This window comes from Oncorhynchus mykiss, unplaced genomic scaffold, assembly GCF_057628025.1.
Source record: "Oncorhynchus mykiss isolate SJ-2025 unplaced genomic scaffold, ASM5762802v1 scaffold101, whole genome shotgun sequence".
NCBI lineage: Eukaryota > Metazoa > Chordata > Actinopteri > Salmoniformes > Salmonidae > Oncorhynchus > Oncorhynchus mykiss.
In genome coordinates this window covers 132,890-204,978 of record NW_028322100.1, presented here as the reverse complement: position 1 = coordinate 204,978, position 72,089 = coordinate 132,890, and the positions used below count along the sequence as shown (strand labels likewise).

General features: G+C 44.3%; 2 protein-coding genes across 5 annotated transcripts; both read right to left on the bottom strand.

Annotated features, from left to right (window-relative positions):
* Positions 1 to 13,134: 13,134 nt before the first annotated feature.
* LOC110508021 (uncharacterized) lies at positions 13,135 to 26,445 on the bottom strand. The gene is made up of 6 exons (XM_090228762.1): positions 26,104 to 26,445; positions 24,690 to 24,821; positions 22,407 to 22,471; positions 21,908 to 22,017; positions 20,059 to 21,668; positions 13,135 to 15,433 (listed from the first exon to the last, which is right to left on the bottom strand). The coding sequence occupies exons 1-6, from the start codon at positions 26,279 to 26,281 to the stop codon at positions 15,309 to 15,311; spliced, it is 2,220 nt and encodes a 739-aa protein (XP_090084888.1). The 5' UTR covers positions 26,282 to 26,445; the 3' UTR covers positions 13,135 to 15,308.
* Positions 26,446 to 40,144: 13,699 nt separating this feature from the next.
* LOC110518194 (kelch domain-containing protein 1) lies at positions 40,145 to 47,588 on the bottom strand. 4 transcript variants are annotated; one of them, XM_090228758.1, is made up of 14 exons: positions 47,415 to 47,588; positions 46,946 to 47,069; positions 46,693 to 46,763; positions 44,772 to 44,889; positions 44,494 to 44,606; positions 43,692 to 43,776; positions 43,521 to 43,604; positions 42,817 to 42,897; positions 42,560 to 42,618; positions 42,340 to 42,449; positions 42,136 to 42,208; positions 41,420 to 41,519; positions 41,269 to 41,321; positions 40,145 to 40,590 (listed from the first exon to the last, which is right to left on the bottom strand). In XM_090228758.1, the coding sequence occupies exons 2-14, from the start codon at positions 47,051 to 47,053 to the stop codon at positions 40,470 to 40,472; spliced, it is 1,176 nt and encodes a 391-aa protein (XP_090084884.1). In that variant the 5' UTR covers positions 47,054 to 47,069; positions 47,415 to 47,588; the 3' UTR covers positions 40,145 to 40,469. The 4 variants fall into 4 exon arrangements, with proteins under 4 accessions (XP_090084884.1, XP_090084885.1, XP_090084886.1 ...); XM_090228759.1 differs by lacking the exon at positions 46,946 to 47,069 and having other exon boundaries at positions 47,415 to 47,570; XM_090228760.1 differs by lacking the exon at positions 41,269 to 41,321 and having other exon boundaries at positions 47,415 to 47,520.
* Between the last annotated feature and the right edge of the window lie 24,501 nt (positions 47,589 to 72,089).

Below are 72,089 nucleotides of genomic sequence, written 5' to 3'. Positions count from 1 at the left end.
AGGACCAGGGTTTAAACAGCCTGCACACCGTGTGGGTTACCAGGACCAGGGCTTAAACAGCCTGCACACCGTGTGGGTTACCAGGACCAGGGCTTAAACAGCCTGCACACCGTGTGGGTTACCAGGACCAGGGCTTAAACAGCCTGCACACCGTGTGGGTTACCAGGACCAGGGCTTAAACAGCCTGCACACCGTTACCAGGACCAGGGTTTAAACAGCCTGCACACCGTGTGGGTTACCAGGACCAGGGCTTAAACAGCCTGCACACCGTGTGGGTTACCAGGACCAGGGCTTAAACAGCCTGCACACCGTGTGGGTTACCAGGACCAGGGCTTAAACAGCCTGCACACCGTGTGGGTTACCAGGACCAGGGCTTGAACAGCCTGCACACCGTGTGGGTTACCTGGACCAGGGCTTAAACAACACTGTTGACCTTAGCGGAGAGTAGCACAGAAATAGAATCTATAGATGATGTATGAATACGTTCTATGTCTATGGAGAATAGACACACTAGATGTCACTGTTGTAGCTCGGTGGAGGTGACTCTGACTCCAGGCCACTGGGAACGGTGAGAGGAAGTCAGTGTAACAGAAACGCCACAAGACACTAAATAAACTGTGCTGTGCTTGACATACTGACCGTACAGCAGCGGCACATCTCCATAAACGGACCGTGTCCACTGTTGTCTTCCTGTTTTCCAAATACATGGTTCTCTGAGATAACATTTCCCACCTGGTTATCAGTGTATTTACGCATGACGCCCATGGAATACATGTCTCTGACATAACATTTCCCAGCCCATGGAATACATGTCTCTGAGATAACATTTCCCACCTGGTTATCAGTGTATCTACGCATGACGCCCATGGAATACCTGTCTTTCACTTGACATGAATAAATCGATGAAGGTAATGTATTTCGTAGAGGACATGAATATGGGGTGAAGGTAATGTATTTCATAGAGGTCATAAATAGCTCTAATGCCAGCCTTCTTTTCCACAGATAGAATGACGGATAGTAAGCCAACCAAGCCCTGAGCTTCAGATCTACGCTGTCAGTCATCAACATCGAGTCATGTGTTTTCTAAGACAAAAAAATGAAAATGGATGACATTGTCTTCTTGTTAATTGGATGGCTCCTCTATGCTGTTATATTCTTATGGTCATAATCAGAGACTAAGTAAACTATTTATTTTCAAACGTTTTTAATGAACTTTGTTTTCTTTACATCCGTAATTCAAACCAGCTCGTATATTTTACATTTCTAGCCACTCTGTTTTTAAAGAGACAAGTCTTTCATATTGGACATGAATATGGGGTGAATGTAATGTATTTAGTAGAGGACATGAATATGGGGTGAAGGTAATGTATTTAGTAGAGGACATGAATATGGGGTGAAGGTAATGCATTTCATAGAGGACATGAATATGGGGTGAAGGTAATGTATTTCGTAGAGGACATGAATATGGGGTGAAGGTAATGTATTTCGTAGAGGACATGAATATGGGGTGAAGGTAATGTATTTCGTAGAGGACATGAATATGGGGTGATGGTAATGTATTTCATAGAGGACATGAATATGGGGTGAAGGTAATGTATTTCATATTGGACATGAATATGGGGTGAAGGTAATGTATTTTGTAGAGGACATGAATATGGGTGAAGGTAATGCATTTCATAGAGGACATGAATATGGGGTGAAGGTAATGCATTTCGTAGAGGACATGAATATGGGGTGAAGGTAATGCATTTCATAGAGGACATGAATATGGGGTGAAGGTAATGTATTTCATAGAGCACATGAATATGGGGTGAAGGTAATGCATTTCGTAGAGGACATGAATATGGGGTGAAGGTAATGTATTTCGTAGAGGACATGAATATGGGGTGAAGGTAATGCATTTCGTAGAGGACATGAATATGGGGTGAAGGTAATGCATTTCGTAGAGGACATGAATATGGGGTGAAGGTAATGTATTTCATAGAGGACATGAATATGGGGTGAAGGTAATGTATTTCATAGAGGTCATAAATAGCTCTTATACCTGCCTTTTTTTCCACAGATAGTGTTTCTGATGTGTGTGTGCATGCTCACGCACATGTGAACATGCACATACGCAGAAACACAAACACACACACCAGAAACACACACACACACACACTATCTCTGCAGCGTAGATCTGAAGCTCAGGGCTTGATTGGCTTACTATCCGTCCTTCTATCAAGTGGTAATTGAAAACAGCCTGGCACTCATTACAAAAGTGTGTGTGTGTGTGTGTGTGTGTGTGTGTTGGATTTCTCTGTATTACACAATGCATAATAACCAAGCTAAAGTACTAAGAGAAAACTACAAGTGGCTGTAGTATTTGGCATGACTTGAAGAGAACAGTGTTTGGAGACAAATACATTTATCCGAAGGGAAAATAAATAATTTGTTGACAGATAGACGCGGCAAGTTGTCCTGGGAAATAATCGTCAGACGTTAAGTTCTGCTGTTTGGAAAGTCCAGGATGTCCTTTTTGTCTCATGATTTTCTTAGAATGTAAACACACACACACACAAAGTTACACATGCAGACAGGCTGGAACACACACACACACACACACACACACACAAAGATACACATGCAGACAGGCTGGAACACACACAAAGATACACATGCACACAGGCTGGAACACACACACACTACACAAATATACACATGTAGACAGGCTGGAACACACACACACACACACACAAAGTTACACATGCAGACAGGCTGGAACACACACACACACACACACAAAGTTACACATGCTGACAGGCTGGAACACACTACACACTAAACACATATTCAATGACAGACACTATGAACTCCTCCACTCCACGACCACATCCCCAGACTCCAGCATATAGAGTTATCACTGTGGTAGATTGAGGCTTGTCTCACACACACAAAGAGACACACACACACAAAGATGCACACACACACACACACAAAGATACACACACACACTAAGAGACACACACACACAAAGATGCACACACACACACACACAAAGAGACACACACACACAAAGATGCACACACACACACACACACACACAAAAATGCACACACACACTAAGATACACACACACACACACACAAAGATGCACACACACACACACAAGATACACACACACAAAAGATAAATACACACACACAACGACACACACACACACAAAGATACACACACTTACCACCTTGAACCTGTGAAGCCCGTGTCCATACAGGTTTTCCCTGTTAAGGATACTGTAGCCTGGGTTTAATCTACATGTGGAATGCGCTCCACCACTCCTGTCCTTGCCTGCGTCCTGAATGGCACCTTATTCCCTATGCCCCCCCCCCCCCCTCCCTGGTCAAAAGGTAGTGCACTAAATAGGGAATAGGGCACCATTTGGGAAGGCTACTGCTTGTGTCTCGTCAGCAGGTCTGATCTATTGATTGGAGGTTTTCAGCCTGAGAACCAACACACACTCATGGATGGACACACACACACACACACACAGCCTGATGGCTGAACATCAATCATCCCCTGTCGAGCTGCCTGCTTTGTGTGGCGTGAATGTGAGCGTGTGTGTGTGTGTGTGTGTGTGTGTGTGTGTGTGTGTGTGTGTGTGTGTGTGTGTGTGTGTGTGTGTGTGTGTGTGTGTGTGTGTGAGTGTGTGCATGTGGTTCTATGTTAACATTGTCCTACCCCCCCCCCCCCCCCCCCCCACACACACACACACACAAAACAATGCTTTATTATTAAATACACTGTAGAATGTGTTGTTGTTAAAAGAAGACAGCTATCCCCCATCATGCAATGCAGGATGTGTAGGCATGCTATGCAATCAACATCCGTTACAAATATCCATCAAACAACTCCCCAACTTTTTCAAACTTGACTTACAGTGCATTTATCTCCTGTTCATAAACATGTCAACATGTTACAAAATTCACACTGCATCAACTACAACTACTAAAGAGACTAAATAGAAAAATACATAGTAAAATGTTTATCTAGTTGTCACAAAATGATCAGAGATCAGAGACTTTTATAGGAAGCGGAAGTATCGCAGTAGACAGAATACAGTTCTATATCAGTAAAACACATCCCTTCATTGTGTTTTTTTCTCCCAGGATACTGAGAGTTAGTGGTGAAAAGATGTAACTTGTAGACCAGGACATGTACAACCTCCATTATGGAGAAGAACAGTGCTTTAGTTACACATGGATGGGATCCTCCATTCCGGTTCTCATGGTTTCCAACCACATTCAATCCACAACACAGGGCCTGCGGTAACCAAGAGAAAAAGGGCTCAATTCAAAGATATCGTCTGTCTGGATGTATCACGCTGCCTGAGGTGCTGCTAGTTCCATGTATATAAAAATAAAGACAACTTTCAAAACAGAATCTTCAAACATACTCATCTGTGTCTTGCTCTGTTCTGGGAAAAAAACGCAAAATAAACCTTGATGGAAATGTTAAATTTTTCCACCAACAGCTGCTAAACGAAAGAAAAACAACAACAGATCTCTTCATGTGCATCTTTAGTTTCTCAGTTTATTTGATAAACCCTATTTGCATTTGGAAACAGCTTGGGTGATTTGACTGGGGACTGACAATTTCCCTGTAAGGAGATAACTGTAGTTCAAACATTTTCCCTCTGTCTCTTCTTTACTTTGCATTTGGCATTCATGAGCGCGCACGTGTGTGTGTGTGTGTGTTTATTGTGTACATCCATGTGTTCTATGAACATGTGGTGTGTGTGTGTTTGTGTACGTCCATGTGTTCTAGTGTCCTTTGTGTCAGCCTGTGTATGGAGATCTATGAACATGTGGTGTGTTTGTGTGTGTGTCTACATCCATGTGTTCTAGTGTCCTATGTGTCAGCCTGTGCATGAAGATCTATGAACATGTGGTGTGTTTGTGTGTGTGTGTGTGTGTGTACATCCATGTGTTCTAGTGTCCTATGTGTCAGCCTGTGCATGAAGATCTATGAACATGTGGTGTGTTTGTGTGTGTGTGTGTGTGTGTACATCCATGTGTTCTAGTGTCCTATGTGTCAGCCTGTGCATGAAGATCTATGAACATGTGGTGTGTTTGTGTGACAGAGAGAAAGAGAACTCCTCCTTGTTGCATGGACTTAATGTGAGACAGATGAGATGAAAGTACCACAGCAGCCCGTCATTGGCTACCACTATCACCATAGAGACAGGCGTGACCTCATAAAGGTCATGGGGAGTTTGGGACATCCATACCCCAGTCAGCTGACAGGTTTGTTTGTGTGTCCCTTGTGACTCAGTTGATAGAGCATGGCACTTCAACACTAGGGTTGCAGGTTCAATTCCCAACGGGGACCAGTATGCAAAATGTATGCTCCTGTAAGAGCATCTGCTACAGTGCAAATATTCTCTGCGTTCCCTTGAAAACGTCCATGTTGTGCATTTTAACCCTTCAGAATAAAAGCCTAAACTCTATGGAAAGATGAGGCTGTCATGAACACGATGGTGCTCTCCGACCTCCACAAGCCCCACCGGGACTCGTCTGAGGCCAGTACCACCGAGGTGCAGCATCTGAACCTATCGGGCTACAGTCAAACACTCTTGTTATATGATGTACTGTTTTAGTTAGATTTAAAAAAAAAAAAAATGTTTATCTTTTGTCTGATGTGTAAATATGTTTTTTTTTAATGTTTCTATTTGATTCTTCTCACTTTTGTTTATTTATTTCACTTTTGTTTGTTTATTTCACTTTTGTTTATTTATTTCACTTGCTTTGGCAATGTAAACATATGTTTCCAATGTCAATAACTGCATGCCATTGAATTGAAATTGACTTGAGAGAGAGTCTCGGTGCTCAGTGAGAGAGATAGTCTCATGGACAAACTCGATGGCAGACCTGAACAGCTGGAGATGCACTCAGAGTCGGTCTCTTAATGCAGTCCTGCAACACATAATGAACTGAGGCCCTGCACAGCAGGATACATTTTACTCAGGAGCACACAAAGTAGCCTCGGCTATCTAGCTAGCATTTACTGCTACCTCCTAGGCACGCAACAGAGCAACAACAAACCCACATTCATCTCGACAACCGCTGCCTTGAAGTCTGTTGAGTGTCTGTTATGACAATGTGCTGATATAAAAGTTATTTGCGGATCTTTCTTTCGTGGTTTTTATAACAACAATTGGCCAATAAAGTAGCAGATGAAACGCTAACAGGCTACGCTAGCTCCACGCCTCACCTCATTCTCCTCGGGGGGAGATTTGGCACCTCACTGCAAAGCCCGGCAACACAATTACCTCAGCCTAAACCTGTCAGCAGACTATTACAGCAGCTCGAGTGTGTGTTCGTGTGTGTGTGTGTGTCAACACACCATTACAGCCCAAGCCACCTATTATGGGAATGGGGGAGGGAGTCCAAAGCTATTGTAGCGAAAAGGTGTTGTCAGATATAGGCTGGCGGAATGTGGCTACAGGGTATTTGTTGGCGGAGGTCGGCCTATAGAGCAATCATGGCCTCTAAAAACATGGTTAAATCTGTAGGTTCTTCTCAGCACCCTTATTACTGAACACTGATGGTATGGTGCTGCTGATTGGAAGGTTCTGGAAGAACACTGATGGTATGGTGCTGCTGATTGGAAGGATATGAAATAACACTGATGGTATGGTGCTGCTGATTGGAAGGATATGAAATAACACTGATGGTATGGTGCTGCTGATTGGAAGGTTCTGGAAGAACACTGATGGTATGGTGCTGCTGATTGGAAGGATATGAAAGAACACTGATGGTATGGTGCTGCTGATTGGAAGGATATGAAATAACACTGATGGTATGGTGCTGCTGATTGGAAGGTTCTGGAAGAACACTGATGGTACGGTGCTGCTGATTGGAAGGTTCTGGAAGAACACTGATGGTATGGTGCTGCTGATTGGAAGGATATGAAATAACACTGATGGTATGGTGCTGCTGATTGGAAGCTTCTGGAAGAACACTGATGGTATGGTGCTGCTGATAGAAAGATCTGGAAAAATATCAACTGAAAAACATAAACAGGGGTTTCAATGACAAGCCTAAGAACAATGGGTTAACTGTCTGTTCAGATGTACCTTGTCAGCTCGGTGGATTTGAACTTGCAACCTTTCAGCTACTAGTCCAACGCTCTAACCACTAGGCTACCCTGCCGCCCCTACACTCTAACCACTAGGCCACCCTGCCGTCCCTACACTCTAACCACTAGGCTAGCCTGCCGTCCCTACACTCTAACCACTAGGCCACCCTGCCGTCCCTACACTCTAACCACTAGGCCGCCCAGCCGTCCCTACACTCTAACCACTAGGCTGCCCTGCCGTCCCTACACTCTAACCACTAGGCTGCCCTGCCGTCCCTACACTCTAACCACTAGGCTGCCCTGCCGTCCCTACACTCTAACCACTAGGCTGCCCTGCCGTCCCTACACTCTAACCACTAGGCCGCCCTGCCGTCCCTACACTCTAACCACTAGGCTACCCTGCCACCGCTAGGCCACCCTGCTGTCCCTACACTCTAACCACTAGGCTACCCTGCCGTCCCTACACTCTAACCACTAGGCCACCCTGCCGTCCCTACACTCTAACCACTAGGCTGCCCTGCCGTCCCTACACTCTAACCACTAGGCCGCCCTGCCGTCCCTACACTCTAACCACTAGGCTACCCTGCCACCGCTAGGCCACCCTGCCGTCCCTACACTCTAACCACTAGGCTACCCTGCCGCCCCTACACTCTAACCACTAGGCTACCCTGCCGCCCCTACACTCTAACCACTAGGCTACCCTGCCGTCCCTACACTCTAACCACTAGGCTACCCTGCCGCCCCTACACTCTAACCACTAGGCTACCCTGCCGCCCCTACACTCTAACCACTAGGCCACCCTGCCGTCCCTACACTCTAACCACTAGGCTACCCTGCCGCCCCTACACTCTAACCACTAGGCTACCCTGCCGCCCCTACACTCTAACCACTAGGCTACCCTGCCGCCCCTACACTCTAACCACTAGGCTACCCTGCCGTCCCTACACTCTAACCACTAGGCCACCCTGCCGTCCCTACACTCTAACCACTAGGCTACCCTGCCGTCCCTACACTCTAACCACTAGGCCACCCTGCCGTCCCTACACTCTAACCACTAGGCCACCCTGACGTCCCTACACTCTAACCACTAGGCCACCCTGCTGCCCCAGGTTACAGTAGATTAGAACTGAAAGATGGTGCCCTATCATGCAAACATTCTGACAGAAATAACATTCTGAAGATGGATGGTGATTGACCTTTTCACCTTTATTGCAGGACTGGGATGTGTACGACTTCAGCCTAAAACATATAGTAACCTCGTCCTTACTGTTACATCCACATCATACTCCTTGTTTTCCACTAGAGTGACTCCACATTATATTCTGCATCGTTTAAAACGCCCTGATTAAACCTCCTGGCCACACAGCCTTACAGGTAGACATACAACATATTCCATCCAGCCTGTATGGTACAGCCTGAAATCTAAACGTGGAGGTCCCCTCCCCTGTTCAATGGAACATTCCAAGCAGCCCCTTTCCTCCCACATAGCCCTGATGAGGGAGGCCCCCAGGAAGGGAGGGAGCGATGCTATATGAATCACCCCCAGTCAGCTGCTCTCTCCCTGGGCTCGGGTTGGTCATACCTGGGGGCCTCTGAATGGGGCCCTCAGGTAAAGCACTGTTGAAACAAATCTAAAAGCTGGCTAATGACACGCACTGTGAAACTCTGCACAGGTCATTTACCCTGCTGACAGGCTGGGGCCTCTTCTCTCTGGCGCGCTCGCTCTCCTCATACACTGGGAGATAATCTACATTAGGAAAACACACCTCTCTCTCTCTCAAGGTTTACTTACTCTCTCCCACCACAGCATGGGAAAGCTATCAGAGATCAGTAGAGACAAAGCAATATCCTTTTACAATAATACATTTTAAAAAACAGGTAAATGTTAAGAGTTGCTTTATGTGTTTTTAGCAAACTCAGGATATTCTACACCACGACCATGTTTATACTGTATGTATGAAAGATGATCCATGTTTATACTGTATGTATGAAAGATGATCCATGCCACTGTTTTCCAGCTCCTGAAGAGATTCAACCAGAGAGAGAGGGTAGAACGTACAGTTGTGAGTGAAGTGGATTAGTCTGTGGAGAAAGTCAAATCCCCAAATGTATTTTTTCTTTATTTAACTAGGCAAGTCAGTTAAGAACAACTTTTTTTTTTTTACAATGATGGCCTACACTGACCAAACCGTAACCAGGAAGACGCTGTGCGCCGCCCTACGGGACTCCCAATCACGGTTGGATGTGATACAGCCTGGATGAAGACAGCTTGGCTGTCGAAACGTTTGTAATTCAATATTTGCATCTGAGCTCCTAGAATGTGCGGCTCTCTTTTATTTTCAAGTTTTCTACTCCGCTAGCCAGCACCTCGTCTTAATAGGTGTTCTACTCCGCTAGCCAGCACCTCGTCTAAATAGGTGTTCTACTCCGCTAGCCAGCACCTAGTCTTAATAGGTGTTCTACTCCGCTAGCCAGCACCTCGTCTAAATAGGTGTTCTACTCCGCTAGCCAGCACCTCGTCTTAATAGGTGTTCTACTCCGCTAGCCAGCACCTCGTCTTAATAGGTGTTCTACTCCGCTAGCCAGCACCTCGTCTTAATAGGTGTTCTACTCCGTTAGCCAGCACCTCGTCTTAATAGGTGTTCTACTCCGCTAGCCAGCACCTCGTCTTAATAGGTGTTCTACTCCGCTAGCCAGCACCTCGTCTTAATAGGTGTTCTACTCCGCTAGCCAGCACCTCGTCTTAATAGGTGTTCTACTCCGCTAGCCAGCACCTCGTCTTAATAGGTGTTCTACTCCGCTAGCCAGCACCTCGTCTTAATAGGTGTTCTACTCCGCTAGCCAGCACCTAGTCTTAATAGGTGTTCTACTCCGCTAGCCAGCATCTCGTCTTAATAGGTGTTCTACTCCGCTAGCCAGCACCTCGTCTTAATAGGTGTTCTACTCCGCTAGCCAGCACCTCGTCTTAATAGGTGTTCTACTCCGCTAGCCAGCACCTCGTCTTAATAGGTGTTCTACTCCGCTAGCCAGCACCTCGTCTAAATAGGTGTTCTACTCCGCTAGCCAGCACCTCGTCTAAATAGGTGTGTGTTTCTTTTTCTTCTAGACCGCCTGGATTCAAAACAGGGACTGTAGGAGACACCTTTTGCACTGAGACCTCTGCGCCACTCGGGAGCCCTTGAACACTCAAAATACCTTTCAGGAAAATAGATGTCCATCGTGTCTCTGACATGAGCTTCTTCCCCTGAACCTGAAACCGTGTGGGAGGAAAGGTCACGGTTGAACACTGCAATACAGAGTAGAGAACGTGACTTTTCTCAGCAACCAACTGCTTTTGAGGAATAATCTGACAGAGACAGAGAGGATGTTAAGAGTTCACAATGGAGAAGAAAATGGAGATGAAATTCATTGTTAGTTTCATCTGGTTTTGTTTGTATCTTCCATGTGAAGAAGGGGGGGGTCTTCCTCCCTCCTTCTGTACCACTGTGAATAAATAGATGACTACATTTAGCTTTTGTTTCTGTTCTGAATAAAGGAAGTAGCCTACAATCCCTAGTTTACCAATCCTGTACTGCAATCACTACTTCAATAGATACAAACTAAGTGATCCAAAAAATACAACATGTACAATTGAAGTCAGACGTTTACATACACCTTGGTCAAATACATTTCAACTCAGTTTTTCACAATTCCTGACATTTAATAATGGTAAAAATGCTCTGTCTAAGGTCAGTTACGATCACCACTTTATTTTAAGAATGTGAAATGTCAGAATAATAGTAGAGAGAATGATTTATTTCAGCTTTTTATTTCTTTCATCATATTCCCAGTGGGTCAGAAGTTTACATACACTCAATTAATATTTGGTAGCATTGCCTTTAAATTTCAGGAGTCAGGTTTGTAGGCCTCCTTGGTCGCACATGCTTTTTCAGTTCTGCCCACACATTGTCTGAGGATTGGAGGTCAGAGCTTTGTGATGGCCACTCCAATACCTTGACTTCGTTGTCCTTAAGCCATTTTGCCACAACTTTGGAAGTATGCTCGGGGGGTCATTGTCCATTTGGAAGACTCATTTGCGACCAAACTTTAACGTCCTGACTTCAATATATCCACATAATTTTCCTACCTCATGAAGCCATCTATTTTGTGAAGTGCACCAGTCCCTCCTGCAGCCAAGCACCCCCACAACATGATACTGCCACCCCTGTGCTTCACGGTTGGGATGGTGTTCTTCGGTTTGCAAGCCTCCCCCTTTTTCCTCTAAACATAACGATGGTCATTATGGCCAAACAGTTCTATTTTTGTTTCATCAGACCAGAGGACATTTCTCCAAATGGTACGATCTTTGTCCCCATGGGCAGTTGCAAACCGTAGTCTGGCTTTTTTTATGGCGGTTTTGGAGCAGTGGCTTCTTCCTTGCTGAGCGGCCTTTCAGGTTATGTCGATATAGGACTCATTTTACTGTGGATATCGATACTTTTGTACCTGTTTCCTCCAGCATCTTCACAAGGTCCTTTGCTGTTGTTCTGGGATTGATTTGCACTTTTCGCACCAAAGTACATTCATCTCTAGGAGACAGAACGCGTCTCCTTCCTGAGCGGTATGACGGCTGCGTGGTCCCATGGTGTTTATACTTGCTTACTATTGTTTGTACAGATTAATGTTTTACCTTCAGGATTTTGGACATTACTCCCAAGGATGAACCAGACTTGTGGAGGTCCACAATTTATTTTCTGATGTCTTGGCTGATTTCTTTTGATTTTCCCATGATGTCAAGCAAAGAGGCACTGAGTTTGAAGGTAGGCCTTGAAATACATCCACAGGTACACCTCCAACTGACTCAAATGATGTCAATTAGCCTATCAGAAGCTTCTAAAGCCATGACATCATTTTCTGGAATTTTCCAAGCTGTTAAAAGGCACAGTCAACTTAGTATATGTAAACTTCTGACCCACTGGAATTGTGATACAGTGAATTATAAGTGAAATAATCTGTCTGTAAACAATTGTTGGAAAAAGTACTTGCGTCATGCACAAAGTAGATGTCCTAACCGACTTGCCAAAACTATAATGTTTAAATGTACTGTTGAAGTCAGAACTTTACATACACAGAAGTTTACATCCAACATAGGTTGGAGTCACTAAAACTAGTTGTTCAACCACTCCACAAATGTATTGTTAACAAACTAAACACCTACAGTAGATGTACACTAAACAGGTACATTAAAAATAATGTAAACCGTTACCATGGCAACATGATGGGCAGCAATACAATCATTCTGAGCCCACAAAGCAGACCTTGTGGTGTGGACACACAGTGTTCACTATTACAGAAATCCACCAATCCATCAGCAGGTGGTATATTGTTGGCCTCAACACCTGTTGGCCTCGCAGGTTTCATCAGATAGTTGAAATAAATGGTAGTCATCATCATAACTATAATCATAGTCATAAAGCCACCTTTATGCTCGCGCCAAACTGTCCTGCCATTTAGATTTACTGTCAATGTGCTGCTGAAGAGAGAGAGGAGGGTGAACACATACACACACACACCAATACAGTTCCCTGTGGGCACACCCACCCGCACAGGTGTGTTCTACCTGAGCTCTACTCTGGAAGGCACAAAATGGCTCCCATCAGAAATGGCTGGGGGGGGGGCTCTCATCAGAAATGGCTGGGGGGGGGGGGGGGGGGGGCTCTCATCAGAAATGACTGAGGGGAGGCTCCCATCAGAAGTACACTGGTGAATTCTCAAGGGAGTACAAAGACACACACTATACCACACACAATACGGCAGGTGTGGAAGACAAATTAGATTCAATATGAATATAATCCCTCAACTTTCTAATATCGTCCAGAGAGATTAGCTGTTCACAACGTCTGACTTGTCGTTGAATGAGAAACTTACAAAATGTGCTCATTGCCATGTCTGTCATCATTCATTAAATAAGCCACACCAGTGGGGGCTGGTGGGAAGAGCCACACGTGAGTTGGAATGAATCTGAGAGGAAAAGTAGCATGGTTTTGATGATAGTTTAATGGTGGTTTTGACTCAGAATGAATAACACCATCTAGTAATATTGTATAAGTGGCATGATACTGTGGTCTTTCTGTTCATATCACTGTGACCTGTGTAAATATGGACCACTGTAAGAAAAAAAAAAAAACAAGGTAACTATGACAACGCAAATAAAAATAAAAATGCATAAATTAAAAAAATTAAAAAACAAGATGGTGAAAAAGTCTAATCTAGTCAGTAGTGACATATTCAAGTAAAAATGAAAGGAAAAATCAACTTTCTTTTCTAACACATTGGGTTTTAATAAAGTCGTAAAAGTTCTTCAACATAACATCACGCCGTCTTGATTCACAGCCGAGCTGCAGTCTCTCTAAACACACTGCTTTTGATCATCTTTGATTACAGAATCTGAATGAACATTTTGATGAAACAGTATATGCCAGGTGGTTTTGGTCAACACAGTCGTTTTTTAGGTATAACTGGTCATCTCTGGTACATAAAGACAGTAAAAACTAATCTGATGGGAGATACACAGCTCCACCTCTCTCCAGGTCATAACCTGTCTCTACAGTCACTGAGACTTGACTGATACAATGGACCCATTGAGATAACAGAAGTAGATACAGAACCACTTCCTCCTAGTCTTATACACCACCATGTGACATGCCAGGATTCCAACCTTTATTGAAAGCTTTTTAGATAGGTTTCCTTCCAATTGGCGACAGGTGTTTATGAGAATATTCAAAAACATCAGAAGAAACATGGGCATTTCCCCACCAGAGACGAGTTTCCATCACACTGGATAAAAGTCTGTGTGTGATGGCAGAGCGCACATAAAAAATAACTTTTGTCGTTAAATTCTCACACGCGCTGAATAAAGAATACAAATAAAGTTAAATGGGCTTCCATTGCATTTGGGCTCCCGAGTGGCGCAGCGGTCTGAGACACTGCATCTCAGTGCAAGAGGCGTCACTGGTTCACCTGGTTCGAATCCGGGCTGTATCACATCCGGCCGTGATTGGGAGTCCCATAGGGTGGAGCACAATTGGCACAGAGTCATCTGGGTTTGACCGGCATTGTAAATAAGAATTTGTTCTGGAACTTGCCTAGTTAACATTTTCAACTCTACTGATGACTTTGTCACTACAAATTGCGTTGTATAGCAAATGTGCCCCACTCTGGTTTTGACACGCAGCTCACAGATGTGGGTAGGCCTATAGCCTACATGATGAGATTATTACGGGCAAAATATAAATCTTTTTTTCTTATTTGTCAAACGGCAGGGAAGCATCGATCATCATGTCACCAGAATAAAGCCCTTGATATTGAATGGTAAGGGGCATCATCAGGTCACCAGAATAAAGCCCTTGATATTGAATGGTAAGGAGCATCATCACTTTAGACTTTTACCACCCATCTCATATCCCATCTTGTCTAGCATATATTGTTTTGTCGACATTTGGACAAGTTCACTGACAAATTTGCCGTTTCCATCAGGTCTGTGGTGACTCTCAGAGCCCTCACATAAAGAGTTTGGATGGAAACCTGCTTAGTGTTGGAGTTATTCTCATTTCTGGGTAAAGGTGCAGAACACAAGGCACTAATATACCACATGCAGTGTAACGATAATGTACTATAATGTTGCAGCAACAAGGTGAGTTGTGGACCTATAGTTTATCTGAGAGATACTATCGGAAGACAGTAGAACAAGATCTCCACATTGCTCATCAAGACGACTCATTATCTACTTGGAATGTCAACAGACGTGTAAACAACAACAACAACAACAAAAGTGACACAAATCTCCCTTTGAGGTGCTGTAAAGGCATTGACAAGCCAACCGGTTGCTGTGACTCCTGATACAGTGTTGCTGTTGTATATTCTACTCAACTTCTCAGTGACCTCCAGAAAGAACAACAGTGAGAATATTAGCAACTAAAAAAAGTGTAGCAGCTCTCAAGTGAGTGAGTGAGTGAGTGAGTGAGTGAGTGAGTGAGTGAGTGAGCGAGTGTGTCTCAAGCAGTATAGCTCCGTAACGCTAAACCGTTCTAGTAGCGCCGACAGTGTTCTGTGAAGACACCGTGATACATGTTTATGGTACCTGCCTAGCATAGGATAGCTATTCTACAGGTATTGTGGTTTACTGTGTATTAATCTAGTGTCCCAGTGTTGAGTCACAGGGGAAGTCCCCCTGCTTTTAGGGAGGTTTCTCTGGTCCTTCTTCTGGCTATGGCCTCCTGCTTCTTCCTCTCAATCTCCTCCTCCGTGCATCTCCCCGTCATCTGACTGTTGACAAACACTGAGAAACAAATCAGATGACATGGAAATTAGGACCCTGAATGCAATTGAAAAGCTGATGAAGACAGAATGTGTCTACAGTGGCTGACGGACAAAAAGCACAGACAATTAGTGTATCAATTTTATGCACAAAAAGGTAACACATTTACTCAGCCATTTACCTCCTAACCTCTCAGAGCCCTGACCCAACAGCCATCTATTTACCTCCTAACCTCTCAGAGCCCTGACCCAACAGCCATCTATTTACCTTCTAACCTCTCAGAGCCCTGACCCAACAGCCATCTATTTACCTCCTAACCTCTCAGAGCCCTGACCCAACAGCCATCTATTTACCTCCTAACCTCTCAGAGCCCTGACCTAACAGCCATCTATTTACCTCCTAACATCTCAGAGCCCTGAACCAACAGCCATCTATTTACCTCCTAACCTCTCAGAGCCCTGACTCAACAGAGCCCTGACCCAACAGCCAGGACAACGGAGTGGATCCTATGCAGCGACCCAAAAAAACGACTTCGAAAGAGAGGGAAACGAGGCGGTCTTCTGGTCAGACTCCGGAGACGGGCACAGCGCGCACCACTCCCTAGCATTCTTCTTGCCAATGTCCAGTCTCTTGACAACAAGGTTGATGAAATCCGAGCAAGGGTAGCATTCCAGAGGGACATCAGAGACTGTAACGTCCTTTGCTTCACTGAAACATGGCTCACTGGAGAGACGCTATCCGAAGCGGTGCAGCCAACGGGTTTCTCCACACATCGCGCAGACAGAAACAAACATCTTTCTGGTAAGAAGAGGGGCGGGGGCGTATGCCTCATGGCCAACGTGACATGGTGTGATGAAAGAAACATACAGGAACTCAAATCCTTCTGTTCACCTGATTTAGAATTCCTCACAATCAAATGTAGACCGCATTATCTACCAAGAGAATTCTCTTCGATTATAATCACAGCCGTATATATCCCCCCCCAAGCAGACACATCGATGGCTCTGAACGAACTTTATTTAACTCTCTGCAAACTGGAAACAATTTATCCGGAGGCTGCATTCATTGTAGCTGGGGATTTTAACAAGGCTAATCTGAAAACAAGACTCCCCAAATTTTATCAGCATATCGATTGCGCAACCAGGGGAGGAAAGACCTTGGACCATTGTTACTCTAACTTCCGCGACGCATATAAGGCCCTGCCCCGCCCCCCTTTCGGAAAAGCTGACCACGACTCCATTTTGTTGATCCCTGCCTACAGACAGAAACTAAAACAAGAGGCTCCCACGCTGAGGTCTGTCCAACGCTGGTCCGACCAAGCTGACTCCACACTCCAAGACTGCTTCCATCACGTGGACTGGGAGATGTTTCGTATTGCGTCAGATAACAACATTGACGAATACGCTGATTCGGTGTGCGAGTTCATTAGAACGTGCGTTGAAGATGTCGTTCCCATAGCAACGATTAAAACATTCCCTAACCAGAAACCGTGGATTGATGGCAGCATTCGTGTGAAACTGAAAGCGCGAACCACTGCTTTTAATCAGGGCAAGGTGTCCGAATACAAACAGTGCAGCTATTCCCTCCGCAAGGCTATCAAACAAGCTAAGCGCCAGTACAGAGACAAAGTAGAATCTCAATTCAACGGCTCAGACACAAGAGGCATGTGGCAGGGTCTACAGTCAATCACGGACTACAGGAAGAAATCCAGCCCAGTCACGGACCAGGATGTCTTGCTCCCAGGCAGACTAAATAACTTTTTTGCCCGCTTTGAGGACAATACAGTGCCACTGACACGGCCTGCAACGAAAACATGCGGTCTCTCCTTCACTGCAGCCGAGGTGAGTAAGACATTTAAACGTGTTAACCCTCGCAAGGCTGCAGGCCCAGATGGCATCCCCAGCCGCGCCCTCAGAGCATGCGCAGACCAGCTGGCCGGTGTGTTTACGGACATATTCAATCAATCCCTATACCAGTCTGCTGTTCCCACATGCTTCAAGAGGGCCACCATTGTTCCTGTTCCCAAGAAAGCTAAGGTAACTGAGCTAAATGACTACCGCCCCGTAGCACTCACATCCGTCATCATGAAGTGCTTTGAGAGACTAGTCAAGGACCATATCACCTCCACCCTACCTGACACCCTAGACCCACTCCAATTTGCTTACCGCCCAAACAGGTCCACAGACGATGCAATCTCAACCACACTGCACACTGCCCTAACCCATCTGGACAAGAGGAATACCTATGTGAGAATGCTGTTCATCGACTACAGCTCGGCATTCAACACCATAGTACCCTCCAAGCTCGTCATCAAGCTCGAGACCCTGGGTCTCGACCCCGCCCTGTGCAACTGGGTACTGGACTTCCTGACGGGCCGCCCCCAGGTGGTGAGGGTAGGCAACAACATCTCCTCCCCGCTGATCCTCAACACTGGGGCCCCACAAGGGTGCGTTCTGAGCCCTCTCCTGTACTCCCTGTTCACCCACGACTGCGTGGCCACGCACGCCTCCAACTCAATCATCAAGTTTGCGGACGACACAACAGTGGTAGGCTTGATTACCAACAACGATGAGACGGCCTACAGGGAGGAGGTGAGGGCCCTCGGAGTGTGGTGTCAGGAAAATAACCTCACACTCAACGTCAACAAAACTAAGGAGATGATTGTGGACTTCAGGAAACAGCAGAGGGAACACCCCCCTATCCACATCGATGGAACAGTAGTGGAGAGGGTAGCAAGTTTTAAGTTCCTCGGCATACACATCACAGACAAACTGAATTGGTCCACTCACACAGACAGCATCGTGAAGAAGGCGCAGCAGCGCCTCTTCAACCTCAGGAGGCTGAAGAAATTCGGCTTGTCACCAAAAGCACTCACAAACTTCTACAGATGCACAATCGAGAGCATCCTGGCGGGCTGTATCACCGCCTGGTATGGCAACTGCACCGCCCTCAACCGTAAGGCTCTCCAGAGGGTAGTGAGGTCTGCACAACGCATCACCGGGGGCAAACTACCTGCCCTCCAGGACACCTACACCACCCGATGTCACAGGAAGGCCATAAAGATCATCAAGGACATCAACCACCCGAGCCACTGCCTGTTCACCCCGCTATCATCCAGAAGGTGAGGTCAGTACAGGTGCATCAAAGCTGGGACCGAGAGACTGAAAAACAGCTTCTATCTCAAGGCCATCAGACTGTTAAACAGCCACCACTAACACTGAGTGGCTGCTGCCAACACACTGACACTGACTCAACTCCAGCCACTTTAATAATGGGAATTGATGGGAAATGATGTAAATATATCACTAGCCACTTTAAACAATGCTACCTTATATAAATGTTACTTACCCTACATTATTAATCTCATATGCATACGTATATACTGTACTCTATATCATCGACGGTATCCTTATGTAATACATGTATCACTAGCCACTTTATACTATACTATGCCACTTTGTTTACATACTCATCTCATTTGTACATACTGTACCCGATACCATCTACTGTATCTTGCCTATGCTGCTCTGTACCATCACTCATTCATATATCCTTATGTACATATTCTTTATCCCCTTACACTGTGTACAAGACAGTAGTTTTGGAATTGTTAGTTAGATTACTTGTTATTACTGCATTGTCGGAACTAGAAGCACAAGCATTTCGCTACACTCGCATTAACATCTGCTAACCATGTGTATGTGACAAATAAAATTTGATTTGATTTGATTTGATCTATTTACCTCCTAACATCTCAGAGCCCTGACCCAACAGCCATCTATTTACCTCCTAACCTCTCAGAGCCCTGACCCAACAGAGCCCTGACCCAACAGCCATCTATTTACCTGCTAACCTCTCAGAGCCCTGACCCAACAGCCATCTATTTACCTCCTAACCTCTCAGAGCCCTGACCCAACAGCCATCTATTTACCTGCTAACCTCTCAGAGCCCTGACCCAACAGCCATCTATTTACCTCCTAACCTCTCAGAGCCCTGACCCAACAGCCATCTATTTACCTCCTAACCTCTCAGAGCCCTGACCCAACAGCCATCTATTTACCTGCTAACCTCTCAGAGCCCTGACCCAACAGCCATCTATTTACCTCCTAACCTCTCAGAGCCCTGACCCAACAGCCATCTATTTACCTCCTAACCTCTCAGAGCCCTGACCCAACAGCCATCTATTTACCTCCTAACATCTCAGAGCCCTGACCCAACAGCCATCTATTTACCTGCTAACCTCTCAGAGCCCTGACCCAACAGCCATCTATTTACCTCCTAACCTCTCAGAGCCCTGACCCAACAGCCATCTATTTACCTCCTAACCTCTCAGAGCCTTGACCCAACAGCCATCTATTTACCTCCTAACCTCTCATAGCCCTGACCCAACAGCCATCTATTTACCTCCTAACCTCTCAGAGCCCTGACCCAACAGCCATCTATTTACCTCCTAACCTCTCAGAGCCCTGACCCAACAGCCATCTATTTACCTCCAAACATCTCAGAGCCCTGACCCAACAGCCATCTATTTACCTCTTAGGAGATAAATAGATGGGTGTTGGGTCAGGGCTCTAAGAGTTAGCATAATACTAGAGCTAAACTGTGGTGGATTATTGTTTTGCCTTTTTATGGGGTAAAAAGCTCACCTTTGTTGCCGATGGCGGCCGAGTCCGACAGATGTCTCTTGAACGATGACGCATGATGGGAATTTGAGTTTGGGAGGGTTCTCGCCGACACTGTCCGTGGCATGACCGACTTTGAGTTCTCCGCTTGGAAGGTTCTAACTCCAAGGGATCCTAGGCCAAATGTTCCACAGCCTGGAGCACCCTTCAGCTGGGTAAACTTGCCCAGACCCTCCCCGCTGCCTAGATGGTTCTGGGACGTGACTGTATGATGTCCGACCCAAACATTTCCTGCTTTCGCTGGAATGTTCCATCTCTGAAAGTGCACAGGGGTGCTGCTCCCATCTCCTGGTGCTGAGTTGGAGCGGCCAGACGTGCAGGTGGTTGACTGTTTACTGCTAGGACCACCTACAGCCATATCCATAGTCACAGTCCCCTCTCTCGTTGCAGCCAGAGGGGCGGATGGAGGAGCTTTCGGTTTGCTCTCTTGGAAGCGGATCTCAGTGGCATCCATGGTTACGGAGGCCTCCTTGGACAGGTGCTGACTGTTGGAGATCCTCTCCATGTCGTCACACACCTGATACAGCAGTTCGTCATCGTCACCTTCGTCGTCGTTCCAAAGCAACTCAGAGTCAAACAGGGACTGGAGGTCCTCCTCTGAGAGGTCTTTGAAAGCTGAGTCTGGGGCTGTGGTTCCACGTGAGGTTGGAGTTGTGGCTGTGCTCACCCCATCAGCCTTCCCTTCCGCAGAGTCTCTACTGGGGCCCCTACTCCCCACAGCCGCAGACACGCCGGGCCTGGGTCTCTCAGGCTGGGCCTCTCCAACAGTGAGGAACGGTCTGAGTGCTTCTTTGGTTGTCGGAGCCATATTCACCTGGAAACAAAGGTTGGGCTCCAGCAGGAAAGTGCTTCTGCTGGTGGGCTTGGGTTTAGGACATGGCACAGTGAGGCCACCTCTGTTTGAGGGTTGAAGGTGTGTGCTTGTCCCCTTCCAGACAGAGTGAGAGGGCAGGCTGATAGGATTAGAGGTAGTAGAAGAGGGTGGCAGGGTCTTCTCTGTATCTGTCAGCAGCTGTGTGTGGTCTCTGTCAGTGCTCAGAGTCAGTGAGCTGCTGGGTTTGGGGGACAGCGTTTTCAGCCCCTCGGGATTCTGGGTCATCTCCAACACGATAGGGTCACTGAGAAGGTCATCATCCTCCCAGTCAAAGTCCTCGTCTTTCGCCACAGTCGTCATGGCGTTCCACTGTCCCACTTCCTCTTTACCAGTACGAGCCGATGAACCAGACGTGCTTCCCCCGCCAGGCTTGACCTCCGACTCTTTGACGAGGTCATCGGCAGTGAGACGGCTGACCCCAACTTGAACCTTGACCTCCTGAGAACAGGTGGAGGCGGTCGACCCTTGGCTGAGCCGTCCGGTGACTCGCTGCGTCGGCCCGTCGAACAGAGCGTTAAGCTCCGCCTCTACCTGCTGGGCTGATGACGACATTGTCGTCGGGCCCTTGGGTTCCTCCCCGTAGCGGTTGTTGTTTATGGTATTGTTTGTGTGTTCAGCGCTCCTCTTCTCTCGGTCCTGCTGGTGCATGTTGATGTCAAACTGCCTGGCCAGCTGCATCAAGTCCTCCACTGAGCTTTTCCTGTAGAGAGGAGAGGATGAAGTGAGTGGATGAATGAACAAAAGGAAGGCATAATGAATATATTGAGGAACCTTTGAAGAAGCTAGTATAAGCACTATCAAAATATCTGAACACAAGAATGATCTGATTAAGAGAACTACTGGAAAAGACAAAACTATTGGACGAGAAATAAACCTTACACGTTTAAAATAAAAGGTTTTCAACCTGATTACACAAGTGATTTGTACAAGTTCACTCACCGAGTGGATCTCTTCCTTGCTTTGGGCGGGCGTACCTCTGGGGTACATGGGACAGCACTGTCCCCAATCCACTGGAGCAGAGGACTATCCACAGAGACATGCTGGGCATCCTGGAGCAGAAGACATGGATTACAACAGCTGGTTTGTGTGCTGTGACCGACCTGAAGCTCTGGGGGGGGGGGGGGGGTACATTCTAGCCAGGGCCCAGGCTTTCACCTCCAGTGCTTCAAGAAGAACCAGATTTAGAATGTCTCTTTGCATCCACTGAAACAAACCAACACAGTAGAATGCCGTCTTTTACATTTTAATATAACGAGGCCTTTATATCCACAGTAACACATGATTCAAAAGCACGTTGGTGCTGCAGGGTGCATCTATTCATTTATCTTATGTCACTAGGCCAGTTAGTTAAGAACAAATTCCTGTTTACAATGACGGCCCTATACGCCCATCTATCAATGGACCTCAGTGACACGGTGAACATGTTTTATATACTGACCTTAGGGGCGATCCGATTGACAATGTCTGATATCTCAACAACTCTGGTGTTGCCGGGCCCTTCGCCTGGAGAATGAGGGCAGCAACAGTTAAGCCTTCTGATGGCACATATACATAGTAACCACAATCACTTTGGGCACAAAGGCCACTAGCGGAAACTGTGAGTAGCCTGTGTGTAGGCTCTGTGGAGGAATGAAACACATGACCTGCTATCAACTGGCTTTGAGAAGAAGAACAAAAAGATGGGTGGATTGAGGATGACTCATGATGGTCTGATAGGTGTGAGGAGAATGAGGAAGAGGAGGAATGAAGGACAACGTTATGCTAATGTTAAAAAAACAGCTTCTATCTCAAGGCCATCAGACTGTTAAACAGCTACCACTAACATTGAGTGGCTGCTGCCAACACACTGACTCAACTCCAGCCACTTTAATAATGGGAATTGATGGGAAATGATGTAAAATATATCACTAGCCACTTTAAACAATGCTACCTAATATAATGTTTACATACCCTACATTATTCATCTCATATGTATACGTATATACTGTACTCTATATCATCTACTGCATCCTTATGTAATACATGTATCACTAGCCACTTTAACTATGCCACTTTGTTTACATGCTCATCTCATATGTATATACTGCACTCGATACCATCTACTGTATCTTGCCTATGCCGCTCTGTACCATCACTCATTCATATATTTTTTTTTAAATTTTATTTTACCTTTATTTAACCAGGTAGGCAAGTTGAGAACAAGTTCTCATTTACAATTGCGACCTGGCCAAGATAAAGCAAAGCAGTTCGACAGATACAACAACACAGAGTTACACATGGAGTAAAACAAACATACAGTCAATAATAAAGTATAAACAAGTCTATATACAATGTGAGCAAATGAGGTGAGAAGGGAGGTAAAGGCAAAAAAAGGCCTTGGTGGCAAGGTAAATACAATATAGCAAGTAAAACACTGGAATGGTAGTTTTGCAATGGAAGAATGTGCAAAGTAGAAATAAAAATAATGGGGTGCAAAGGAGCAAAATAAATAAATAAATTAAATACAGTTGGGAAAGAGGTAGTTGATAGGGCTAAATTATATGTGGGCTATGTACAGGTGCAGTAATCTGTGAGCTGCTCTGACAGTTGGTGCTTAAAGCTAGTGAGGGAGGTAAGTGTTTCCAGTTTCAGAGATTTTTGTAGTTCGTTCCAGTCATTGGCAGCAGAGAACTGGAAAGAGAGACGGCCAAAGAAAGAATTGGTTTTGGGGGTGACTAGAGAGATATACCTGCTGGAGCGTGTGCTACAGGTGGGAGATGCTATGGTGACCAGCGAGCTGAGATAAGGGGGGACTTTACCTAGCAGGGTCTTGTAGATGACATGGAGCCAGTGGGTTTGGCGACGAGTATGAAGCGAGGGCCAGCCAACGAGAGCGTACAGGTCGCAATGGTGGGTAGTATATGGGGCTTTGGTGACAAAACGGATTGCACTGTGATAGACTGCATCCAGTTTGTTGAGTAGGGTATTGGAGGCTATTTTGTAAATTACATCGCCAAAGTCGAGGATTGGTAGGATGGTCAGTTTTACAAGGGTATGTTTGGCAGCATGAGTGAAGGATGCTTTATTGCGAAATAGGAAGCCAATTCTAGATTTAACTTTGGATTGGAGATGTTTGATATGGGTCTGGAAGGAGAGTTTACAGTCTAACCAGACACCTAAGTATTTGTAGTTGTCCACGTATTCTAAGTCAGAGCCGTCCAGAGTAGTGATGTTGGACAGGCGGGTAGGTGCAGGTAGTGATCGGTTGAAGAGCATGCATTTAGTTTTACTTGTATTTAAGAGCAGTTGGAGGCCACGGAAGGAGAGTTGTATGGCATTGAAGCTTGCCTGGAGGGTTGTTAACACAGTGTCCAAAGAAGGGCCGGAAGTATACAGAATGGTGTCGTCTGCGTAGAGGTGGATCAGAGACTCACCAGCAGCAAGAGCGACCTCATTGATGTATACAGAGAAGAGAGTCGGTCCAAGAATTGAACCCTGTGGCACCCCCATATATCTTTATGTACATATTCTTTATCCCCTTACACTTGTGTGTATAAGGTAGTAGTTTTGGAATTGTTAGTTAGATTACTTGTTGGTTATTACTGCATTGTCGGAACTAGAAGCACAAGCATTTCGCTACACTCGCATTAACATCTGCTAACCATGTGTATGTGACAAATAAAATTTGATTTGATTTAAAGCTAAATCAGCCTTTTGCTCATCAAGTGACTTAACAACATACCACTTCTAGCAGGAGTAGGTGATGCCGGGTCCCATATGATGTCTTGTAAAATATCTCCATCCCCGGGGGAATCAGCAGTGTTGTTTAAGCCCGTGTATCTGCCCCTCGCTCGTCGTTTGGGGGTCTCCAGATCTGGTGGGAACGAGACAAACTGTAAGGTCACTAGACATACTAAATAGGTGAACAACAAAATGGGGTCTACCTGGTCACGCATGAGTACAATAGGGAGAGCATCAGCGCGTGTGTGACTAGGGGCTAATGCATTGTTCAGTTAGGCATGGAGCCATGTCATCGTGGAATGCTCTGCCACCAGAGGTTACTCAGGGAAAAAGTCTGTTTAGCTTTAAAAAATATATTTTTATATATATATATATATATATATATATATATATATATATATATATATATATATATCACAGCACCTCTCCTCTTTCTGAAGATTATATATATATATACTTTTTTTATTTAACAAGGCAAGTCAGTTTAAGAACAAATTATTATTTACAATGACGGCCGACCCCGGCCAAACCCTAATGACGCTGGGCCAATTGTGCGCCGCCTTATGGAACTCTCAATCATGGCTGGTTGTGATACAGCCTGGAATCTAATCTGTAGTGACGCCTCTAGCACTGAAGATGCAGTGCCTTAGACCGCTGTGATACAGCCTGGATTGGAACAAGGGTCTGTAGTGATGCCTCTACCACTGAAGATGCAGTGCCTCAGACCGCTGTGATACAGCCTGGATTGGAACAAGGGTCTGTAGTGATGCCTCTACCACTGAAGATGCAGTGCCTCAGACCGCTGTGATACAGCCTGGATTGGAACAAGGGTCTGTAGTGACGCCTCTACCACTGAAGATGCAGTGCCTCAGACTGCTGCACCACTCGGGAGGCCCAAAATCTCATCTAACTGTATATAAGAATATGAATATGTATACATTAATAGTGTGTAAATAGTTAATATTAATAGTGTGTAAATAGTATTTTTGTTGTCTCTATGTGTCTTTCTAATATATAACTCTTATTATGTTTTATATTTGTATATAATGCCTTTGGCTATAACTGTTTTGTACTTTGTAATTTATTTGTAAGGTACTCAGGAAGAGTAGCTGCGGCATTTACTGTAGTTAATTAAAGGTTCAAATGAAAACGCTAATGGGGATCCTAATAAACAAAACCAACGAGGAATCACATCAGATCTATATATTGCATTTCTATCTGCAACGTTGAAGAACGTTTGGCAACTGAACGTGGCCCTGGCTAGCTACGTCTATGCCCAGCTAATTAACGTTAGAGCTGTTTATCCTGCAACCTACACGGACGTTTGCCAGTTAGCTATTGAGTCTAGATGTTGTTAGCTACCCACCTAGCTGGTTAGCAATACCATTCCCGTGCACTTTTAGCAACCATCTTACCTTTAGAACGAGTATGTGGTGACTTCCTGACAGAAGGTGAAGATTGGGGTGTCAGTTTCTGACTTTTACCCGATTTGTTTGTTCTCAGCCTTTTTTGTGAAAATGTGGAACCATGACTCCAGATTTCACTTAAGTCATTTGAGCCAGTGTTATGATCGTGCTTTCTTGGATTTGGCATATTTCGCCGTCAGTTTTCTTGTTCATCATTTGACTTGACCATTTAAACGCAAATCGAATCGTTTGTCATTATCCGATTGCTTATCTTCGTGGGTAAAAGTGTGCGGTGTTTGTGTTCAGCACGTACGCCGCCATGATGTTGTGAGACGTCACGCCAAAACGCATAAACCTGATTGGTTAATAGCGCCTTACCCGCTCCCTCTGCAAAAGTGAAGTTGCCCCCAGACACTGAACTGAGATCAGTTTTTCGATTTCACTCACTTTTTGTAACCTAAGAGTCATGGCAACTAGGATGTTTACTAGTTGTATTTACAAGTGATGCTGAAATATGTTAGAACACGGACCTGCTTTGTTTATCAGGACGTTTTGGAAGTTTATTTGTAATAGTCCATATGTATTAAATACAGTAAATCAAAGTTTATTTGTCACGTGCGCTGAATACAACAGGTGTAGTAGACCTTACAGTGAAATGCTGAATACAACAGGTGTAGTAGACCTTACAGTGAAATGCTGAATACAACAGGTGTAGTAGACCTCACAGTGAAATGCTGAATACAACAGGTGTAGTAGACCTGACAGTGAAATGCTGAATACAACAGGTGTAGTAGACCTCACAGTGAAATGCTGAATACAACAGGTGTAGTAGACCTTACAGTGAAATGCTGAATACAACAGGTGTAGTAGACCTTACAGTGAAATGCTGAATACAACAGGTGTAGTAGACCTGACAGTGAAATGCTGAATACAACAGGTGTAGTAGACCTCACAGTGAAATGCTGAATACAACAGGTGTAGTAGACCTTACCGTGAAATGCTGAATACAACAGGTGTAGGTAGACCTTACAGTGAAATGCTGAATACAACAGGTGTAGTAGACCTTACAGTGAAATGCTGAATACAACAGGTGTAGGTAGACCTTACAGTGAAATGCTGAATACAACAGGTGTAGGTAGACCTTACAGTGAAATGCTGAATACAACAGGTGTAGGTAGACCTTACAGTGAAACGCTGAATACAACAGGTGTAGGTAGACCTTACAGTGAAATGCTGAATACAACAGGTGTAGGTAGACCTTACAGTGAAACGCTGAATACAACAGGTGTAGGTAGACCTTACAGTGAAATGCTGAATACAACAGGTGTAGTAGACCTTACAGTGAAATGCTGAATACAACAGGTGTAGGTTGACCTTACCGTGAAATGCTGAATACAACAGGTGTAGGTAGACCTTACAGTGAAATGCTGAATACAACAGGTGTAGGTAGACCTTACAGTGAAATGCTGAATACAACAGGTGTAGGTAGACCTTACAGTGAAATGCTGAATACAACAGGTGTAGGTTGACCTTACCGTGAAATGCTGAATACAACAGGTGTAGGTAGACCTTACAGTGAAATGCTGAATACAACAGGTGTAGGTAGACCTTACAGTGAAATGCTGAATACAACAGGTGTAGTAGACCTTACAGTGAAATGCTGAATACAACAGGTGTAGTAGACCTTACAGTGAAATGCTGAATACAACAGGTGTAGTAGACCTTACAGTGAAATGCTGAATACAACAGGTGTAGTAGACCTTACAGTGAAATGCTGAATACAACAGGTGTAGGTAGACCTTACAGTGAAATGCTGAATACAACAGGTGTAGGTAGACCTTACAGTGAAATGCTGAATACAACAGGTGTAGTAGACCTTACAGTGAAATGCTGAATACAACAGGTGTAGTAGACCTTACAGTGAAATGCTGAATACAACAGGTGTAGTAGACCTTACAGTGAAATGCTGAATACAAGAGGTGTAGTAGACCTTACAGTGAAATGCTGAATACAACAGGTGTAGTAGACCTTACAGTGAAATGCTGAATACAAGAGGTGTAGTAGACCTTACAGTGAAATGCTGAATACAACAGGTGTAGTAGACCTTACAGTGAAATGCTGAATACAACAGGTGTGGTAGACCTGACAGTGAAATGCTGAATACAACAGGTGTAGTAGACCTTACAGTGAAATGCTGAATACAACAGGTGTAGTAGACCTTACAGTGAAATGCTGAATACAACAGATGTGGTAGACCTGACAGTGAAATGCTGAATACAACAGGTGTAGTAGACCTTACAGTGAAATGCTGAATACAACAGGTGTAGTAGACCTTACAGTGAAATGCTTACTTACAGGCTCTTACCAACAGTGCAAAAAATGTGTTAGGTGAACAATAGGTAAGTAAAGAAATAAAACAACAGTAAAAAGACAGTGAAAGATAACAGTAGTGAGGCTATATACAGTAGAGAGGCTACATACATACAGTAGAGAGGCTATACACAGTAGTACACACTACTGCCCTAAATGTTTACATTCAGAATCACAGAGGACATCCTATCAAAAAATGATTTTTCTTTCTTTATATTTCTATATAATTGGTTGTTACAGTGAAATGCTGAATACAACATACCTTACAGTGAAATGCTGAATACAACAGACCTTACAGTGAAATGCTGAATACAACAGACCTTACAGTGAAATGCTGAATACAACAGACCTTACAGTGAAATGCTGAATACAACAGACCTTACAGTGAAATGCTGAATACAACAGACCTTACAGTGAAATGCTGAATACAACAGACCTTACAGTGAAATGCTGAATACAACAGACCTTACAGTGAAATGCTGAATACAACAGACCTTACAGTGAAATGCTGAATACAACAGACCTTACAGTGAAATGCTGAATACAACAGACCTTACAGTGAAATGCTGAATACAACAGACCTTACAGTGAAATGCTGAATACAACAGACCTTACAGTGAAATGCTGAATACAACAGACCTTACAGTGAAATGCTGAATACAACAGACCTCACAGTGAAATGCTGAATACAACAGACCTTACAGTGAAATGATGAATACAACAGACCTTACAGTGAAATGCTGAATACAACAGACCTTACAGTGAAATGCTGAATACAACAGACCTTACAGTGAAATGCTGAATACAACAGACCTTACAGTGAAATGCTGAATACAACAGACCTTACAGTGAAATGCTGAATACAACAGACCTTACAGTGAAATGATGAATACAACAGACCTTACAGTGAAATGATGAATACAACAGGTGTAGGTAGACCTTACAGTGAAATGCTGAATACAACAGGTGTAGTAGACCTTACAGTGAAATGCTGAATACAACAGACCTTACAGTGAAATGCTGAATACAACAGACCTTACAGTGAAATGCTGAATACAACAGACCTTACAGTGAAATGCTGAATACAACAGACCTTACAGTGAAATGCTGAATACAACAGACCTTACAGTGAAATGCTGAATACAACAGACCTTACAGTGAAATGCTGAATACAACAGACCTTACAGTGAAATGATGAATACAACAGACCTTACAGTGAAATGATGAATACAACAGGTGTAGGTAGACCTTACAGTGAAATGCTGAATACAACAGGTGTAGTAGACCTTACAGTGAAATGCTGAATACAACAGACCTTACAGTGAAATGATGAATACAACAGACCTTACAGTGAAATGATGAATACAACAGACCTTACAGTGAAATGATGAATACAACAGACCTTACAGTGAAATGCTGAATACAACAGACCTTACAGTGAAATGCTGAATACAACAGACCTTACAGTGAAATGATGAATACAACAGACCTTACAGTGAAATGCTGAATACAACAGACCTTACAGTGAAATGCTGAATACAACAGACCTTACAGTGAAATGCTGAATACAACAGACCTTACAGTGAAATGATGAATACAACAGACCTTACAGTGAAATGCTGAATACAACAGACCTTACAGTGAAATGCTGAATACAACAGACCTTACAGTGAAATGATGAATACAACAGACCTTACAGTGAAATGCTGAATACAACAGACCTTACAGTGAAATGCTGAATACAACAGACCTTACAGTGAAATGCTGAATACAACAGACCTTACAGTGAAATGATGAATACAACAGACCTTACAGTGAAATGCTGAATACAACAGACCTTACAGTGAAATGCTGAATACAACAGACCTTACAGTGAAATGATGAATACAACAGACCTTACAGTGAAATGATGAATACAACAGACCTTACAGTGAAATGCTGAATACAACAGACCTTACAGTGAAATGATGAATACAACAGACCTTACAGTGAAATGCTGAATACAACAGACCTTACAGTGAAATGATGAATACAACAGACCTTACAGTGAAATGATGAATACAACAGACCTTACAGTGAAATGCTTACTTACAGGCTCTAACCAATGGTGCAAAAAAATTTATTAGCTGAAGAATAGGTTATTAAAGAAATAAAAACAACAGTAAAAACAATAGCGAGGCTACATACAGACACCAGTTAGTCAGGCTGATTGAGGTAGTATGTACATGTAGATATGGTTAAAGTAACTGTGCATATATGATGAACAGAGAGTAGCAGCAGCGTAAAAGAGGGGTTGGCGGGTGGCAGGACACAATGCAGATAGCCCGGTTAGCCAATGTGCGGGAGCACTGGTTGGTCGGGCCAATTGAGGTAGTATGTACATATGTACATGAATATATAGTTAAAGTGACTGTGCATATATGATAAACAGAGAGTAGCAGCAGTGTAAAAAGAGGGGTTGGGGGGGAGGAACACAATGCAAATAGTCTGTGTAGCCATTTGATTACCTGTTCAGGAGTCTTATGGCTTGGGGGGTAAAACTGTTGAGAAGCCTTCTTGTCCTAGACTTGGCGCTCCGGTACCGCTTGCCATGCGGTTGTAGAGAGAACAGTCTATGGCATTCCTCTGATATCGCCTGGTGTATAAGTCCTGGATGGCAGGCAGCTTAGCCCCAGTGATGTACTGGGCCGCACGCACTACCCTCTGTAGTGACTTGCGGTCGGAGGCCAAGCAATTGCCGTACCAGGCAGTGATGCAACCTGCTCTCGATGTTGCAGCTGTAGAAGCTTTTGAGGATCTCAGGACTCATGCCAAATCTTTTCAGTCTCCTGAGGGGGAATAGGTTTTGTCGTGCCCTCTTCACGACTGTCTTGGTGTGTTTGGACCGTTCTAGTTTGTTGGTGATGTGGACACCAAGGAACTTGAAGGTCTCAACCTGCTCCACTACAGCCCCGTCGATGAGAATGGGGGCGTACTCGGTCCTACTTTTCCTGTAGTCCACAATCATCTCCGTAGTGTCGGTTACGTTGAGGGATAGGTTGTTATTCTAGCACCACCCTGTCAGGTCTCTGACCTCCTCCCTATAGGCTGTCTCGTCGTTGTTGTGTCATCTGCAAACTTAATGATGATGTTGGAGTCGTACCGGGCCATGCAGTCGTGGGTGAACAGGGAGTACAGGAGGGGGCTGAGCACGCACCCCTGGGGGGATCCAGTGTTGAGGATCAGCGTGGCAGATGTGTTGCTACCTACCCTCACCACCTGGGGGCGGCCTGTCAGGAAGTCCAGGATCCTGTTGCAGAGGGAGGTGTTTAGTCCCAGGATCCTTAGCTTAGTGATGAGCTTTGAGGGCACTATGGTGTTGAACGCTGAGCTGTACTCAATGAATAGCATTCTCACATAGGTGTTCCTTTTGTCCAGGTGGAAAAGGGCAGTGTGGAGTGCAGTAGGGATTGCATCATCTGTGGATCTGTTAGGGCGGTATGCAAATTGGAGTGGTTCTAGGGTTTCTGGTGGTGTTGATGTGAGCCATTACCAGCCTTTCAAAGCACTTCATGGCTACGGACGTGAGTGCTACGGGTCTGTAGTCATTTAGGCAGGTTGCCTTTGTGTTCTTGGGCACAGGTACTACGGTGGTCTGCTTGAAACATATTGGTATTACAGACTCAATCAGGGACATGTTGAAAAGGTCAGTGAAGACACCTGCCAGTTGGTCAACACATGCCCGGAGCACACGTCCTGGTAATCCGTCTGGCCCCGCAGCCTTGTGTATGTTGACCTGTTTAAAGGTCTTACTCACTTCGGCTACGGAGAGCGTGATCACACAGTCGTCCGGAACAGTTGATGCTCTCATGCATGCCTCAGTGTTGCTTACCTCGAAGCGATCATAGAAGTGATTTAGCTCGTTTGGTAGGCTCGTGTCACTGGGCAGCTCGCGGCTGTGCTTCCCTTTATAATCTGTAATAGTTTGCAAGCCCTGCCACATAAGACGAGCGTCAGAGCCGGTGTAGTAGGATTCAATCTTAGCCCTGTATTGACGCTTTGCCTGTTCACCATCTCACCAGAGCTCTCAAAATAATAACAGCATTTTAAAACAGATGGAAAGTTCAGGAAGATACATAAAATATCCAACAACAGAACAAGACTGTGTCATATGCAATCAGCCATAGAGTGAAACTTTACACTACCTGGCTCTTTAAAGTGATAACTCAACCAAATGCCTCATTTACTTTTTTGGCACTTAAGCTGACTGTCCCGCATGTCATCAGCTTTGGGAAGTGATTCTCCACTCATCTGTACCCAACCCCTCCGATACACTTGAAGCCCTGGGCCCATATCCACAAAACTCCTTAATCATTAGGATCTAAAAGGCGATACTGATCCTAGATCAGCTCTCCTACTCTGAGAGGCTTTGTGGATACGGGCCCAGGGCTGTTTGCTCTGAATCTCTATGCAAACATGGTGGTAATGTGTCACTTCCCTCATCACACTGATGTGGAGACATGACCCTTTCCTGGTGGGGTCCAACACTGACTGTTAAGGTCACACACTCTTTAGACCGATTGTGTATGTGTGTGTGTGTGTGTGTGTGTGTGTGTGTGTGCGTGCGTGCGTGCGTGTGTGTGTGTGGTGTGTGTGTGTGTGTGTGTGTGTGTGTGTGTGTGTGTGTGTGTGGTGTATCAGAGGGGTTGGTAGAGATGAAGACCATTCTCCATCTCTGGATAGTAAAGTATTCTTCTAGATCCAGGTTAGATAAGTCTGGAGTGTATGTAAAAGCTGATAGGAAAAATCTATATGGATAAATATTATATTAGTCAAAACTTGACCTAAATTAACCTAAAATCAATTTTTTCGAGGGGTATTTTCTTTCCAGTTTTATTATCAAGACAGATCTAAGGTTGATATATACTGCATTAGATCATTCAGTATAGTAGCCTAACCTGTGTGTTCAGCAGATATAGTTGGGTTATAGTTGGGTTAGATTTGGGGTCAGATATAGTTGGGTTAGGTTTGGGGTCGATATAGTTGGGTTATGTTGGGGCGGCAGGGTAGCCTAGTGGTTAGAGCATTGGACTAGTAAGCGAAAGGTTTCATGTTCAAATCCCCGAGCTGACAAGGTACTGTCGTTCTGCCCACTGTCATTGAAAATAAGGCCGTCATTGAAAATAAGAATTTGTTCTTAACTGACTTGCCTGGTTAAATAAAGGTACAAAATAATTGGTTTAGTCAGATATAGTTGGGTTAGGGTCAGATAGAGTTGGGTTAGGGTCAGATTTAGTTGGGTTAGGTTTAGGGTCAGATATAGTTGGGTTAGGACCAGATATAATTGGGTTAGGGTCAGATATAGTTGGGGTTCGATATAGTTGGTTTAGGGTTATATATTGTTAAAGTTAGTGTCAGATAGAGTTGGGTTAGGGTTAGGGTTCGATATAGTTGGTTTAGGGTCATATATAGTTAGAGTCAGGGTCAGATATATTTGGGTTGGGGTTAGATATAGTTGGGTTAGGGTTTGGGTCAGATATAGTTGAGTTGGGGTTAGCATCAGATATAGTTGTGTTAGGGTCAGACATAGTTGGGTTAGGGTCAGATGTAGTTTTGTTCGGGTCAGAAATATTTGGGTTAGGGTCAGATATAGTTGGGTTAGAGTCAGGTATAGTTGGCTTAGGTCTAGGGTCAGATATGGTTGGGTTAGGGTCAGATATAGTTGGGTTAGGGTTAGATGTTGTTGGGTTATGGTTAGGGTCAGATTTTTTTTATATTTTTTTTATCTTTATTTAACCAGGCAAGTCAGTTAAGAACAAATTCTTATTTTCAATGACGGCCTGGGAACAGTGAACTGCCTGTTCAGGGGCAGAACGACAGATTTGTACCTTGTCAGCTCGGGGGTTTGAACTCGCAACCTTCCGGTTGCGGTTAGGGTCAGATATAGTTGGGTTAGGGTCAGATATAGTTGGGTTAGGGTCAGATATAGTTGGGTTAGGGTCAGATATAGTTGGGTTAGGGTCAGATATAGTTGGGTTAGGGTCAGATATAGTTGGGTTAGGGTCAGATATAGTTGGGTTAGGGTCAGATATAGTTGGGTTGGGGTCAGATATAGTTGGGTTGGGGTCAGATATAGTTGGGTTAGGGTCAGATGTAGTTGGGTTGGGGTCAGATATAGTTGGGTTAGGGTCAGATGTAGTTGGGTTGGGGTCAGATATAGTTGGGTTAGGGTCAGATATAGTTGGGTTAGGGTCAGATATAGTTGGGTTAGGGTCAGATATAGTTGGGTTAGGGTCAGATATAGTTAGGTTAGGGTCAGATATAGTTGGGTTAGGGTCAGATATAGTTGGGTTAGGGTCAGATATAGTTGGGTTAGGGTCAGATATAGTTGGGTTAGGGTCAGATGTAATTGTGTTAGGGTCAGATATAGTTGGGTTAGGGTCAGATATAGTTGGGTTAGGGTCAGATATAGTTGGGTTAGGGTCAGATATAGTTAGGTTAGGGTCAGATATAGTTGGGTTAGGGTCAGATATAGTTGGGTTAGGGTCAGATATAGTTGGGTTAGTGTTTGATGTAGTTGGTTTAGGGTTATATATTTAAAGGTAGGGTCAGATGTAATTGGGTTAGGGTCAGATATAGTTGGGTTAGTGTTTGATGTAGTTGGTTTAGGGTTATATATTTAAAGGTAGGGTCAGATATAGTTGGGTTAGGGTCAGATATAGTTGGGTTAGGGTCAGATATAGTTGGGTTAGGGTCAGATATAGTTGGGTTAGGGTCAGATATAGTTGTGTTAGGGTCAGATATAGTTGAACATTTGGTTAATCCCAATGAGCTTTGAAATATTTTATGCTGCCCTCATTTAGTGAGACACACACACACACACGCACACACACACACACACACACACACACACACACACACACACACACACACACACACACACACACACACACACACACACACACACACACACACACACACACACACACACACACACACACACACACACACTAGGCAGTGTTCATAAAGTGTCCACCAAGCCTTCATCCACCACTCACTATTACTGATGACATTATAGGTTGGTCACGTTCATACAGTAGCAGCGCACAGTAGTAGTGCTGTGGCTGCTGTATCAACCCCTGATAAATCACAATAAAACATGATTAATACCCCACCAAATGAGTGCCCAGGCCTTTATTACTCCTGTACGAAGCAAAGAAAAATACTTGTCAGCAAAGAGGGGATAAAAAGTGCCCCCTTTCCCGACCCCGTCGATAACACCCCCACCCCAAAACATATTCCCCGCTGCCGTGGTCATGTGGAACATATTTCAGCTCAATCGTAGTTTGAAACACAATGGAAGGCAAATGTTTGAAATGTTGTCGCAGGAGGTTGTAGGGCATTTATCTCTGTTATCGTAGGTGAGCCTAAGATAGAATTACTGTCTGGCTGCAACAGGTTCAGAGACAAAGGATGCATCCCAATGTAGCGCAGTGCTATTGACCCAGGGCCCATTCCCTATGTATGTGCACTACTTTTGGCATAGGGCTCTGGTCAAAAGTAGTGCACTATACATGGAGTAGGGTGCCATTTGGGACTCAGTAAAAGCTTGTGGATATACTTCAACACTGTTTCACACCAGTAATAACACATGTCTGGGTCAAAATGTGGCCATTTGTTGTGCTCATTTTGTAGTCTATTGAATTATACAACCTTGAGAAGATGTCTGGGAATACTTGTAGTTTCTCTTTATATGTAGAGATAAACTGAAACATGATAGTGTATTATTATTGACGTTTTTTACTTAATTTCATTTAATTTAATTTACACATTATATTTAGATATAAAACTGTCTGATGTATAATTTACTTTTGCTGGTGGTAATTTGTATTACTTATGAAGTCTTACTGAGGAATGAGAAATGTTCCAGACATTTGACACACATTATCATTTCAAGTTGTGTTAATTCCAACAGAACATGTTTCTCTGGTGAATGCATGTTAAAGCACAGTGATAAAATTCATATAAAAAACAAGTTTAATGGATTTACAGTACAAGATTAACTGATATATATATACAGTACAACATTAACTCACATATATATATATATATATATATATATATATATATATCAAGTTTAATAGATATACAAAACAAGTTAAATAGATAAAACTAGTTTTATATATATAAACAAGTTTAATAGATATATACAACAAGTTAATTGATAAATAAAACAAGTTTAATTGATATATAAACAAGTTTTGTAACGACTTTCTTCCTGGGAAGGAGAGGCGGACCAAAACGCAGCGTGCGTTTTAACATGGTTAAACATCTTGGTGGTTAAACATCTTTAATAAAGACGAATACCGAGAAAACACTACAGATATACAAAACAATAAATGTGGAAAACCAAAAACAGTCCTGTGTGGTGAAACAAACACAGACACGGAAATAATCACCCACAAAAACTGAACACAAAACAGGCTACCTAAATATGGTTCCCAATCAGAGACAATGACTGACACCTGCCTCTGATTGAGAACCATATCAGGCCCAAACACAGAAACAGACAAACTAGACACTCAACATAGAATGCCCACCCAGCTCACGTCCTGACCAACACTAAAACAAGGAAAACACACAAGAACTATGGTCAGAACGTGACAAGTTTAATAGATAAAACAAGTTTAATAGACATAAACAAGTTTAACAGATATATAAAACAAGTTTAATTGATAAATAATACAAGTTTAATTGATATATTAAACAAGTTTAATTGATAAATAATACAAGTTTAATTGATATATTAAACAAGTTTAATTGATATATAAACAAATGTAATAGATAAAACAAGTTTAATAGACATAAACAAGTTTAACAGATATATAAAACAAGTTTAATTGATAAATAATACAAGTTTAATTGATATATAAAACAAGTTTAACAGATATATAAAACAAGTTTAATTGATATATAAAACTAGTTTAACAGATATATAAAACAAGTTTAATTGATAAATAATACAAGTTTAATTGATATATAAAACAAGTTTAACAGATATATAAAACAAGTTTAATTGATATATAAAACTAGTTTAACAAATATATAAAAGTTTAACAGATATATAGAACAATGTAGTTTGATACATGATTCTCTGTATTTCTATCTCAGAGGATTTTCCTGAGCAAAGCACTAGATGGTGCCTGTATACCTCTCTTGCTCTGTGTGTGTGTGTGTGTGTGTGCGTTCGTGCGTGTGTGTAAATGTGGCGTGTGTGTAAATGTGGTTTGTGTGTGTACCTGTGTGAGTGTGGTGCGTTTGATGCTGTGGGGATATGGGCTGCATGCAGGGAGACTGGAGCAGGACGGATGTGTGTTTGCTTCTCTGGGCTTGACTGCTTCCCTGTGTGTGAATAACAGACACGACTGGATTATTGATACTTGGATTATTCATACTGATGTTTGGTTCTGTCTTGGAGAGATGTGAGATTTTAGTTATGTTTTGCCTGCATTGTTTTAAATGAGTGGTATTGTTAAGGTCAGAGGTCAGAGGGGGCTGAGGAGAGCTATCTGCCATGGTGGTCATATTAATAGTACAATTGTCATCAATGTTGTAGCCAGGCCAGAGGTCAAATAGCAACTAGAATGGGTATTTTTCCTAAAGAGAAATTGTGTGACTTGCTTAATTTGTCCAATAATATTTTTTGAATGTTTAGAAGTTGAAATTGCTTGTGTTGAAAACTGTTGGCTAGTTGTAAGTAGTGAATGTATTACAGTAGTGGGATACTAGCCTTTAGTGATACCCTATATATACAAAAGTATGTGGACACCACTTCAAATTAGTGGATTCTGTTTTTTCAGCGACACCCGTTTCTGACAGATGTATTCAATCGAGCACACAACCATGCAATCCCCATCGACAAACGTTGGCAGTAGAATGGCCTTTACTGAAGAGCTCAGTGACTTTCAACGTGGCACCATCAAAGGATGCCCACCTTTCCAACAAGTCAGTTTGTCAAATGTCTGCCCTGCTAGAGCAGCCCCGGTCCACTGTAAGTGCTGTTATTGTGAAGTGTAAACATCAAGGAGCAACAACGGCTCAGCCACAAAGTGGTAGGCCACACAAGCTCACAGAACGGGACCGGCGAATGCTGAAGTGCGTAGCGTGTAAAATCATCTTTCCTCGGTTGCAACACTCACTACCGAGTTCCAAACTGCCTTTGGAAGCAACGTCAGCACAATAGCTGTTTGTCGGGAGCTTCATGAAATGTGTTTCCACAGTCTAGCTGTGCAATGCCAAGCGTCGGCTGGAATGGTGTCAAGCTCCCCGTCAAGGGGACTCTGGAGTAGTGGAAACACATTCTCTGGAGTGACGAATCACAATTCACCATCTGGTAGTCCAATGGACGAATCAGGGTTTGGCAGATGCCAGAAGAATGATACCTGCCCGAGTGGACAGTGCCAACTGTAAGGTTTGATGGAGGAGGAATAATGGTCTGGGGCTGTTTTTCATGGTTCAGGCCCAATAGTTCCAGTGAAGGGAAATCTTAATGCTACATTACAATGACATTCTAGACGATTCTGTGCTTCCAACTTTGTGGCAACAGTTTGGGGAAGGACCTTTCCTGTGTCAGCATGATAAGAATGACCTTAGCCCCATCGAACAGCATTGGGATGAATTGGAACACAGACTGCGAGCCAGGCCTAATCAGCCAACATCATTGCCCAACCTCACTAATGCTCTTGTGGTAGAATGGAAGCAGGTCCCCACAAAATGTTCCAACATCTAGCGGAAAGCCTCTCAGAAGAGTGGAGGCTGTTAAAACAGCAAAGGGGGACCAACTTAATATCAATGTCCATGATTTAGGAATGAGATGTTGGACAAGCAGGTGTCCACATACTTCTGATCATTTAATGTATATTAAAAGTAGAAGTAGTGACTGTGGTGGTAGTACATAGTAGTGACTGTGGTGGTAGTACATAGTAGTGACTGTGGTGGTAGTACATAGTAGTGACTGCAGTAGTAGAAAGTAGTAGTGACTGTGGGAGTTTTCCAGAAGGCACTTAAAGACCATGAGAAACAAGATTCTCTGGTCTGATGAAACCAAGATTGAACTCTTTGGCCTGAATGCCAAGGGTCACGTCTGGAGGAAACCTGGGAGACTAGTCAGGATTGAGGCAAAGAGGAAAGGAGTAAAGTACAAAGAGAACCCAAGGGTAACACTCTGTCTTTCTGTCTCTAAGTAAGGCAATTAACACACTGTTTCCCGGGCGCCAATGACGTGGATGTCAATTAAGGTAGCCCCCCGCACCTCTCTGATTCAAAGGGGTAGGGTTAAATGCGGAAGACACATTTAATTTGATTTCCCTTTCCTTGATAAAAGCCTGCTCCAGAGCACTCAGGATCTCAGACTGGGATGAAGGTTCACCTTCCAACAGGACAACGACCCTAAGCACACAGCCAAAACAACACAGGAGTGGCTTCGGGACAAGTCTCTGAATGTCCTTGAGTGGCCCAGCCAGAACCCGGACTTGAACCCGATCGAACATCTCTGGAGAGACCTGAAAAGAGCTGTGCAGAGGCGTTCCCCATCCAACCTGACAGAGTTTGAGAGGATCTGCAAAAAGGAATGGGAGAAGCTCCCCAAATACAGGTGTGCCAAGCTTGTAGCGTCATACCCAATTAAGACTCGAGACTGCAATCGTTGACAAAATGACTTTAACATAGTACTGAGTAAAGGGTCTGAATACTTTCGGAAATATGATATTTCACAAAAAAAAAAAGTTTTATACATTTTCAAAAATGTCTAAAAACCTATTTTTGCTTTGTCATTATGGGGTTATTGTGATGTCATTATGGGGTTATTGTGATGTCATTATGGGGTTATTGTGATGTCATTATGGGGTTATTGTGTGTAGATTGATGAGGGGGAAAAACAATGTAATCCATTTTAGAATAAGGCTGTAACATAACAAAATCGGGGAAAAGTCAAGGTGTCTGAATACTTTCTGAATGCACTATATGTATTATATATTTCTGGATGTTCTCCTCTGTACAGCTTCCAGTAGTTTCCGGGGCAGAGAGTGAAGCTGGTTTTGAAGCATCTTGCAGTTATTCACATTCTTTGCTATGCAGTCCACACATATCCTGTAAGACAAAACAACATGTTTAAATTGGAAATCAGCAGTTGCTACATCCATTTTTGGACATCTAAATTAATGATATGTACCCATTGCTTCTTGAAGACTATAACTTATCAACGCCTCATGAGCTTAGTTCAACTGTCGGACCCCATCAGAACCCGGAAAATAATCTTGTTTAAACTCCAATGTTTGTAAACAAAGTGAATGTAAACAAACACCATATAGCCTCAGAACATGGTTAAAACTATAATGTTTATATCATGGATGGTCAGTCCTTCCACCCATAGCTCTGTCTATAAATGTGAGTGGTTTCTCCCTCTCCGGCCCCATACCAAAACAGGGGCATTTGAGTGGTTTCTCCCTCTCCGGCCCCATACCAAAACAGGGGCATTTGAGTTGTTTCTCCCTCTCCGGCCCCATACCAAAACAGGGGCATTTGAGTGGTTTCTCCCTCTCCGGCCCCATACCAAAACAGGGGCATTTGAGTGGTTTCTCCTTCTCCGGCCCCATACCAAAACAGGGGCATTTGAGTGGTTTCTCCCTCTCCGGCCCCATACCAAAACAGGGGCAGGGGAAAACAGTTTGTTATTGTTTCCACAACTGATTTCTACTTTAAGGGACGATGAAAATGGACATTACATGTGATGTAAATAAAATCTGTGATAATTATGAGACATTTTACCGAAAGAGGGGATAAGGCTGGGTCTGGAAAACAAGTGCGTCATGGCTGTGGCCCTGAAAACATGTGAAAACAAACCGTTAGTTTGTAGTGTCAGTGATTCTACATTTAACCAGGGCTACTGTGATGATTTGGCTGAAGGCTATCGTCATACCGTCAGATTCCCATAGGTTCCTACTAGGAGGACGTAGTCACAACTACCCCCAAACACAACGACGTCAGAGTCCTTTGCTTGGCTTGCTGTGTGCCACAACCTGCAAGGGAGGAAAGTCAAATAAATGGGGGATTTCATCAAAGTACAGAGAATGTGCACTCCGTTTAATCATTGCACATTTTAGGCTAATTTCTCTTCACTCCTCGATCTGCACTTACAGACTTCAGATGAGATGGAAATGGAATGCGTTCTGATCAAACCTTTAGTTTTTATCAGGGAGTCATACCAGTCATACCAGTCATACCAGTTATACCAGTCATACCAGTCATACCAGTCATACCAGTCATACCAGTTATACCAGTCATACCAGTCATACCAGTCATACCAGTCATGCCAGTCATACCAGTCATACCAGTCATACCAGTCATACCAGTTATACCAGTCATACCAGTCATACCAGTCATACCAGTCATACCAGTTATACCAGTCATACCAGTCACACCAGTCATACCAGTCATACCAGTCATACCAGTTATACCAGTCATACCAGTCATACCAGTTATACCAGTCATACCAGTCATACCAGTTATACCAGTCATACCAGTCATACCAGTCATACCAGTTATACCAGTCATACCAGTCATACCAGTCATACCAGTTTAATCAGATGAGGAACTAGATTTATCATGATGCTAAACTGTCAGCTACTGTACTACCTTGGTTTGTTGTTGTTTGGATGGTCAAACTCCCTCCATGTCTTTGTGTCAACGTCTAAAACCCATCTATCACCTACAGAAACATAACAGATACAAGAAAGAAAGAACTCCATGGAACAGAAGGTTTTCTAGGTGGGTCAAATTGTTGAGTAACAGCTGAGTAAGGATTTCATCCTACTGGGTCTAAATGGGTAAATTACTTACTCATTGGTTTGCAGTCCACATTCAGTCCACCAAATAGAAACAAAGTGTTATCAGATACTGCAGTGAGGCTGTGCCACGACCTTCCCCCTGGCACAGTGGATGTTGGTACTCTGGAGAAGACATTTGGAAGGAACAGTTAAACACACCAAAGCTGTTATTATGATAAACACTGGAACGTTTTAAATATTATCATTTGAAAGAGTGAAATATAAATACCTACATTTCAGACCATGTCCATGATTCTAGATCTAGACAATGAATGTCACTTGGTGTGGTTTCCTAAAGAGAAGGGTAGAAGGACGGGCAAACCACTGAACATCCCAAAACAGGTCAACAAAACTTGAGTCAAGTATTACACTTGACTGTACAGTAAGCAATGTGATCCCATTAATCTCAGCAATGTTTTAGGGTTTTCTGTGTCTCTGCATCAATGCAATACAAAACGTGAGGAGGAGTTCAACTCAACAGAGTACTCACCAGTACTCGGCCCCCATAGACATACCCTTTATGACCAAGTGTTGCACCTGCATGGGCAGCTCTGGGGCCAGGAGCACGACCCTGTCGTCAGAAAGAGCTACTTACAGTACAGGAGGACACATTTTTGCTTGGCTGTTTGTGTGCAAATAACGAATTAGTTCATGTATAACCAGCATCATTGTGCTAGCTTAGCATATAGTGCTGCCTCCCTAAACGTGTCTGTGACTGGGCTTGAACCAGAGTCTTCTACCTCTCCTCTGATTGGTCTTGAACCAGGGTCCTCTACCTCTCCTCTGACTGGGCTTGGATGACTGGGCTTGAACCAGGGTCCTCTACCTCTCCTCTGACTGGGCTTGAACCAGGGTCCTCTACCTCTCCTCTGACTGGGCTTGAACCAGGGTCCTCTACCTCTCCTCTGACTGGGCTTGAACCAGGGTCCTCTACCTCTCCTCTGATTAGTCTTGAACCAGGGTCCTCTACTTCTCCTCTGACTAGGCTTGAACCAAAGTCCTCTACCTCTCCTCTGAAAGGACTTGAACCAGGGTCCTCTACGTCACCAACACACACGACCACCAGCTTGACAATGTAGGAACGGATTGAGCTATACAACAGGTACTGGTTGGATCAGCGACATTTCAAGCTAACTAAGTTCCACATAATGAAGTTATGTTGTGATGTAATCATACAGTGTGTGTCTGTCTTACAGAGCTCTGTGGTTCCCTCCAGCTGGCTAGTGTTGTATCAAAAACGTGGACTTCATTGTTCCATCCCCAACCAACGTTCTGCTCCTACAAAACACAGAATACAACACATTGAAAATAGTGGTTGTAATTCATACGTTTGGACGCCATCATAAACAAAAAGCAAAGATGTACCAATGATGCCGTGTCCACGATGAAGCTTTTGTCATCCATGATGTCATCAAGTGTCTTGTGACCATATCCACCAAAGTAGGTGACCCTACAGAATGGAAGATTCTCAAAGTAGGTGACCCTACAGAATGGAAGATTCTCAAAGTAGGTGACCCTACAGAATGGAAGCTTCTCAAAGTTGGTGACCCTACAGAATGGAAGATTCTCAAAGTAGGTGACCCTACAGAATGGAAGATTCTCAAAGTTGGTGACCCTACAGAATGGAAGATTCTCAAAGTAGGTGACCCTACAGAATGGAAGATTCTCAAAGTAGGTGACCCTACAGAATGGAAGCTTCTCAAAGCAGGTGACCCTACAGAATGGAAGATTCTCAAAGTAGGTGACCCTACAGAATGGAAGCTTCTCAAAGCAGGTGACCCTACAGAATGGAAGATTCTCAAAGCAGGTGACCCTACAGAATGGAAGATTCTCAAAGCAGGTGACCCTACAGAATGGAAGATTCTCAATGTAGGTGACCCTACAGAATGGAAGATTCTCAAAGCAGGTGACCCTACAGAATGGAAGCTTCTCAAAGTAAGTGACTCTACAGAATAGAAGATTCTTAATTGGTAAAAATCACAAGATTTTCTATACCTGTAGACGTCCAGTCACTGCACTAAGGCAAGCTAGCATTGGCTAATTGCTAATTGCCAGAATCTCACAATATTCCCTTAAAAATGTGTCATTTGAACCCTGACTGTCTTCCTGTTTGTAGCAATACTGCAATGGGCATTGACGTTCCATTCTAATGTTATATGTCACTGACCTGTTGTTGAAAACCCAGCAGCACAGCTTATCTCTGGGTGAAGGAGGAGAGCCACTCTCAGCTTTCACGTTCTTCCATCTGTAGTCCCCATCCAGGAGGTTGACACGGTATAGCTACAAGCACACATCTTTTCAGAACGTAACTCACGAGTCTCTGAAGCCAGAGTTCGACACCCATCTGAACCGTCTCCTAACAACGGAAGCCTTAATAATGATTAATGAGATCAGAAAAAATATTTGCATATCAGGGGCACTACAGTTTCTGTTGAGCTAGCTCACCTGATTGGTCTGTCCCGTGTCATCATATCCTCCGAATATGTACATGTGGCCAATTAGAAAGCAGCTGCAGGTGCCTGACATGGGGGGCGGGATCTCTCCTGACATTTGACACATTTCCCTTCAGAAGACAAAATGAATAAACCAACTATGAAAACACACAGCATACACAGCATGAAGTTCCAAGCTAATACTATAGACCAGTCTAATACTATAGACCAGTCTAATACTATAGACACTATAGACCAGTCTAATACTATAGACACTATAGACCAGTCTAATACGATAGACCAGTCTAATACTATAGACCAGTCTAATACGATAGACCACTATAGACCAGTCTAATACTATAGACACTATAGACCAGTCTAATACTATAGACCAGTCTAATACTATAGACCAGTCTAGTACTATAGACCAGTCTAATACTATAGACCACAATAGACCAGTCTAATACTATAGACCAGTCTAATACTATAGACCAGTCTAATACTATAGACCAGTCTAGTACTATAGACCAGTCTAATACTATAGACCACAATAGACCAGTCTAATACTATAGACCAGTCTAATACTATAGACCAGTCTAATACTATAGACCACTATAGACCAGTCTAATACTATAGGGTAAGGGTTAAGTTTAGGGTAAGGGTTAAGTTTAGGTTAAGGGTTAAGTTTAGGGTAAGGGTTAAGTTTAGGTTAAGGGTTAAGTTTAGGGTAAGGGTTAAGTTTAGGGTTAGGATAAGGGTTAGGGTAAGGGTTAAGATTAGGGTAAGGGTTAAGTTTAGGGTAAGGGTTAAGTTTAGGGTAAGGGTTAAGTTTAGGGTAAGGGTTAAGTTTAGCGTAAGGGTTAAATTTAGGGTTAGGATAAGGGTTAAGTTTAGGGTAAGGGTTAAGTTTAGGGTAAGGGTTAAGTTTAGGGTAAGGGTTAAGTTTAGGGTAAGGGTTAAGTTTAGGGTTAGGATAAGGGTTAGGATAAAGGTTAAGTTTAGGGTAAGGGTTAAGTTTAGGGTAAGGGTTAAGTTTAGGGTAAGGGTTATTTTAGGGTTAGGGTAAGGGTTAAGTTTAGGGTAAGGGTTAAGTTTAGGGTAAGGGTTAAGTTTAGGGTAAGGGTTAAGTTTAGGGTTAGGATAAAGGTTAGGGTAAGGGTTAGGGTTAAGTTTAGGGTAAGGGTTAAGTTTAGGGTAAGGGTTAAGTTTAGGGTTAAGATAAGGGTTAGGGTAAGGGTTAAGTTTAGGGTAAGGGTTAAGTTTAGGGTTAGGATAAGGGTTAGGGTTAAGTTTAGGGTAAGGGTTAAGTTTAGGGTAAGGGTTAAGTTTAGGGTTAGGATAAGGGTTAGGGTAAGGGTTAAGTTTAGGGTAAGGGTTAAGTTTAGGGTAAGGGTTAAGTTTAGCGTAAGGGTTAAATTTAGGGTTAGGATAAGGGTTAAGTTTAGGGTAAGGGTTAAGTTTAGGGTAAGGGTTAAGTTTAGGGTAAGGGTTAAGTTTAGGGTTAGGATAAGGGTTAGGATAAAGGTTAAGTTTAGGGTAAGGGTTAAGTTTAGGGTAAGGGTTAAGTTTAGGGTAAGGGTTATTTTAGGGTTAGGGTAAGGGTTAAGTTTAGGGTAAGGGTTAAGTTTAGGGTAAGGGTTAAGTTTAGGGTAAGGGTTAAGTTTAGGGTTAGGATAAAGGTTAGGGTAAGGGTTAAGTTTAGGGTAAGGGTTAAGTTTAGGGTAAGGGTTAAGTTTAGGGTTAGGATAAGGGTTAGGGTTCGTAGATACTTAGTTGAAATGTTACTGGTCTAATACTATAGAGCATCTACCTACAGAGGGAATATCCAGATAAAGTGTTAATCCCAAACAACTTCACTATTCATATTCTTTACAATGTGTTATATACAGCCCATACGCACAAACACTATGTTATAATTCCATTGATATTCTTACCATACACCTCTTTCTAAGTCATACAACCAGATTTCATCACTGGGAAGGAACACTTCCCTCTCAGCGGTTGACTGCAGAACAGAACAAAAACAAATCTAAGCATGTTGTTACTGAGAAAATACATCTATCAGCAGCATGTATGTTATACAGTATATGTGAATGCTAAACATCAATTAAAAAACAACACCATCAATTAGCAATGCTTTCAACATAGTTCCAGGAAGGGAATTTACAAATCATGTTTGAGGCTTACCATGTAGCCTCCCCAGACATGCAGAGTATTTCCCTCTAATACAGCTGTGTGACCACTTCGCTCAAGGGCAACAAGTTCCACACAGTGTTTCTCAACGGCAGAATCCATCGTTTCTACAAAACTTCTTAGAAAGTGAAAACACAAAGAAAAGGAGAGAAAGAAATGTACAAAGATCTCTCTGCCAGGATTTTTATTATCTCTGACCCAAATCTGTTCAAAATCTTTTATTTTTTTATAGGCCCAAGCTGGTAATTTTGACGGCAGACTTTGGCAGCGAATAGAATGTGCAGGGGCTGGCTGTTTTTAAGTAGCTGAGACGCTCCAACCTCTAGGGGGGGAAAAAAAAAACAAGTTGTTCTTGCCCTGACAGCGTTTACTGTAGCGGAAGGTCAAAGGTCATGTCATCTTGTCACCAGACCATTACTCCCTCTGGCCACGCCCCCTTACCTGAAAACGCCACAACACTCACCGAATACCTCTCCTCTGCCTGTTCCACTCTCTTCATACCACCACTCCCTATGAGCAGTTTGTTTTCCTGTGCTTAGCGGTTGTGTGCTTGTGTTTATGCAACGGGCAGCTCGCCCCTTCACTTCACTCAGATGTACTTCTGAGGGCAGAACATATCATGTGTCATGTTTGAAATAGCCTTGCTGGGGACCAGCCTGGTCGTGCAATAGTTCACATGCTGTTACACTTCACGTATCAAAGTGATGTGAAACGAAACGCGAGCCAGCCGTCTGTATTATGATTGGAACCAAGTCTTTGATTGGATGGGAAACAACCCCCACCCCCCCCACCATCCATCCATCCTCACAGAATCCATACATTGACTGATTGAAAGGCTTAAGACCTTTTAAAATGTAACTTATTTTGTTCTCCACGTTTACTCCGTCTTCTAAGGTAGTTCTGTTGGGGTGACGTGTCTTAGCCCATTCACAGTGGTGCATCCAGCGAGCTATATTGATCTAATGTTGGAAGAGTTGGGGAGGAAACAACTGAAGGTAAAATAGCATGAAACAGTGTAAAAAGTATTCTACAGGGTTACTATAAATCAAAGAGGGTTATTACACTGTAAAACTTCTCCCTGTAAATGTGTGGGGTTATACTGGCACCAGAGCTCCCAGCTTAATACTGTAATTTAGCTTTACAGCAGAGATGCTGTAATATATTTTTACATCTCTGCTGTAAAGGAAAATTACAGTATGAAGCTGGCAACTCTAGTGCCAGTATAATGCTGTGGATTTACAGGGAAATTCTCCCTGAAATCTAATTGTAATAAAAACAATGCATTTTTTACATAAAATACATTCATTCAAATTGTTAACACAATTAACAACAAAATGATCAACAGAATTGACAATAGAAGTAAAAACAATGAACACATATTTATACAAATAAGAGCATCATTACAACACGAATGCAAAAACGATATATTGTGTGTGTGGGGTGTAGGGGTGGGAGAGGGAGGTGGAGTTAAAATTGGGATTGATACAATCCTAAAGCTATGATCAGGGGCAACTCTACTCGGAGTGAGGGGGTTCAGAGGCAGTGAAACACACAATGGGACAGGAGAACATCCAGGAGGAAGAATTCAGTGCAGCATCAGGTGTTCTTCACTCACGGAGCTCTTTGAAGAATGGGGCAAATGTAGGGGTTGAGAACAGCTGGCTTCCTCTGGGCCACCTTGTCATGCACTTTGTCTTCAGCGTCTTGGGTTGATTTGAACCAGGAATCTGCACAACCGTTTATCCAATATAGTTTGATGAAATATTAAATCTATTGAGGCATTGAAGAAACACAAATTAGACTGCTGGGTGATTCTGATGAAACCAGTTGTAAACACGTCTGTAGCAAATTGAGTTACAAACCCATGATGCATCTGTAAAAAATCATTCTGAGTACTAAGATGTCTCCTATTTACCACGGTCTTATTTTAAATAAATTTTTGCATTTTCGCCTGCATTTTGTACATTCTCATTACAGAAATGTGTCCTGATTTTCATTTTATAACATTTTACTAACTGATTTGATATGTTGCTGTAGTTTGTCCATGAATCATAAAAAAAATGGTAAACTAGTTTGATGTTTACATTAAACTATAATATTTATTACCTACAAAACACAGTGTCTGTGGTGGACATTACGTGACAATTTTTCAAGTTCCTGCAAAAACTCCAATCAGTTAAAAAAATGTTGATATATATTCCCCCATAATGCATCATCTACAGGAAGTGAATGTAATTGATTTGCTTCTATGCCTTCAGAAGGAGGTTCTTATTCTCATACACCCCCTTTAACCCACTTTGCCATCTCATTACCGAAACAGCTAAAAAGCTCAAATTGGGAAAAAGTCCGATTTAATTTTATACTAATTGAATAAGTAATTGTTAATCATATTTTCAGTGTTTAACTCAGGCATTTTCATTAGGGGAGCAATGTTAACATATATTACATTGATTTGTTTATACCTTTTTTGGACTGTTGCTGTAATGATAATTTTTGTGTAAATTGTGGTAAGATGCATAGATTCTAATCAAAAAACATAATAATTATTCTGAAGTAGATAGGTACATATCCTTAATGTCAGTGATCCAAAGAGGACATTTCGTTAAAGATGACCTTATTTATTATTATTATTATTATTCTGGCTCTCGACCTTCGTACGGGAGTTGCAGCGATCGAACAAGACCAATTTGGATATCACCAAATTGGGGAGAAAAAGGGGTAAAATAAACCGTCAACAGTGAAGAGGCGACTCCGGGATGCTGGCCTTCTAGGTAGAGTTCCTCTGTCCAGTCTCAACGTCAACAGTGAAGAGGCGACTCCGGGATGCTGGCCTTCTAGGTAGAGTTCCTCTGTCCAGTCTCAACGTCAACAGTGAAGAGGCGACTCCGGGATGCTGGCCTTCTAGGTAGAGTTCCCTCTGTCCAGTCTCAACGTTAACAGTGAAGAGGCGACTCCGGGATGCTGGCCTTCTAGGTAGAGATCCCTCTGTCCAGTCTCAACGTTAACAGTGAAGAGGCGACTCCGGGATGCTGGCCTTCTAGGTAGAGTTCCTCTGTCCAGTCTCAATGTTAACAGTGAAGAGGCGACTCCGGGATGCTGGCCTTCTAGGTAGAGTTCCCTCTGTCCAGTCTAAACATTAACAGTGAAGAGGCGACTCCGGGATGCTGGCCTTCTAGGTAGAGTTCCTCTGTCCAGTCTCAACGTTAACAGTGAAGAGTCGACTCCGGGATGCTGGCCTTCTAGGTAGAGTTCCTCTGTCCAGTCTCAACGTTAACAGTGAAGAGGCGACTCCGGGATGCTGGCCTTCTAGGTAGAGTTCCCTCTGTCCAGTCTCAACGTCAACAGTGAAGAGGCGACTCCGGGATGCTGGCCTTCTAGGTAGAGTTCCTCTGTCCAGTCTCAAAATCAACAGTGAAGAGGCGACTCCGGGATGCTGGCCTTCTAGGTAGAGTTCCTCTGTCCAGTCTCAATGTTAACAGTGAAGAGGCGACTCCGGGATATTGGCCTTCTAGGTAGAGTTCCCTCTGTCCAGTCTAAACATTAACAGTGAAGAGGCGACTCCGGGATGCTGGCCTTCTAGGTAGAGTTCCTCTGTCCAGTCTCAACGTTAACAGTGAAGAGTCGACTCCGGGATGCTGGCCTTCTAGGTAGAGTTCCTCTGTCCAGTCTCAACGTCAACAGTGAAGAGGCGACTCCGGGATGCTGGCCTTCTAGGTAGAGTTCCTCTGTCCAGTCTCAAAATCAACAGTGAAGAGGCGACTCCGGGATGCTGGCCTTCTAGGTAGAGTTCCCTCTGTCCAGTATCAACGTTAACAGTGAAGAGGCGACTCCGGGATGCTGGCCTTCTAGGTAGAGTTCCCTCTGTCCAGTCTCAACGTCAACAGTGAAGAGGCGACTCCGGGATGCTGGCCTTCTAGGTAGAGTTCCTCTGTCCAGTCTCAACATCAACAGTGAAGAGGCGACTCCGGGATGCTGGCCTTCTAGGTAGAGTTCCCTCTGTCCAGTCTCAACGTTAACAGTGAAGAGGCGACTCCGGGATGCTGGCCTTCTAGGTAGAGTTCCCTCTGTCCAGTCTCAACGTCAACAGTGAAGAGGCGACTCCGGGATGCTGGCCTTCTAGGTAGAGTTCCCTCTGTCCAGTATCAACGTTAACAGTGAAGAGGCGACTCCGGGATGCTGGCCTTCTAGGTAGAGTTCCCTCTGTCCAGTCTCAACGTTAACAGTGAAGAGGCGACTCCGGGATGCTGGCCTTCTAGGTAGAGTTCCCTCTGTCCAGTATCAACGTTAACAGTGAAGAGGCGACTCCGGGATGCTGGCCTTCTAGGTAGAGTTCCCTCTGTCCAGTCTCAACGTCAACAGTGAAGAGGCGACTCCGGGATGCTGGCCTTCTAGGTAGAGTTCCTCTGTCCAGTCTCAACATCAACAGTGAAGAGGCGACTCCGGGATGCTGGCCTTCTAGGTAGAGTTCCCTCTGTCCAGTCTCAACGTTAACAGTGAAGAGGCGACTCCGGGATGCTGGCCTTCTAGGTAGAGTTCCCTCTGTCCAGTCTCAACGTCAACAGTGAAGAGGCGACTCCGGGATGCTGGCCTTCTAGGTAGAGTTCCCTCTGTCCAGTCTCAACGTTAACAGTGAAGAGGCGACTCCGGGATGCTGGCCTTCTAGGTAGAGTTCCCTCTGTCCAGTCTCAACGTCAACAGTGAAGAGGCGACTCCGGGATGCTGGCCTTCTAGGTAGAGTTCCTCTGTCCAGTCTCAACATCAACAGTGAAGAGGCGACTCCGGGATGCTGGCCTTCTAGGCAGAGTTCCTCTGTTCAGTGTCAACATCAACAGTGAAGAGGCGACTCCGGGATGCTGGCCTTCTAGGTAGAGTTCCTCTGTCCAGTGTCTGTGTTCTTTTGACCATCTTAATCTTTTATTTTTATTGGCCAGTCTGAGATATGGCTATTTCTTTACAACTCTGCCTAGAAGGCCAGCATCCCGGAGTCGCCTCTTCACTGTTAACGTTGAGACTGGTATTTTGCATGTACAATGAAGCTGCCAGTTGAGGACTTGTGAGGCATCTGCTTCTCAAACTAGACACTCTAATGTACTTGTCCTTTTGCTCATTTGTGCACCGGGGCCTCCCACTCCTCTTTCTATTCTGGTTAGAGCCAGTTTGCGCTGTACTGTGAAGGGAGTAGTACACAGCGTTGTACGAGATCTTCAGTTTCTTGGCAATAGCCTTCATTTCTCATAACAAGTATAGACCGACGAGTTTTAGAAGAAAATTATTTGTTTCTGGCCATTTTGAGCCTGTAATCGAACCCACTAATGCTGATGCTCCAGATACTCAACTAGTCTAAAGAAGGCCAGTTGTATTGCTTCTTTAATCAGAACAACAGTTTCCAGCTGTGCTAGCATCATTGCAAAAGGGTTTTCTAATGATCAATTAGCCTTTTAAAATGATAAACTTGGATTAGCTAACACAACGTGCCATTGGAACACAGGAGTGATGGTTGCTGATAACGGGCCTCTGTACACCTATGTAGATATTCCATTAAAAATCAGCTGTTTCCAGCTATAATAATCATTTACAACATTAACAATGTCTACACTGTATTTCTGATAAACTTTATGATATTTCATTGTACAAAAGAATGGGCTTTTATTTCAAAAACAAGGACATTTCTAAGTAACCCCACAGTTTTGAATGGTAGTGTGTGTATATATACACATATATATATATTATTATTTCTCCCCAATTTCGTGATATGCAATTGGTAGTTACAGTCTTGTCCGATCATCGCAACTCCCGTACGAAGGTCGAGGGCCATGCATCCCCCGAAACATGACCCCGCCAAGCCGCACTGCTTCTTGACACGCTGCTTGCTTAACCCGAAAGCCAGCCGCACCAATGTGTCGGAGGAAACACAGTACAACTGGCGACCGTGTCACACGGGAGTTGCTAGAGCGTGATTGGACAAGGACATCCCGGACGGCCAAACCCTCCCCTAACCCGGACGGCCAAACCCTCCCCTATCCCGGATGGCCAAACCCTCCCCTAACCCGGAAGACGCTGGGCCAAACCCTCCCCTATCCCGGACGGCCAAACCCTCCCCTAACCCGGAAGACGCTGGGCCAATTGGACATTGCCTCATGGATCACCCGGTCGTGGCCGGCTGCATCACAGCCCAGGATCGAACCTGGATCTGTAGTAACGCCTCAAGCACTGCAGTGCCTTAGACCGCTGCGCCACTCAGAGGCCGAAAGATGACACTTGAGATTCCTGTTGTCAAATGTCAGTTTCGTGAGAATGACACAGCTAGGTACATCTACTTTAAACCCTAGCTAACTATTAAAAACATTGCTATAATCTACAATCTACAATACCACAGATTATTTTACCAGACTCACAACATTTTATTTTCTCTCATGGCCACCAAATGTTTGCATACTACCGGTACAGTGAACAGGTTTAGCTAATACTGTAACATTATGGAACAATGGTGTAAACAGGGAGAGGCTATACGGACACTTCTGGCATGAAAAACAATGACATATGTTGCACAGCTGAGAGCAGTGTAAACCGAATCACAGAGGGTTGTGACAGCTAAGGACACTGTGTCCTGGTGTTGTTGTCGTTCATGCTCTTCCCATTGAGTAGACTGCACCACGGTGACATTGAGATGTCTACCAATAAGTTATTTATTGTGTAGGTTGCTATCCTACTTGAAATATAAAAAATTAAAAATTCTCAGAGGGAATATAGGCCATATCTTTTGATCTAAACAAGTCATGTTCTCTGTAGCGATGGTGAAAACTTAATAGTCACAAATCTGAGCTCAATTATTATCTGGGTGATTTTTCTTCTAGGTCACACAGCATGATATTTAAGAACAATTTAGAGCAGACTGAAACGGCTTGTGTCAACTTGAGCTAGCTAACTTGCTAGCTAGCAAGCTAAGAAAACATGCACTAATTCAACGTTGGCTAGCAGTAAATATACTTTTAAAAAGTAAAGGTACCTACGAAGCAGGTGCTGAAAATATTATTCCACTTCACTGCCACTTCAAGAAGATATTTAGTAAAATAGTCTGAGCATCATGTGTCTCACCCTACAGCGTGAGGTTTGCGCCTGAAACAAAAACCGTAATCTACAGTAGGCATAAGCTATTATTGTAAAGAAATACAGTATGTTAAGAGACATTTTTACAGGACATTTCCAATTACAGTTAACAACAGTCTTATTTTTTTTAGCATTTTACCCATAATGCAGTACATTCTACAGCATTAATGTTGTAAAACATATTTATGATATTTTGTTGTGCATTCTACAGTTTTTCTACAGTTCTACATTTCTACAGTTTTACTGTTGAAATGACAGAAAAATCTTAGTGTACAGCTAGAGAGCATTCAGCAATACAACAACAACTATTTATATCAGCTTTACAGTTCAACAAGTAAACAAATGTGGATAATTTTTTCTTTAAGCACCATTGAGATCCACCTAAAATTGGAACTATAAACATGAATCACTGGAGGTTGGTGGCACCTTAATTGTGGAGGACGGGCTCGTGGTAACGACTGGTGCAGAATTAGTGGAATGGGTATCAATGTGTTTGATGCCATTCCATTTATTCCATTCCAGACATTATTATGAGCCGTCCTCCCCTCAGCAGCCTCCACTGATATGAATGGTTGGTGTGATGACGACATCATTATCAACTTCCTCAGCAAGACCACTCTTGATATTCAACTACTACTACTACTATAAGGTTAACTACTGTACTACTGCTACTACTACAACTACTAAACACTACTAATACCACTACTACTACTACTACTAAACACTACTAATACCACTACTACTACTACTACACACTACTAATACCACTACTATAAGGTTAACTACTGTACTACTGCTACTACTACTAATACCACTACTACTACTACTACTATTACTAATAAACAGTACTAATACCACTACTACTATAGGTTAACTACTGTACTACTGCTACTACTACTACTACTAAACACTACTAATAGCACTACTACTACTACTACTACTACTACTGCTACTACTACTACTACTGCTACTACTACTACTACTACTACTACTACTACTACACACTACTAATACCACTACTACTACTACTACACAACACTACTAATACCACTACTACTACTACTACTACTGCACACTACTAATACCACTAATACTACTACTATAAGGTTAACTACTACTACTAAACACTACTAATAGCACTACTACTACTACTACTACTACTACTGCTACTACTACTACTACTGGTACTACTACTACTACTACTACTACTACTACTGCTACTTCTACTACTACTAAACACTACTAATAGCACCACTACTACTACTACTATAAGGTTAACTACTGTACTACTGTACTACTACTAATACCACTACTACTACTACTATTACTAATTAACAGTACTAATACCACTACTACTATAAGGTTAACTAATGTACTACTGCTACTACTACTACTACTACTACTACTACTACTACTACTACTACTACTACTACCACACACTACTACTATAAGGTTAACTACTGTACTACTGCTACTACTACTACTAATACCACTACTACTACTACTATTACTAATAAACAGTACTAATACCACTACCAATATAAGGTTAACTACTGTACTACTGCTACTACTACTACTACTAAACACTACTAATAGCACTACTACTACTACTACTACTGTTACTAGTACTACTACTACTACTACTACTACTACTACTACTACTACTACTACTACTAAACACTACTAATACCACTACTGCTACTACTACTACTGCTACTACTACTACTACTATAAGGTTAACTACTGTACTACTGCTACAACTACTACTACTACTACTACTACTACTACTACTACCAATACCACTACTACTACTATTACAGTCACTACTTGTTTTGAAAACCTTCAGAACTGATTCTGAAACAGTTACTAAGTCGCTTTATGAGCCCTGTTATTGATGCTTTCACATAGAATGGAATAGAATATATAGAATATATAGAATATAGAATATATAGAATAGAAGTTCATTCAGGGGATATGAGACAAGAACATTAAGAAAGTTACCTTTAATCCCTGATTGACCGATTGAATTAGCAGTGTTTAGTAGTAGTGGTATTAGTAGTGTTTAGTAGTAGTAGTAGTAGTAGTAGTAGTAGTAGTAGTAGTAGTAGTGGTATTAGTAGTGTTTAGTAGAAGTATTAGTAGTGTTTAGTAGTTGTAGTAGTAGCAGGTGTACAGCAGTTAACCTTATAGTAGTAGTAGTAGTGGTATTAGTAGTGTTTAGTAGTAGTAGTAGTAGTAGTAGTAGTAGCAGTAGTGGTATTAGTAGTAGCAGTAGTAGTAGTAGTAGTAGTAGTAGCATTAGTGGTATTAGTAGTGTTTAGTAGTAGTAGTAGTACAGCAATTAACATTATAGTAGTAGTCGTAGTAATAGTACAGTAGTAGAAGTAGTAGTAGTGGTATTAGTAGTGTTTAGTAGTAGTAATAGTAGTAGTAGTACAGTAGTTAACCTTATAGTAGTAGTAGTAGTTGAATATCTTCCTGAGGAAGTTGATTGATTAATCAAATGAGAGATTGACCTATCCCGCCCTGTCCCCAGGTGCTCAAGCCAGCTATTAGCCATGTGATTCACGACATCTACTGTTACTGTCCCACTAAAGGCTACTGTCCCACTAAAGGCTCCTGTCCCAGTACTATTTACAATACGATACAGTCAATATGGAGGTAGAAATTAGCAAACTCCAGGAAACATTGCAGCTGCAATCTAGATATGGTTTGAGGCCATTCACCTTGTCAGAATCCATCTGAATATTTGCTGCAGAGATGACGTATCCTAGAAAGGAGATTGTGGAGCGATGGAATTCACATTTCTCTACTTTCACAAAAAGCTGCAGGTCCTGTCAAACATGGAGGACGAGCTCTTGAGCTGAACGGGAAAAGAACGTCGTCGAGGTAGACGAATGCGGGAAAAGGTAGAGGAACGCGGGAAAAGGTAGAGGAACACGGGAAAAGGTAGAGGAACACGGGAAAAGGTAGAGGAACGCGGGAAAAGGTAGAGGAACACGGGAAAAGGTAGAGGAACACGGGAAAAGGTAGAGGAACGCGGGAAAAGGTAGAGGAACACGGGAAAAGGTAGAGGAACACGGGAAAAGGTAGAGGAACGCGGGAAAAGGAAGACGAACGCGGGAAAAGGTAGAGGAATGCGGGAAAAGGTAGAGGAACGCGGGAAAAGGTAGACGAACGCGGGAAAAGGTAGAGGAACGCGGGAAAAGGTAGAGGAACGCGGGAAAAGGTAGAGGAACACAGGAAAAGGTAGAGGAACACAGGAAAAGGTAGAGGAACACGGGAAAAGGTAGACGAACATGGGAAAAGGTAGACGAACACGGGAAAAGGTAGACGAACGCGGGAAAAGGTAGAGGAACGCGGGAAAAGGTAGACGAACACGAACCGGTTCAACATGTCACGGACCACATTTCTGACCAGGGCTTAGAGTGGTAGCCGGTAACGTTTTTTTGTAAACTTTACCGTCATTAATGCTCTAGTAGTCAATACACAGGCGCAGGGGTTTGTCCTTCTTCTCCACAAAGAAGAACCCTGCACCAGGGGGGGGGGGGGGGGGAGCAGATGGACAAATACTCCCTGCAGCAAGCGAGTCCTCAATGTACCCTTCCATCATCTTGGTCTCCAGACCCGACAGGGAAAAACATCCCCCCGCGCGCGGTACTGTGCCCGGGAGAAGGTCGATAGCGCAGTCGTAGGGTCGATGTGGAGGAAGAGATGTGGTGCGGGAATTGTTGAAAACCTCTCAGAGGTCCTGATAGTCCGCAGGGACGGCAAAGAGATATTGCACATAGCAGAATGGGCTCCAACCCATGATAGAACCAGTAGCCCAGTCGATCAGGGGATTGTCCCTCTAGAGCCATGAAAACCAACACCACAGGCACATGAGGAGATTTGATGATCAGGAACTGCATAGACTTACTGTGAATACCTGACATTCACAGGTTTATAGGAACCATATTGTGGGTGACTCTGCCAACAGAGCGCCCATCCAGCACTCTGACGTCCATGGGAATGAAGAGGGGTTGTGTGGAGATTCCCAGCTCCAACACCAGGGTAGCGTCCATAAAGGTCTCGTTGGCCCCAGAGCACCCGGAGATATTTGGACCGGTCCCCCCACCGCAGGATGGCATGGAGAGGGGTGCGAGTAATGGGAGATTAGAAACTCCCCGTACGGCTCACTAGCGTACTCGTACCTACTGATGAGCATGGTCTTTTAATGGACAAGTAGATATGTAATGTCCTGTTGTTCCACAATACAGACAGTTCTTGGTGCTCCGTCTGCGTAAGAGTTCAGCAGGAGAAAATCTAGCCCTGGCCAGTTGCATGGACTCCGGAGGAGGCGAGTCGATAGCCCTCAGTGATTCCAGATGGAACTCGGGTGACATCGGATTCTCCCTGTAATGTAGACGCCAGGGACTTCCGGGATTCCTCGGGTGGCAAGGTGGGAACCGTGGACGAGCGAGTGTGACCGGGAACAGACCTCTTCTCCCTCCTACATTCCCGTAGATGCCCAGCGATCCTTATGGTCAAGGCTAAGAGAGAGTCGAGGTCCAAGGGAAGCACCCATGAAGATAATCCATGAAGGAACGTGTCTAATAGGGATTCTGGGTTCCAGGCACTCTCAGCAGCCAAAGAGCAAAAATCTACCTCGTAGTCTGCTACACTACGGGAGTCTTGACGCAGTTGAAATAGCTTCCGAGCAGCCTCTCTCCAGGAAAATGGAGAATCAAACATCTTTCTAACCTCCGCCACAAACTCCTCCAGACTAAGGTAAATGGTGGATTGTTGCTCTGACACCGCCGTAGCTCAGACGAGAGCCCTCCCGGACATCAGCATTATCAGGTACGCTATCAGCATTATCAGGTACACTATAAGGGAGCACTGGGAGAGAAACACCCGGCAGGTTCCTGGATCTCCAGCATAGCACTCCGTAGGAGGTAAGTGGGGTTCTCGGGAAGCCGGGGTAGGCTGGGGAGAAGTGCCGCTGGTAGCGGGATTACTGAGAGTCTGGCAGCTTACCCGTGTGGTTTGCTGCCCAGTAGATAATTTGCGGAATTTCTCCGGCAATGCAGTGAAGCATTGCTTCCGTGGCGTTGCACCCAGGTCTGGAGTTCTTCCATAAAGTTTTGAAGTAACTCCTCCTGTCTTCAGATGACGGCTCTTTGGAAGGAGACAACGTTACCGAGCTGGTCCGAGTTAGCTGTGCAGTCATGGCCAGTTCTTTCTATCACGATTCAGGATAAGACCCAGATGCAGACACAGGAGGCGGAGAGTTTGATGCTTAGATATTTGTTTTAACACAAGGGTCAAGCAAAGGGCAAGTCGAGGGCAGGCATAGGTTTGAAATCCAGGTTAGAGACAGGCAGGTACAGGAAGGCAGGCAGGCAGGCGACCTGACAAGACAAGACGAACTGGCAACAGACAAATGGAAAACGCAGGTATAAATAAGCAGGAATAATGGTGAAAAATGGGAGACACCTGGTGGGGGGTGGAGACACCTGGTGGGGGGTGGAGACACCTGGTGGGGGGTGGAGACATCTGCTGGGGGGTGGAGACACCTGGTGGGGGGGTGGAGACACCTGGTGGGGGGGGGGGGGTGGAGTAAAGGTAAAACATATCAGGTTGTGACAACTTCTACTACGAAGCAAACCTCAAATTTTCAACACTAGCTTCTAACAATTCAAACTTCTAAACTTCTTCCACTACCATAACAATATTTTTGGTCCAGCGGCAAGTTTTACAGTTGTTTTGTTTTACGGGTTTAGAGCTACAGATGTCAGCAGAAGACGAAGGTTCATAAAAAAGTGTGTCAGATTTGAGCAGTTGTTCTTTCAGCAAGCACACCTAATAAAGAAGATGTACATGAGAGTGTGACTGCTGAATCAAGTCACAGTAATGAATAAATAAGTCAAAGACCAGAAGGTGACTGCTGAAGCAGGTCACTCTAATGAACTGATGTCATTGTAGTAAAGTAATCAACCATATATTATGTTTCATGCCTTCATGTCTGAGGTGTGTGTGTGTGTGTGTGTGTGTGTGTGTGTGTGTGTGTGTGTGTGTGTGTGTGTGTGTGTGTGTGTGTGTGTGTGTGTTTGTGTGTGTCCGTGCATGCGTTTGTGTGTGTGTGTTCATGTGTGAGTCTGTGCATATGTGTGTGTGTGTGTGTGTGTGTGTGTGTGTGTGTGTGTGTGTGTGTGTGTGTGTGTGTGTCTGTGTGTCATATCCGTCTCCCACACAGAAAGGAGCCCGTAGGCACCGTCTAGAGCCCTGTCTAAAAGTCACAGTAACACCCCGTCACACCAAATGTTAGCATTTCACAGAACTGATAGTTAGACGCCGGCGTAAAGACCACAGACATGTCACTTTCAATTTGAATATGAGATGTCAAACAACCCACTGTCTCACCGCCCGCCATGCAGTGACTGCCTCCTCCTCCTCCTCCTCATCCTTCTCCACTATGTCTCCCTCCTCCTCTTCCTCCCCCTCCTCCCCATGCTCTTCCCCCTCCCCCTCCTCCTCATCCTTCTCCACTATGTCTCCCTCCTCCTCTTCCTCCCCCTCCTCCCCATGCTATTCCCCCTCCCCCTCCTCCTCATCCTCCTTCTCCACTTCGTCTTCTTCTCCCTCTTCCTCCCCTCCTCTTCATCCCCCTCTTTTCTCGTTCTCCTCTTCCGATCGGCAGACTGCCAAAGGCAGCATAGGAGTAGAAGGAAGAGAGAACACACTGCCTGCCCCAGATCACTCCCTACTGCCTGCCCCAGATCACTCCCTACTGCCTGCCCCAGATCACTCCCTACTGCCTGCCCCAGGTCACTCCCTACTGCCTGCCCCAGGTCCCTCCCTACTGCCTTCCCCAGATCCCCCCACTGCCTTCCCCAGATCCCCCCACTGCCTTCCCCAGATCCCCCCACTTCCTGCCCCAGATCACTCCCTACTGCCTGCCCCAGATCACTCCCTACTGCCTGCCCCAGATCCCCCCACTCCCTGCCCCAGATCCCCCCACTGCCTGCCCCAGATCACTCCCTACTGCCTGCCCCAGATCCCCCACTACCTGCCCCAGATCACTCCCTACTGCCTGCCCCAGATCCCCCCACTCCCTGCCCCAGATCCCCCCACTGCCTGCCCCAGATCACTCCCTACTGCCTGCCCCAGATCCCTCCATACTAACTGCCCCAGATCCCTCCACTACCTGCCCCAGATCACTCCCTACTGCCTGCCCCATTGCAGCATTGATGCACCGCGCCACCGTACCCTCTCTCTGCCACACATGCCCGCCCGCACTCAGGCACCACACACGGCCTCCTTTATGTATTTTGTTCCTCCTTGGTTGTTTAGACCCCATTAGGGAGCTAATTGTGATGAGGCTGAGGTCTGGGGTATTGTAGTAAAGTACAGTTAGTTCATGGCTAATTGCTCCAACAGCTGCTGGTGGTTATGAAAACGAGAAGGAGGAACAGAGGAGAGGAGAGAAGGGGTCTCTTCTACAGCGCTGGTCCCAGCTCCGGTGCACTCTAGGCTGGGCGTAGTGGAGCACCACCAGGGTCTCTCTGGAGCGCGATGCAGAACAGAACAGGCATCCGGATGAATCACCATACTCTCTGAGGAGCCTGCTGTTTTATATTTTCTGTGTGTGTGTGTGCATGCGTTTATGTGTGTGTGACAGTATCTCTCCATGTTTTTATTTCTGGCAACCTCTCCACCCCTTCTCCATATTCCCATATGAGCCAGCAGACCCCCCTTTGGGCTAGCAGTGCTTCATGTGTGACAGTTAGCATGTGGCGGAACCCTCTGATGTGGAAGGAAGTGAATGGTGGGTTTGGTGCCAGCTCCACCACAGAGCAGAGCAGAGGAGGGATATCACAGAGGCTGCTGCTGCCAATAGCCTGGTGCTCTGGATGAAAGCCTTGGCGATAAGTCCTGATCCTGTAACCATGCAGGTGAAGGGTGGAGGAATGTGGATAGGGTCCAATGTGTTTAAGCCAATAAGATTGTCCCTTTAGCAACTCTGCAGGGTCCAGAGTCGCTACTCTCCTCCTGTTCTCTCTGTTCCACTTCCCTATTAGCTTTAGGCACTTTATCAATTTGTAACTAGCTAGGTAGAACAACCACATATCACAGGCATAGTCAGTACACGTCTCCTCAGTAAAGTAGCCATCAGCGAGGTGGGGTGCTTTGCGATTATTTAAGAGAGTCTTCAAAGAAAGTAAGGTTTCAGATATTTTCTGAAGATGGGCAGGGACTCTGCTGTCCTATCTTCAGTGGTTAGCTTGTTCCACCGTTGTGGTGCCAGGACTACGCCTCAGGATAAGACCAAGATGGCAAACACAGGAGGTGAATAGTTTGAATCGCAGATATTTATTATATACACAGGGGGCAGGCAGAGGTTCGCCATCCAGATCAGAGTCAGGCAGGTACCGGACTGCTGGCAGGTTCAGGGTCAGGACAGGCAGAAAGGTTTGAACCGGGAAGAGTAGAAACAATATCTTGAGAACAAGAAACCGGGAAACACGCTGGTACGACCTGACAAGACAAGACGAACTGGATACAGACAAACAGAAAATGCATGTATAAATACACAGGAGATAATGGGGGGGAAATGGGCAACACCTGGTGGGGGGGGGGGGGGGGGTGGAGACAAGCACAAGACAGGTGAAACTGATCAGGGTGTGACACCAGGACAGAGAAGAGTTGGACTGTGCTGAGCGGGGTCTGACATCCCGTTAGGGGTAGGAGGTTGGGAGTAAGGTTTGAGCATACCCTGAAGTCAGGGAGGGGCAGTTCCTCTTGCTGCTACGTAGGCAAGCACCATGGTCTTGTAGTGGATGCGAGCTTCAACTGGAAGCTAGTGGAGGACCGGGGTGACATGGGAGAGCATGAGAAGGTTGAAAACCAGACGGGCTGCAGCGTTTTTGGATACATTTCAGAGGTTTGTTGTCCCAGAACCCAGAACCCAGCCAACAGCGAGTTGCAGTAGTCCAGACGGGAGATGACAAGTGTCTGGATTAGGACATGTGCTGCTTCCTGTGTGAGGTAGGGCCGTACTATACAGATGTGGTAGAGCATGAACCTACAGGAACATGGTAGTAGGTACACCATATTTCTAGCTCTAGCTTAACATGGTAACAGCTATATCATAACTCTAGCTTTTAACATGGTAGTAGCAAACCATAGCTCTTGCCTAGCATGATAGTAGCTACACCATTGCACTAGCCTAGCATGGTAGTAGCTACACCATAGTTCTATTCTAGCATGGTAGTAGCTACACCGTAGCTCTAGCCTAGCATGGTAGTAGCTACACCATAGTTCTATTCTAGCATGGTAGTAGCTACACCATAGTTCTATTCTAGCATGGTAGTAGCTACACCGTAGTTCTATTCTAGCATGGTAGTAGCTACACCGTAGCTCTAGCCTAGCATGGTAGTAGCTACACCGTAGCTCTAGCCTAGCATGGTAGTAGCTACACCATAGTTCTATTCTAGCATGATAGTAGCTACACCATAGTTCTATTCTAGCATGGTAGTAGCTACACCGTAGCTCTAGCCTAGCATGGTAGTAGCTACACCATAGTTCTATTCTAGCATGGTAGTAGCTACACCGTAGCTCTAGCCTAGCATGGTAGTAGCTACACCGTAGCTCTAGCCTAGCATGGTAGTAGCGACACCATAGCTCTAGCCTACGTCTGCCTGACTTGACTGCTCATTTATTCTGTTCATACTAGCCACGCTGATGATGAATGTCCCACAGACTGCACATGTGTTAAAATATTCATCAATCAGGGCGCGCCAATTTAGGAAGGAGGAAAACCAATAGAATGTTCTGTGGCAACGGTCATGGTATATTTATATGAATATTTAGGCCGTGGGTGGCACATTGAGATTAATCTGTGCCTTAGTCACTTTTTAACCAATTGCATTTATTATTTTTTCTTTATATTGAGCAGGGAGAAGGAGAGTAGAGGGGGAGGAGAGCATGAAGGGGGAGAGAGGCGGAGGAAAGTGGGAGACAATATGTGAAGGTCTTTGATGTGGTCGGCTGTGGAAATGGACTCAGGATTTCTCCAGTGGTGTTTTAGAATCCAAAAAAGTAATGTCGGTCGGGGCTCTAAGAAAATTCTCATTTCATATGTATAATACTTGTTGATTAGCAGAAAGCTGCAGAACTGTCTGGATAAGTCATTTTAGATTGTTAACTACTTAATGCTACTAAAATGCTGCTATTTCCTTTGTGCTTTTGCAAAAATCTAATTTTCAGTATCATGAAATCAGACCTAGTTTTTCCTTGTCTCGAACACAGATGGTTACCAGAAGTACTTGATTAATCAATGCTCCTTACAGTTCCTAACAGTGCATTTCTGTACTGACAGTATTTTCTCTCTCTCTCTTCCTTCCCCCTATCTCAATCTCTCTCCCCCTCTCTCTCTCCTTTCCCCCTATCTCAATCTCTCTCCCTCTGTCTCTCACTTCCTTCCCCCTATCTCAATCTCTCTCCCTCTCTCTCTTCCTTCCCCTATCTCAATTTTTCTCCCTCTCTCAATCTCAATCTCACTCTCACTCTCAATCTCTCTCTCAATATCTCTCTCTCTCTCTCTCTCTCTCTCTCTCTCTCTCTCTCTCTCTCTCTTTATCTCTCTCTCTCTCTCTCTCTATCTCTCTGTCTCTCTCTCTTTATCTCTCTCTCTCTCTCTCTCTCTCTCTTTATCTCTCTCTCTCTCTCTCTCTCTATCTCTCTGTCTCTCTCTCTTTATCTCTCTGTCTCTCTCTCTTTATCTCTCTGTCTCTCTCTCTCTGTCTCTCTCTCACTCTCTCTCTCTCTCTCTCTCACTCTCTCTCTCTCTCAATCTCTCCCCCCCCTCTCTCTCAATCTCTCCCCCCTCTCTCTCTCTCTCTCTCCCTTCAACCTACCTCAATCTCTCTCCCTCTCTCAATTTCCATTCATTTGAATTGAAAGGGCTTCATTGGCATGGGGAACATATGTTTATATTGCCAAAGCAAGTGAAATAGACAATAAACAAAAGGGGAAATAAACAATTGTAAATGAACAGTAAACATTACACTAAGAAACGTTTTAAAATAATAAAAACATTTCAAATGGTATATTATTGGCTATGTACAGTGTTGTAACAATGTGCAAATAGTTTCAATAGTTTAACTAAACATAAAAATATAAGTTATATTTACAATGGTGTTTTTTCTCTCTCTCGCTCTCTCTCTCTCTCTCTCGCTCTCTCTCTCTCTCTCTCTCTCTCTCTCTCTCTCTCTCTCTCTCTCTCTTCTCTTTGTAGCTCTCCTCCATTCAAGTGGACTGGGGGGGGGGGGGGGGGGGGGGGGGGGGGGGGGGGGAGGGGGGTGTCATCCCAGTTGCTGTTTACCCAGCAGAGTCACCCTCTCCTGGGGCAGGTATGACAGGAAGTGGGCCAGATGGCACGGGCCAGGTCTGGAGCATGTGACCTACTCTCTGGAGAATGTGAAGAAACTAAAGGTTAGGGAAGATGGGGAAAGGAGTCAGGCTGAAGGAAAAGAGACGATTAATGCAGAGAGTAGAGAAAGAAGAGGGAGAGGTGAGGATGAGATGGGAGGCGGGAAGGGCATAGGGGGCGAATAGAGGTGCCTTTAATATTTCTTCTTCTCTTAGGCCCTGTTTGAATACTTTAATGTCTCAACAAAGGGAGGAAGGAAGGTTGCATTTAAAAGGTATTTCAACAGGGCCCTGGTTTTGGACGATTTCTGTTTTGAATGAGTGAGTATTATAGAGCTCAACACTTTCCTCCTGTATGATCCATCTGTATGATCCATCTGTATGATCCATCTGTATGAGCCATCTGTATGATCCATCTGTATGATCCATCTGTATGAGTCACCTGTATGATCCATCTATACGATCCATCTGTATGAGCCACCTGTATGATCCATCTGTATGATCCATCTGTATGATCCATCTGTAACTATGTAACACTTCTTATGTAGTCCTGTCCACAGCCATGATCCAAATCCTATTTAATAAAATCAGAGACAGAGAGGCCCTGTGGCTGCTATACCTCAGACCCCGAGGAAACCAGGCGGTCTCAGGTGGCTTGGAAAACACACATCCTTGTTTAACCAAGCAGGAAGCGAGCAGGAAGTTACAGTATCTGTAGTGTACAGTCAGTTGTCTTTTTAGACGCCGGAGATCTAGTAACTGTGGTCACGTTTACATGGATGTTTGTCATCACTAGAGGATTGTCTCTCGATCGTAACATCTCTCTAGTCGCTCATCTTATTGTAGAACTACAACTTCCTTTTGTATTTCATACATAACTCCTGTTCCCTCTCTCTTTCTCTTCCATCCTGCCTCTTGCTCTCTGCTCTAATTGGCTTTGATCTAAAATTGGCCGGGGTAAGAAGTCTGTCTTTTACAGTCACATTTTCATATGGGGGGGGGGGGGTTGAACATATTGGAAGGGGGTTCATGTTCCACTTTGACTTCCCTGGGACACCGGGAGGGTTGAGCATATGGCGAACACCCTCGTCACTCCCCACAGCAGCACCCGCCACACGGCCCGCCGGAGTCTCCAGCGACAACAGGAGGGACCATATTCCAATTTCTGCTTCCTGTCAGCGGCGAATCCCAGGGCGCTACCCTCACTCTCCGATCCTCCTCCCTGATCGGTCTCCCCCATCCCTGCTCCTCCAACATCTCACACACACACACACACACACACACACACACACACACACACACACACACACACACACACACACACACACACACACACACACACACACACACACACCCGAGAAGCAAATCAGCATCTCTGTATCACAGTCTGTTACTGTAGAAGGGAAGAGTAAAATAACATTGCATTGTATTTCCCTCACACTTTACTGTGTAAATGACGGTAGATCTGACAGTCAGAAAGTCAGTGTTTATGGGTAACACTCAGTCAGTGAAATGTAGAGGCTAACTGGTGGAAAATGTCAAGACAAGTCTGATTAATTAAGCCAGTCTTTGTAAGACAAGTCTGATTCATTAAGCCAGTCTTAGTAAGACAAGTCTGATTCATTAAGCCTGTCTTAGTAAGACAAGTCTGATTCATTAAGCCTGTCTTTGTAAGACAAGTCTGATTCATTAAGCCTGTCTTAGTAAGACAAGTCTGATTCATTAAGCCAGTCTTAGTAAGACAAGTCTGATTCATTAAGCCAGTCTTAGTTAGACAAGTCTGATTCATTAAGCCTGTCTTTGTAAGACAAGTCTGATTAATTAAGCCTGTCTTTGTAAGACAAGTCTGATTAATTAAGCCTGTCTTTGTAAGACAAGTCTGATTCATTAAGCCTGTCTTTGTAAGACAAGTCTGATTCATTAAGCCTGTCTTTGTAAGACAAGTCTGATTAATTAAGCCTGTCTTTGTAAGACAAGTCTGATTAATTAAGCCTGTCTTTGTAAGACAAGTCTGATTAATTAAGCCTGTCTTTGTAAGACAAGTCTGATTCATTAAGCCAGTCTTAGTAAGACAAGTCTGATTCATTAAGCCAGTCTTAGTTAGACAAGTCTGATTCATTAAGCCTGTCTTTGTAAGACAAGTCTGATTCATTAAGCCAGTCTTAGTAAGACAAGTCTGATTCATTAAGCCAGTCTTAGTAAGACAAGTCTGATTCATTAAGCCTGTCTTAGTAAGACAAGTCTGATTCATTAAGCCTGTCTTTGTAAGACAAGTCTGATTAATTAAGCCAGTCTTAGTAAGACAAGTTTGATTCATTAAGCCAGTCTTTGTAAGACAAGTCTGATTCATTAAGCCAGTCTTAGTTAGACCATATAAGAAATAGATAAAACAATTTATTTCACCTTTATTTAACCAGGTAGGCTAGTTGAGAACACCTTTATTTAACCAGGTAGTCCAGTTGAGAACAAGTTCTCGTTTACAACTGCGACCTGGCCAAGATAAAGCAAAGCAGTGCGACACAAACAACAACACAGAGTTACACATGGAATAAACAAACGTTCAGTAAATAACACAATAGAAAAGTATATACACAGTGTGTGCAAATGAAGTAAGTTTCACGACCCCCACTGAAGGTGGCTCCCCTGCCTGTTTGGGCGGTTCTCGGCGGCCTGCCTGTTTAGGCGGTTCTCGGCGGCCTGCCTGTTCGGGCGGTTCTCGGCGGCCTGCCTGTTCAAGTGGTTCTCGGCGGCCTGCCTGTTCAGGCGGTTCTCGGTGGCCTGCCTGTTCAGGCGGTTCTCGGCGGCCTGCCTGTTCAGGCGGTTCTCGGCGGCCTGCCTGTTCAGGTGGTTCTCGGCGGCCTGCCTGTTCAGGCGGTTCTCGGCGGCCTGCCTGTTCGGGCGGTTCTCGGTGGCCTGCCTGTTCAGGCGGTTCTCGGCGGCCTGCCTGTTCGGGCGGTTCTCGGCGGCCTGCCTGTTCGGGCGGTTCTCGGTGGCCTGCCTGTTCAGGCGGTTCTCGGTGGCCTGCCTGTTCAGGTGGTTCTCGGCGACTTTTCGATTAGGCAACATTACTAAATCCAATATCCAATCAAAACTCAGATAAATACGCAATATAATTTACTTTAGCAATAGAGCATGATTTAATTTACATTGCTTTTATTTTGTCGACTCTATAAACATTGCTTTGTTCTGTACAGTAATCTCTGCATGCAGAATAGATGGCATCTGTGTGTTTGACCATAAGTCCCCACAAGAATAGTAAACAAACAAACATTTGACAGACTGGGGACATTTTGTTAGACCCCATGAGGTCAAACGCTATTTCTAGGGGGTTTAGGGTTAAGGTTAGAATTAGTGTTGGGGTCAGAATTACGTTAAGGTTTAGGGTTAGGATCTAGGGTTAGTTTTAGGATTAGGATCTAGGGTTAGTTTTAGGATTAGGACCTAGGGTTAGTTTTAGGATTAGGACCTAGGGTTAGTTTTAGGATTAGGACCTAGGGTTAGGGTTAAGTTTTTTGGGGGTTTTTGGGTTAATTAGGGTTAGTGTTAAGGTTAGGGTTAGCGTAAGAGTAAGGGTTAGGGGAAATAGGATTTTGAATGGGACTGACTTGTGTGTTTCAACAAGGTTAGCAGTACAAGACTGGTGTGTGTGTGTGTGTGTGTGTGTGTGTGTGTGTGTGTGTGTGTGTGTGTGTGTGTGAGAGAGAGAGAGAGTGGGGATCCATGTTTTATATATTTACATGGATGGTCTCCTGTGTTTACATTACCACCACCGTACTGAGGTGCTTTACATTACCACCAACGTACTGAGGTGCTTTACATTACCACCACCGTACTGACATACACCACATTACCACCACCATACTGACATACACCACAATACCACCACATTACCACCACCGTACTGACATACACCACATTACCACCACCTTATTGACATACTCCACATTACCACCACCATACTGACATACACCACATTACCACCACCGTACTGACATACACCACATTACCACCACCATACTGACATACGCCACATTCCCACCACCGTACTGACATACACCACATTACCACCACCGTACTGACATACACCACATTACCACCACCGTACTGACATACACCACATTACCACCACCGTACTGACATACGCCACATTACCACCACCGTACTGACATACACCACATTACCACCACCATACTGACATTCTCCACATTACCACCACCGTACTGACATACTCCACATTACCACCACCTTACTGACATGTACCACATTACCACCACCATACTGACATACGCCACATTACCACCACCATACTGACATACTCCACATTACCACCACATTACTGACATACTCCACATTACCACCACCATACTGACATACTCCACATTACCACCACATTACCACCACCGTACTGACATACTCCACATTACCACCACATTACCACCACCGTACTGACATACGCCACATTACCACCACCGTACTGACATACACCACATTACCACCACCTTACTGACATACTCCACATTACCACCACCATACTGACAAACTCCACATTACCACCACCGTACTGACATACACCACATTACCACCACCATACTGACATACTCCACATTACCACCACCGTACTGACATACACCACATTACCACCACCATACTGACATACACCACATTACCACCACCATACTGACATACTCCACATTACCACCACCATACTGACATACACCACATTACCACCACCGTACTGACATACACCACATTACCACCACCATACTGACATACACCACATTACCACCACCATACTGACATACTCCACATTACCACCACCGTACTGACATACTCCACATTACCACCACCATACTGACATACACCACAATACCACCAAATTACCACCACCGTACTGACATACAGCACATTACCACCACCGTACTGACATACACCACATTACCACCACCATACTGACATAAACCACAATACCACCACATTACCATCACCGTACTGACATACTCCACATTACCACCACCATACTGACATACACCACATTACCACCACCATACTGACATACTCCACATTACCACCACCGTACTGACATACACCACATTACCACCACCGTACTGACATACTCCACATTACCACCACCATACTGACATACTCCACATTACCACCACCGTACTGACATACACCACATTACCACCACCGTACTGACATACTCCACATTACCACCACCGTACTGACATACACCACATTACCACCACCATACTGACATACACCACAATACCACCACATTACCACCACCGTACTGACATACTCCACATTACCACCACCATACTGACATACACCACAATACCACCACCATACTGACATACTCCACATTACCACCACCATACTGACATACACCACATTACCACCACCGTACTGACATACACCACATTACCACCACCATACTGACATACACCACATTACCACCACCTTACTGACATACTCCACATTACCACCACCATACTGACATACACCACATTACCACCACCATACTGACATACTCCACATTACCACCACCATACTGACATACACCACATTACCACCACCATACTGACATACACCACATTACCACCACCGTACTGACATACACCACATTACCACCACCATACTGACATACACCACATTACCACCACCGTACTAACATACACCACATTACCACCACCATACTGACATACACCACATTACCACCACCATACTGACATACTCCACATTACCACCACCATACTGACATACACCACATTACCACCACCATACTGACATACTCCACATTACCACCACCGTACTGACATACTCCACATTACCACCACCGTACTGACATACACCACATTACCACCACCATACTGACATACTCCACATTACCACCACCGTACTGACATACACCACATTACCACCACCAAACTGACATACACCACATTACCACCACCGTACTGACATACTCCACATTACCACTACCATACTGACATACACCACATTACCACCACCGTACTGACATACTCCACATTACCACCACCGTACTGACATACACCACATTACCACCACCGTACTGACATACTCCACATTACCACCACCGTACTGACATACACCACATTACCACCACCGTACTGACATACTCCACATTACCACCACCGTACTGATATACACCACATTACCACCACCGTACTGACATACTCCACATTACCACCACATTACTGACATACTCCACATTACCACCACCATACTGACATACTCCACATTACCACCACATTACCACCACCGTACTGACATACTCCACATTACCACCACATTACCACCACCGTACTGACATACGCCACATTACCACCACCGTACTGACATACACCACATTACCACCACCTTACTGACATACTCCACATTACCACCACCATACTGACAAACTCCACATTACCACCACCGTACTGACATACACCACATTACCACCACCATACTGACATACACCACAATACCACCACATTACCACCACCGTACTGACATACTCCACATTACCACCACCATACTGACATACACCACAATACCACCACCATACTGACATACTCCACATTACCACCACCATACTGACATACACCACATT

Coding starts and splice junctions, on each gene's coding strand:
- LOC110508021 (XM_090228762.1), bottom strand. CDS start 26,281: ATGCCAAATCCAAGAAAGCACGATCATAACACTGGCTCAAATGACTTA. Junction 24,822..26,103: donor ACCACATACTCGTTCTAAAG/GTAAGATGGTTG, acceptor CGTTCCCACCAG/ATCTGGAGACCCCCAAACGA. Junction 22,018..22,406: donor TCAATCGGATCGCCCCTAAG/GTCAGTATATAA, acceptor CTTCTGCTCCAG/GATGCCCAGCATGTCTCTGT.
- LOC110518194 (XM_090228758.1), bottom strand. CDS start 47,053: ATGGATTCTGCCGTTGAGAAACACTGTGTGGAACTTGTTGCCCTTGAG. Junction 44,890..46,692: donor GACTTAGAAAGAGGTGTATG/GTAAGAATATCA, acceptor TGTCTTCTGAAG/GGAAATGTGTCAAATGTCAG. Junction 44,607..44,771: donor ACACGGGACAGACCAATCAG/GTGAGCTAGCTC, acceptor GTGTGCTTGTAG/CTATACCGTGTCAACCTCCT.